Source organism: Vigna umbellata, chromosome 5, assembly GCF_029865625.1.
Source record: "Vigna umbellata cultivar VRB3 chromosome 5, Vumbellata_1.0, whole genome shotgun sequence".
Classification (NCBI taxonomy): domain Eukaryota; kingdom Viridiplantae; phylum Streptophyta; class Magnoliopsida; order Fabales; family Fabaceae; genus Vigna; species Vigna umbellata.
This window is the reverse complement of record NC_142169.1, coordinates 26,904,418-26,975,000: the sequence shown is the minus strand read 5'-3', so window position 1 is coordinate 26,975,000 and position 70,583 is coordinate 26,904,418. Positions and strand designations below refer to the sequence as shown.

At 33.0% G+C, this 70,583-nt stretch overlaps 7 protein-coding genes and 1 non-coding gene across 9 annotated transcripts; 7 read left to right on the top strand and 1 right to left on the bottom strand.

Moving 5' to 3' along the window:
• Positions 1-10,376: 10,376 nt before the first annotated feature.
• LOC124825599 (organelle RRM domain-containing protein 2, mitochondrial) lies at positions 10,377-12,944 on the top strand. Its single transcript, XM_047298251.2, has 3 exons — positions 10,377-10,609; positions 12,334-12,402; positions 12,480-12,944. Exons 1-3 carry the CDS (start codon positions 10,495-10,497, stop codon positions 12,713-12,715), a joined length of 420 nt encoding a protein of 139 aa, XP_047154207.2. The 5' UTR covers positions 10,377-10,494; the 3' UTR covers positions 12,716-12,944.
• A 5,110-nt stretch (positions 12,945-18,054) lies between these two features.
• On the top strand, positions 18,055-24,743 carry EIF3A (eukaryotic translation initiation factor 3A). Its single transcript, XM_047298249.2, has 14 exons — positions 18,055-18,182; positions 18,743-18,816; positions 18,924-19,405; positions 19,844-20,059; positions 20,166-20,534; positions 20,636-20,665; positions 21,531-21,758; positions 21,867-22,028; positions 22,268-22,489; positions 22,696-22,902; positions 22,982-23,188; positions 23,417-23,497; positions 23,705-23,906; positions 24,107-24,743. The coding sequence occupies exons 2-14, from the start codon at positions 18,771-18,773 to the stop codon at positions 24,535-24,537; spliced, it is 2,883 nt and encodes a 960-aa protein (XP_047154205.1). The 5' UTR covers positions 18,055-18,182; positions 18,743-18,770; the 3' UTR covers positions 24,538-24,743.
• A 1,680-nt stretch (positions 24,744-26,423) lies between these two features.
• Positions 26,424-31,331, top strand: LOC124825596 (Major facilitator superfamily protein). Its single transcript, XM_047298246.2, has 10 exons — positions 26,424-26,800; positions 26,927-27,090; positions 28,134-28,197; positions 28,284-28,397; positions 28,500-28,547; positions 29,215-29,471; positions 29,589-29,679; positions 30,025-30,137; positions 30,238-30,361; positions 30,866-31,331. Exons 1-10 carry the CDS (start codon positions 26,552-26,554, stop codon positions 31,058-31,060), a joined length of 1,419 nt encoding a protein of 472 aa, XP_047154202.1. The 5' UTR covers positions 26,424-26,551; the 3' UTR covers positions 31,061-31,331.
• Positions 31,332-31,475: 144 nt separating this feature from the next.
• Positions 31,476-32,567, top strand: LOC124825597 (uncharacterized). The gene has a single exon (XM_047298248.2). The coding sequence runs from the start codon at positions 31,903-31,905 to the stop codon at positions 32,251-32,253; it is 351 nt and encodes a 116-aa protein (XP_047154204.1). The 5' UTR covers positions 31,476-31,902; the 3' UTR covers positions 32,254-32,567.
• Positions 32,568-33,253: 686 nt separating this feature from the next.
• Positions 33,254-37,417, bottom strand: LOC124825595 (short-chain dehydrogenase TIC 32 B, chloroplastic). Its single transcript, XM_047298245.2, has 8 exons — positions 37,112-37,417; positions 34,826-35,057; positions 34,620-34,699; positions 34,374-34,527; positions 34,201-34,279; positions 33,892-33,976; positions 33,743-33,789; positions 33,254-33,616 (listed from the first exon to the last, which is right to left on the bottom strand). Exons 1-8 carry the CDS (start codon positions 37,230-37,232, stop codon positions 33,443-33,445), a joined length of 972 nt encoding a protein of 323 aa, XP_047154201.1. The 5' UTR covers positions 37,233-37,417; the 3' UTR covers positions 33,254-33,442.
• A 9,844-nt stretch (positions 37,418-47,261) lies between these two features.
• TRNAC-GCA (transfer RNA cysteine (anticodon GCA)) lies at positions 47,262-47,333 on the top strand. The gene has a single exon. It is a non-coding gene; the product is annotated as a tRNA-Cys (tRNA).
• A 9,904-nt stretch (positions 47,334-57,237) lies between these two features.
• On the top strand, positions 57,238-57,792 carry LOC148198036 (uncharacterized). Its single transcript, XM_088115701.1, has one exon. It carries the CDS (start codon positions 57,238-57,240, stop codon positions 57,790-57,792), a length of 555 nt encoding a protein of 184 aa, XP_087971827.1.
• A 6,060-nt stretch (positions 57,793-63,852) lies between these two features.
• On the top strand, positions 63,853-68,748 carry AGD6 (ARF-GAP domain 6). Of its 2 annotated transcripts, none has more exons than XM_047298244.2 (4): positions 63,853-64,857; positions 64,968-65,057; positions 67,203-67,803; positions 68,324-68,748. In XM_047298244.2, the coding sequence occupies exons 1-3, from the start codon at positions 64,090-64,092 to the stop codon at positions 67,800-67,802; spliced, it is 1,458 nt and encodes a 485-aa protein (XP_047154200.1). In that variant the 5' UTR covers positions 63,853-64,089; the 3' UTR covers position 67,803; positions 68,324-68,748. The 2 variants fall into 2 exon arrangements, with proteins under 2 accessions (XP_047154200.1, XP_047154199.1); XM_047298243.2 differs by having other exon boundaries at positions 63,855-64,857; positions 67,203-67,837.
• Positions 68,749-70,583: the final 1,835 nt, after the last annotated feature.

Here is a 70,583-nt window from a genome sequence, read left to right as displayed (position 1 = left end):
GTGAAAAGAAGGTTCTTTTTTTTTCTTCGGGCTGTTTGTCAGTGATGATGAAGGCATTGGAGGGGGATTTTGTCCTTTGGTGAAATGAAAAAGCATATCAAACACTTATTTACTTGATTGATCCAGACAGCATCTGGGTTGTTCGATGAACACACACACGGACGGTAAGGCTCCCTGTTTTCGGATTTTGTCTTTCGCTGATGTATTGAACTGGAAGAGCTTCCCCATCTGCTGCCCTTTCTCCTCATCGCGTTCTCTCCCAGTGCGGGGATGGACACCCCGTGCATAATCTGTTTGATGGAAAGCTCGTGAAGGGAAGGTCCGTCGTGGTGGCGGAGGCAATTAGTGAAAGAACTGATACACGCGGGCATCGGTTCTTTAGAACCGACTTAAATCGTAAATACTGCTTCGGTTAAAGACAACCGAGGCACAAATACGACTGACCTTCTACCTCGTCTGTATATGTCTCGGTTTCCAAATCGATGTCTATGACTGAAAATAATTCCTTTTTAAGTGTACTAGTGATCCATTTTTGTAGAATCGCAGTTGGAAAGGCAATATATATATATATATCCAGCAAGACACACCGTAGAGCAATTTAATATTTCTCACAATCTTTGTCGGATTTGCATCACGATTCTTCGTCTCTAGCAGCAAAAGCCTGTTGCATAAAACCCGTAAATAAAATGAAAATAAAAATAAAAGAATACCCAAGAAAAATATATATTGATCTCTGCAGTTGTTTGAAAATAAGGTGTGCATTCAAACAAGTGCCACGGAAGAAGAAGGTAAGGGAAATAGCATATGCAACCAGAAACAGAAACATAAAGAATGCCAATTGATGAACTGAAGCTTTTGCCATTTCTTTTTTTGGAGGATTTTTGCTGCGATGTATGTACATATTTTTATCTTGGATTGGGAGTTATGACATGCAACATATTTATATATTAAAAAATATTGACTGTGAATTGATTCAAGAATAAATATGCTTTTAGCCTTTAAATTTTAAAGTAAAATTAAAATTTATTGATATTTAAAATTTGATATATTTTGGTTATTAAATTTTAAAATATTAATTTATATAGTTATTTTAATCTAATTATGGTTAAACGTTTTAGGCTTTAATATATGTTGGAAGATGCGTTTGATAAAATCAACAAAATTTAACGTAATTAGGTTAAATTATATTAATTTATTTTTAAAATTTAGTTAGAGATAAAAAAGTATCAAAGTTTCCAATTTCGTCACAAAATTTAAAAACTAAAAACATACTTAATCAGACGAAAAAATTAGTTAGAACCGTGAGTCAACTCAAATCTATCACAGGTTCGGATCATATAATAGATTAAAAAAAATTAAAATTTTGATAGGGATTAATTTTAAATCCGATTACTAAAAACTTGACTCACCCGTGTTGAGTCTATGATGAGTCAGATTGGTTCACCAACTCATATATTTTTTTAATCACTAGTGGAAAAATCGCTTTTTATGATAAGTAGAAATGACCTATTATGATAGGGTAACCTAGCATCATAGTTTTGGGCATCATAATAGGTCTGCGCATTTTATAATATACAGAAAAATTCATCATAATAGATCCAGCGTACTATGACCTACTTTCTGTCACCTATCATAATAGGTCCAGTGTATTATGACAGATTTTCACTTATCAATCATAATATAGCGAATTTATTATGATGCAGTTGGATTTACCTATCATAATATGTAGCGTTTTATGATGTAGACTTTTTGACCTATTATAATGTGTAGAATATATTATATGACAAGTAATTGTTCACCTATCATAATATATACTTTTTCATAAATAAGCTTTTATTACATACACTGTTCACCTATGATAAAAACTTATTTTGTAAAAAAAAATTCAATATTACATTTGACATATCCATTCAGTTTACAGTTAATTTCCTGTATTATAATCTCATCAATCAATTTATAATCAATATAACATGAAATGAACATATTCAATTAAACTAACATATAATGAAATTCATTTCAAACATTAAATTGTGTAATATATTTAATACATAATTTGTACATTAAACCATATATTAAATCCAAATATTACATTAACCTACATACACTACTACTAAATTGTAGTCAAGTTTCTATAATTTACTAACATTTAAAATAAAAGAAACCACTTGATTCTAATGTCTTGGGAGCTTCTCAAGTCTAAGCCTTCCACCTTCCATAGACACCCTGCCATGTCAATCAAAAGTTAAAATTGGTCACTGCAAACAAAACAAACCAAATAAAAAAACAAAACAAAACAATGCAATCACAAAACAAGACAATCACAATACAAACTGGATGTTTGTGTTTCGTCAAAATGAGCAACCAAAACAGCATATGATCATGGAGTTTGAGTTTCGTCAGCACCTCTGGTGATAACTTCTGCAGGTTTTATTGTTGAAATGTTTTCATAATTTGAGACAATATTTTCACAATTTTCAATGATATGAGAAGCGTGATGTTAGACACTATTCATCTAATCCAACAACAGATTAAGATAGGAAATGCAGGTTCAGAATTATCAAAAGGAAAAACAAGCGTAATTTCAAGAAATGGAAATGGCACTGTGTTAGTAAATGGGTCACTATAGTAAGTAGCAAACTAACATTCTATACAGAAAGTTTGTACTAGAGTGCACTTCCTTAAGTAGACACAGAGGGACAAAAACAAAGGCATATTAGTGCTATAGTTTTAATGGATATCCAAATATTGTTGAAAGGATACCTTCAAGAGACCCCAGACCAACTCCATCAGCTACAACTAGCCAATTTTGCTGAGAAATGAAATAAGCATCCTCCTGATCTCTCAGTGCCTGAAACTTGTTATTTAGTTGGCTTATCATCTGTCATTCAAGATTCAAACCGAACATCACTCAAGATGTCATGCATGCACAGATTCATCATTATATCCTACCGACCAAAAAGAAGTTTGTCATTATCACCCATAAATAGAATATTTAAATTTAAATTTTATCTTTTGTACAGTTGAAATTATTATTTCTATATATAAGATTGCTAAATTGAATTTTATCTTTAATAACAAAATCCCTATGATTAATTAACATAATTAATATATAATTTAACTGGATGAATATATATATATATATATATATATATATATATATATATATATATATAACATGGGTTATGGCATAGAAACTCTCCTAGATCCAACGTAAATGCATTTTAGACTCTCTAAACACATCATGCTACAACCAATCAACGAATAATACACAATTGAATGAAACAAAAAAACTTCCTTCTTTTTGGAACAAAAAAAGTGCCTATTATTGTCAGAACAAGGCAAAAGCTTAAGAAATTTCACAATCGTGTCAGATAAAGTGTTACAAGAGGATTTTAAAACACTAAGAAATACTACGTTTTTATCAGAAGGGGTTAAAACGATAGCAGAGGAAGGAAGATTTATACTCACATATGATAAGGATATTTAAGTGAAAGAAGTTATAGTCAGTCACATGGAACCCACCAACAATTGGTTCGGCAACATCCTTTATATATAGGCTCCCCATCTACAAACTGGAAATATATATTTGAACAAATTATTATTAAGAGTTGTCACAGTTCATACACATGATGAGGTTATCTATATCTAAATCAGCAACTATGCAATAAAGCAGAATGGTCATTGAATTTATTTAAATATTTTGATGAATACTTTTCCAATTTATTCAACGGTATTCTTATACATGATTTTTTCCCCATAGAGGGACATGTCCCTTACCCCATGGGCTACCTTTTGAGATTAAGTACTTGAATCAGACTCAAACTCAAATTCCTATACCTACAATTATAGAAAGCATGTTTTTATTTTATTTTTGTAAAATGTAGTGATAGTTTTTTATGAAAAAGTTAGTCAAGGTTATTTCTCATATTAATAAAAAAATGTTTCGTTCCGGTTATGATGTTTTAAAAATAACGTTATTTTTCATAAAAATAAACTATAACAAAAAGCTCTACATCACTGTACCTTTTTAATGAAAAATTGTGTTCTTCATAAGCATTTTAGTTAGAAAAATATCATCTGGCAATGATATGAAGGACTTGGAAGTTATTACATACATTAATGCGGTGTCTTTTTCAAGGGTTATACCGTGTAGCTTGCTTTAATTTCACGTTTGGTCCATTCGGAGATGAAGTTTGCAGAGTGCTTGGTGGTGGTCTCGTACCAGGTAAATTCCAATTTCTTAACTATATTGATATACATGCAACTTTTTTCATTGAGATTTTCTTTTTGCTTTTTCCTACCTTTTTGTTCTACATGTTTTAAGAATTTTTCAACTGAATTTTTTTTATGCATTTGTAGCAAGGGTGTTTAACACCATGGTCTCTTGATTTGGATTTTTACTTTTTTCACTGGTTTTTAATTATATATTTTTTGCTGCAAACTATATTAACATATCACTTTATTTATTTCCATAAAATGTGGCTTTTCTATTCTGAATGTAGAGATCAATTACAACTCTAATTAATTCATGCTTAGTTTGCAAAAAAAAAAAAATTGTAGTATCCTTGTACACTGGTTCACCCCATTTTTCTCAAACGTTTTGTCTTGATCATGTTTGAAAGAAATTGTTCAGTTGATGGGTGTAGACTTGTTTAAAAAGATGCAACTTCTGGTGATTTTTCTAGGTGAATGGATGGTGGTTATTGTTGTGTTATTTATGGATTCTTGTTTTGGTGTTTTGCTCTTGGTGTTTTCATGATCCTAATATTTGAATTCTCATTTTAATGCTTCTAGTTATATATATTAAGCTATCATGTTTCTCTTGATCCAACTACACTTGAAGCCTCCCTACTAATTGCTTTGAGTGGCTAGCACATGTGGTTTTTGCAGGCTCCTTGACTTTAATTGGTGGTGATCTAGTGTTGCAAAGAGTACTCTTTTGCTGCAAGTACGAATTATACTAGCCAATGGTATGTTTAATTTTAACATTTGGGTTGTAAGATAGCTTCAATCATTACGTAAGGTACCATGATGGTAAAGCATCTCTAATTGAATATGTCAGGATTAATGATATGGTTAGGGTCAAGATAAATATTAGGTTATTATTATGGTCAAAGTCTAGGTCAGGATCAGAGTTAAAGTAAGAATCATGGTTAGGGACATGATAAGGGTTAAAGTTAGGGTCAAGGTTATGGTCAAAGTTATAATCGGGGTTAGTGTCGAGGTTAAGGTTAGGGTGAAGGTTAGGGTGAAGATCGGGGTGAAGGGAATGGTCGGGGTTAAGGTTACTGTTAGGGTTGAGATTAGGGTTAGAGTTATGCTTATGGTCATGGGTAAGATAATAGTTAGGGTTACATATAAGATCGGGGTAAGGGTAAAGATCAGGGTGAGGGTGAAAGGTAGGGTTATGGTTATGGTTAGAGTCAGGGTCAGGGTCATGGTTAGGGTCAGGGTCAGGATCGGGGTGATGAGTGAATATTTATGTTCACATTTAAGGTTTTAATTCAATTTTTTTATGACATTTTTGTGCTTAAATGGTTAACTTAAAGTGAATTTGTAACAATTCGATTTATAGGGTTTGAAAATTAAAAATGCTTCAAATGTGATTTTTAGTTACATAAATTATGTTGGATAATCTAATGTTTATTTGTATTCCTGAAGTTAGAAATTTATTCATTTAAAATGAGAATTAAAAGATGTTGAATTAAGGCCAAAAGACATAATTTTATAAAGGAATATACAAGACGCTAAATGCACCCTTGTTTTCATATATAACTTTTATTATATTTAATATAGTATCATGACCAAATTAAAACAAACATCAATTAAAGATAATTTTAATTTAAAATCTATTTATGATAATTTTAATCTAAAATATATAAATAGGTTAAAATTTCTTCAGTTTTAAAGTCTATTTAATAAAAAAAATAACCTTCTTTTCATAAATATCTAAAGCAATTAGTACTAATAAAAAAATTCTGAAATTTTTTTATTAAAGACCTAACACAAGGGCTTTACCTTTTTGGTCTTGAGCGGCATGCTAGAGGGGTGTACTTCCAACACTTCATCCTCCACCTCCAACATTTTCAAAAAATTCCTTTTTAACCTTAATAAATATTATTTAACTTTTTCTCTTTCTTATTCAAATAACCTTGCATCCTTTAATTTTACAACCTTTTAATAAAAAAATTTAAAACTTTTGTATGTAACATCCCATAATCTCACACTTGATAATTTATAATTTATATATTGTAACATTACATTTACGGTAACATCCGTAATCTCACACTTGAAAATTTATAGTTGATATATATCTATACATATGTTTTAAACTCAGATTTCAACTACAAACTCATAAATATAACTCGAATTCTTATAATTTATTCTTCTATCTCTTTCTTCATTGGTACTGGATCAGACGACATTCCTTCATCTGCTTCCGTATATCGAATTATACGATCATCGCACATACACAAACACAAACAAGTAGGGTGAGCTAACATGCAACAAATCATTTATAAAACATGCATAATTACTTTGATATAAAAATATCATATAATAATTATGTCTGACACCCTCATACCATCATACCACAATTCCTATTAGACACTCGTCCCACAATACCCAATAAACACCACAATACCCAATAGACATTGATCTGGATGATACGTTGATGAGCGGTCACGGGAGGTTATGCACTTGTGATGACTTCTACTTCTTCTTACAAATACACTTCCAAAATACTCCATACCATTCACAAGGTTAGTCCTCAACACTATGTCCAAAACCGGTACATAGACCAGGACCTCTTGCCCCTCTCACCACATAATTCATTCTTCTCTACTTGAGACTGAATGATTATTAGAGTATCAGGATAACCTCCAACAACAGGACCCTCAACATCAACATATACAAAAATACCATATCATTACAGAATCTCTCCACGAGACTCATACCATGCTCATATTCCTCGACTCACATTATACCATTACAAAATCTCCCCATAATACTCATATCATGTTCAGATGCATAAATTCAAATAAAATGCAATCCTCACAGAAATCATACAAAATGAATGTATAAATAAATTAACAATACTAAAATATCACTATAAATGGTCACCGGAGAAGAATCAAATGTTTGACGAATCAAACTCACCATAAACGCTAGTACATATGACTAGTCACAACTTACTGGATTAGACCAGGGCTGCTCTATGATCAGGGATGTACCAACTCCGGTTTTTAAGATTCCTCTATCCTACCATCACAATTATAATTCAAAATTTCGTATCTATCACAATAACATGAATTCATTCTTCCGAGATATATCGCATAATAATAGTTTAACAATACATAATCTGTTCAGCAAGATTTAAGTTAAAACTTGTCGAGTAGACTTCCAAGAAAGAGAGGTGCGTCACAATGGACAACTTAAGTACCAAGTCTTTCCTTAGCCAAAGTGTTCCTCAACTAGTTTTAACAAATTTCTTATTTACAGATTCAAAATAACAGCATATAATATTAACACAGAAATTCAGTATAAATAAATATACAGTAAGCATTAACAGTATTCACACAGAATTTCAAGACATGAATAGTAATAAAACAATACTAAATCATAATATAAAATCTTAGAAGGGTTAGTTCCCCTACCTCTATTCCAGACTTCTCTTGTTCCGAATTTGTTTCCCCGAAAACTCTTCAGAACCTCTACTCTTCTTGCAACTAAAAATTTCTCCCTAACTCTTTCTTCTCTATTTCTCAAGCTCTCACTTGATTCTTCTTCTCTTGGTGTAAAATACACTTCCCTCCCATGGCTATTTATAGGTAAAAAAATTTACTATTCATTAATTTTTTTAATATTATTTATTATTTTAATATTATTTTTAAATAATATTTTAATCATTCACTTGATCAAATATGATCCTAACTCCTTCAATGTTACATAGGAATTCTTATCCTTTCAATTTCTTTTTTTACTATTCACTATTTACTATTCACTTTTTACTATTTAATTTTCTTAAAAAAAATCCTAAATAAGTTATCAAAAATTTGAACCTCTCCATCTAGAATTACTATAATTTTATATCCAAAATTTACATTTTTCTATCCATTAAAATTATTATTACTAATAAAATGCTAAAATTTACTATTATAAATATTTTTCATGAGTCTTACATCACTTTAAATTTTTCTTTCTTATTCAAATAACCTTGCATCCCTTTAATTTTACACTCTTTTAATAAAAAAATTTAAAACTTTTGTCTCTTATTTATAATTTAATAAATATGTAATTTAATTTTAAAATCTAATATTATTTAATATATTTTCATATTTTAATAATTATTAAAATATAATTTGTATTATTATAATAGTTATATTAAAAAAGTTAAAATTAAAATAATTAAAATAAAAGTAATAATAATAAAAATAAAGAAACAAAAATAAAAAAAAATAATAATATAAAATCTAATTTAATATATATAAATATATTAAATTATATTAAAATATTAAATTAATGAATTAAGATTTCTAAAATTTTAGACTTTTTAATTACTATTACTTTAATTTTAGTTTTTTTAATATTATTATTACAATAATATAAATTATTTTTTAATAGTATTTAAATATAAAATATATTAAATAATATTAAATTTTTAAATTAAATTAAATAGTTAATAAATTATAAATGAAAAACAAATTTTTAAAAAATTTATTTTCGGAATTAGAAATCGGATAACTATGTTATCAGATACCAAATGATGATTATTTTTTTCAAAATTTATTTTCTATTTAAAATTTAATAATAATTTAATTTAATTTATTATTTTAATATAATTTAATATTTTTATATATATTGAATCAGATTTTATATTATTATTTTTTCTTTTCTATTTTTATTTTTATTACTTTTATTTTAATTATTTTAATTTTAATTTTTTTAATATAATTATTATAATAATACAAATTATATTTTAATAATTATTAAAATATGAAAAATACTAAATTATATTATTTTTAAATTAAATTAAATAGTTATTGAATTATAAATAAAAAGTAAAGTTTTAAAAATTTGTTAGAGGTATGCAATGTTAAAGAGGTGTATGATCACTTTAATAAAAAAAAGTTAAAATAATATTTATTAAGGTTAAAAAAAATTGATAAAATATAAAAAGTGTAGGATGAGGTTGGAGGTACAAATAAAACATTCAAAATGAAATTTAAAAAAAAATAGAGATACATATAAAATATCATAAAGTTAAAATTGTAATTTTTGGAGATGATTAGAGGTGTAAGGTGACACCCATGACTAATAATGTGCGGCTAGGGTTTGTCTATGATGTTGCATTCCCAAGTTTTCTTCTTTTATGCCAATTCCTTTAACATTAAGTTCCCTTTTCATGACGCTCACATCTCTACGCTGTCTTGGATTCCTTTTCCTCTTTCTAAGCAGATGAAGATGGAGGGAATTAGCCTGAATTTGTTATTCTGAAATCTTTACTTAGCCCTTGTTCATTTGAATGGATTTAAGGGACAGTAATTGAATGGATTTAAGAGAATTTAAAGGTAAATTTTTTGTTGTTAATTTGAGCTAATTTTGGAGATAAATGAAAGTGGATTTGGAAGTAAATTTTTTTAATCTGTCGCATCAATCAAATTCTACACTAATCCTCACAACTTTACTTAAAAATCTACTCTCACTTACCTCCAAAATCCACTCAAATAAACAACAAAAAATTTACCTTTCAATCATTTTCTCCTAAATCCATTCAAGTGAACAAAGCTTGAATGTTAAGGGTAAGGGCTTTCTTTGCCTAATTCAGATAAATGATTCTTGTATTAGTTCAAGAAAGGTCAACGGAATTACTTACTCCACTCTCATGAGGAGTTGTCAACTAAGCCTGACGTGGTAATGTACAGCCCAACGAGAGTTATGGTTTCTATTATGAAATGATTTCTAAGGGAATTTTTCATAATCTTTTGATTTACAATTAATAGTCTAGTTTATGGCTTTTTCATTGCTGATAATTTACTAGAAGCTATTGGTTTTGTAAATGAAATTATATTGAACCGTCTCGGACCGACAAGGTGCCGGCATGGGGACTTACTGTCGGATCTCGTGTGAATACCATGCTGGTAGCCGGAATGTGATCTAGCCGGAATATAATTATATTATATATTCATAAGGGTAAAAGTGGAATTACATAATTGAGAAGTTGCAGGAAAAAAAAGGTGCAGTAAAAAGTGATCTTCTAGTAAACAAAAGTGGACTGAGATAGGCCCAACACAATCCAGTAAAGGCCCATGCTTACAACTCAGAGTAAAATTCTTTCCAACCAATAAAAGGTCTAACACAGGAACATTGATGAGATCTAAGGATATATAACATTATTATTGTTTTGGGGTTTAGGGGTTCTGTTGGGAGTGTCAGAAAACAAGGGTTTAAGGATTCTCCAACACAACTTCACTCTTTGCTTGATTTTGTTTTCAGATGGCTTTTATGTCTGGACTTCAGCATCTACTTCGCCAATCCCCACTTCTTCATTCGCACCATGCTTCCATTCGTTTAGCCTCAACTCTCACCTCCCCCAAACTTTTCGTCAGCGGTGAGCTACTATCTCTTCTTTACTCCTTTTCGTTTTCCAAATACCCCTCTTCTATTTGCCTCTTCAATTGATTAAATCAATTGGTTAGTTATGGATGCTAATCGGTCTTCTCTTATTCCATTGTTACTATATATATATATATATATATATATATATATATATATATATATATATATATATATATATATATATATATATATATATATATATATATAGTTGCAATGTGTTATGTTGTTCAATAAACTGTTGTGTGGGTAATAATTTGTTTCTCCTACTAGGTTTGTTTTCAAACTAGCGTTGCAAATTCATCGCACCCATTTTAACATGCTTTTACATGATATTAAAATCCAACTTATGATTTTCACTTGCCCTAGTTTTGTGTTTTGTCGAATTGCAATCCATTCATGGGGGATTTCTCAGAATGACTCTGTTTGTTTAAACATAAGTTATGCCTAAGTAAAAGAGAAGAACACCCTCCTTAGAAAAACGTCTAGTCCCTCTAAAACTTGGGAAGTGCACTTTGGGGATTGTAGCTAGCTTGACTATTTTATACACTTTGATTGATCTTTAGCTGCACTTTTGAGGGGTTGGATCCCTTTGTTAAGACATATTCTGCATAATTCATTTAACTGTTGTTTTCTCTTGGTTCTGTGGTATGGGAACCTAGATGTTGAATGGGGTTTGTTGTACAAGTACCTCTTTTCAAACTTTAGAATCACCTCTAAGGTGTGCACATGGATACAAATATCCCGAGGCAGGAACACCCAGAACATATTTTTAACTTTGCCAAAAATTAGTCACATTTGGAGTAGTTATTCACTGTCACAAGTGGGTCATTGGTGTGTCCACAAACCTAGAAGCTTTCTTTTGATTAAGGAGGGCAACAAGTTAAGATTATTTGTACAGTCTGTTATTTTAAGTGAAATTTCTGGGGTAGTTTCTTTGTTACAATATCCATTTCGTTTTTCCATATATGTATCTTTTTGTAGGTTTCTTCTTGGTGGAAATCTTGCCCTATAAATCACGCCTGTGTTGTTTGTTTTTATTTGCCTTCTTGTCTGACTAAAGGAATTGTATATCCTCCTCTGTCTTCATTCTTTCCTTCGAACATGCTCCTCTTTTTATTAAAAAAAGCAGTGGTCTAGTGATGAATGTGGATTAGAACATTATAAAACTGAAAATAATTAGTCAAAATTGTTTTCTTCTGCAGTAAAAGAAAAGAGAATCTATGGAACTCGATAGTTCAAATCCAATCTGCAGATCTAATTTGGTTTAATTATATATCTTTGTTGCATCATAAATTTCTGTTCCAAGCAACGCAAGTTTAAACAAGAGATAAACTATAGCTCTTATTTAGGATAATTTCCTTAGAAAACCTTGTTGGATTCCAGCAGTCAAGATTTTCCTTGTAAAGGTTACACTTTTATTTCTGTCTCATGGACACTTCCGTGAACCTTGAATGGACCAGTTTTCTGGTCTATTTGACATGAACTTCAATTAAGTTATATTATACCTTTTGGCCCCATTTGATGTATGAAATCTCTAGGTGTATTATATTATGTATAATGTATGAAGACGTGTATTACAATAACCGGTGCATGCATGTAAATTATTTTTCGAATCCTTTTGCTGGTTAAAAAATTTCAATATATTCATCTAACGTGCGATAGTTATATGATTCTGCATTTAACATTTATGAATGTGAATACTATGCATACGGACAGGTCTCTCTAGATTGACAACAGATGAAAAACTTAAGGAAGCATTTTCTTCATTCGGGCAGCTGGTGGAAGGTAATCATAAGTTTTTTCCCTCTTACCATAACATGTTTTGCTTGATCTTGAGTTCATTTTGAATTTTCATTATCCAGCTAAGGTGATAACTGATAGAGCCTCTGGAAGATCAAAGGGATTTGCCTTTGTAACTTATACAACCATAGAAGAAGCTGAAAAGGCTAGAGAAGGAATGAATGCTAAATTTTTGGATGGATGGGTTATATTTGTTGATCCTGCTAAACCAAGAGAGTCTAGACCTCCTCAGCAATCACGGCCCCAACCCTCTGAATCAGGTTTCACTGTTAACAAAACAGTTGGGTGGTGTGGTTGAGCACTAAATAAACTTTAATTATGGTCACCATATTTGGATGATTTTTTAGAGACTGATTCAAATCAGCCAATTATACTACAATTTGTTGAGAAATATTTGCATCAAACAGTTGAAATTGACAATTAAACTCTGGGCGCATCACCCAACTTGTTTTCCATGGTATTGTATCAGCCATATATCTCCACTGAATTCTTGGAAGTTAATTACATTCCCTGATTTTAAAAGTTAATACTTATCTTCTATCTAAACCTTAAAGAAAGCCTTTATGGAGAGCTTTTGGACATTTACATTGGAATAGTAATTTCAAGAATTCTTTGTAGTATATTTTCAAATATAAACGAGAATAAATCTTCTGATCTACTTTACCAGTGCCGCACAACACTCAAAATTGAAACTATTTTTTATGATGTTCTGTATAAATTTTATTTAATGCATAGCAAATGAGTTAATTGATTTGAGTTAGATTAGGCTTTAAAAAAAGTCTCATTTTGCAGGTTTATAAACTAAAGAACCAACTTTGACCACTTTAGGAAATTTTTGATTATCATTCTTTTCGTACAGACTTTTAGAATCATTTTTAAAAAATATAATATATTTTGAAATTGCAATTATTTTTATGTATAGGAAAAATAATATATCGTTGAAGTATCTTGTAGTAATTTCTGTAATTTTTGTCTTTTGAATAGGTTCACAGAATCTTCAACACAATTTTGAAATCTATTATTTTATACAAAAGTAATCATAAATACTTTGCGGATCACATCCCAAATTTGTATCATAGAGCATATTAACAGTTAAATTATAATTAAATCTTTGAAAGAAAACATGAATGCATTCTGTAATAAAAAAAATTACGAGAGAATCAATTCATGGTTTTAATTAGCGTAAACCTTAAACTTATCCTCTAAAATGCGAACAAAGTAACAACTATTAAAATTGTGATAAAGATAAAATAAAAGCATGTTAAAATGGGTATACTGAATTTGCAACATTAGTTTGAAGACAACCCTCATGAAGCAAAAGTTTAAGGAGATAAATGGAAGCAGCGGCTGATGATTTTAGACTTATTTCTTGTTTGATTTTAATCCTCTTACTTTTATACTTGATCCATTTTTTTTATAAGGATGGAAATAGGGTTTTGTTCTTTCAAAACATATATTTTCTCTGACTAGGCTAATCCTTGTTGACTACAAAATGTGATATTCTTTTAATATTTTGAAATATATTATTTATTAATGTATCTGTGCCTTATTTTTTTATCAAGTGAAAATGATATTTAGCTATGTCACCCTAATTGTTACTTTGAACATTTCTCGTATTTATATTTACCATTTGGTTGATAAATAATAATTAAAAAATATTTTTGTATAATATGATCAATTGGTCAGTTTAAGACTGGATGATTTTTTGGAACACTCAGATAATTGAACGGCGGACCTTAAGCGATGTTAATGATAATTAAGTTAGAACTAAATATGATCATTATTAATTGAGTCGTAATTGGGTCAGCATTAATTTGAAGTTCACTCTAGAGTCTATCAATATAGGTTTAAGGTATTATGGTAGGTTGGTTATATTTAATACACATTTATTGCTAGTATAGTTGAATCCTTACTAAATTCTTCTGGAGGTAACTTCTAGTTCGACCAAAGTAAAAGAGAAACTTTGACCTGAACTTGAAGTTGAAAAGAGTTGACCTCGACCTCACAGGCCGAAACAATTCTCAAAAATTTGAATTTTTAAAAACTTAAACTAATAAAATAATCACATATTTGACAAACATATCAAACCTATCTAAAATAAAAACTAAGATAACAAACTCGTAAGAAAATTACTCAACTACTTTTATTTAATTGTGTGACATGTATTCATTTTTATTGGCTTTTTAGTCATTTACTACTCATAAAATACCATAAATGACTTTATATCTAAGTTAAACACCTCTATATTTAAGTGTTATTTGGACTTTTCTTATTCCATGTATTCACCTGTATGTATTTTTGCGGTTCTTCTTTGAAATTGAAATCTATTCAAATACCAAATGTTGTGTCTAGGAGTTATGTAATTTTAACTTTTAGAATATTTTCTTCGTGTACCATATGCCTGTATAGGCATGTCGATTTTAGGCCTCATCATCACTTGACCTCAATTTAACATCTCACAATGTTCCCAACCACGTGGTCTTTCTTGGCCTCAACCTCTTGGCTTTGTTTAGACTCAGTTGTCAAGACTTTCAACTTCAAGCTTAGTCTCGGTCAAGCCTTAATATATCGGGCTTGTTTGGCCTCAAGATCACCTGTCTCGTTTAGACTTTATTTAACTGTGTAGCTATGTCCAACCTCAAGCATTGGCTCTTGATTCAACCTCAATTGAATGACCACCTACAACTACATTATGAATGACCATTCAACTTCTCCTTCAAAGGCTCGACCAATTAGTATCATAACTTGATTTGACTTCTACCTAGCCTTACTTGACTTCATCATTAACCTGGTTGTTGGCTTACTAGTCTTAGGGTCTTAGCCAATGTCCAACAACCTTTCAACTTTAGAATAATAGATGTTCATTGTTGAACAACTTTTTGGTCGCACAAAAAGTCAATAAACCTAGTCCCCACTAATGTAGTATATAGGGCTGACCAGGAATCAATCCAAGGACTTGACAAAATTGAGTTTAGAATTATAGAATTAAACCTAGTTACTTATTCACAAAAAACTAAAACTAGGTGGGGAAAGAAGGTGTAAAACTGTAATTTGAAATATGAAACTAAGTAATAATGCATGTATCTACTAAAACTAATCAATGAATGCAAGAGTGTGATATATGTGATGAAAACAGAAACTGTAAAAAAAATATAGATGCACTGATGTTGCATAAATGAGTAAATGAAAATAATGCATGACTTCTATCCTAAAATCATATACTAATGCAAATAATGGAACCTAAACTAATGATCATTCATGAATAAATATTAGGACCTAAAAACAATATTCTTATCACACTATGTAATTAACAATGAAGAGCAAAATATAAAATGAAATGTAAAACGCGAAATTGAAATAACTGAAGTGAATGGTGGAGGAAGTAACATATGACAATTGAAAACAGAAATGAGACATCTAAACCTAAGTACCTATAATGGGAACAACTCAAAAAATAGAGTAAAGTTCAAACACAGTTTTGGCATTAGGTTTAATTTTAAACTTTAAAATATATTATGTTTCAATAAGACATCTTAAAAAGTTATTAGGCCCTCTTTAGGGTCCTAAGGCACCTGACTCAAATACCTATGATATTCATAGTTTCTTTTAAATCTCAAGTTAAACCCAATCGCCTACAACTGCACTCTCCCTTATGATACCTAAATTGCTAAAAAATATAACCGTGTGATAAATCAAAACCTAGTTAAGTAATATGGGAGTCATATGAACCAGAATATGCAAACTAGTTAAATGTGTAAGGGTGTAGGTTATCAGACTAGACAATTCAGTATCTCAATCTAGTGGCATCAAAATATATTCTTCAGTTCGGTAGCATCAAGCCGAATTCCTTAATCCAATAGCATGAAACCATATCTTTTAATCCGATAGCATTAAACACATTATTCAGTATGACGAGATTAAACTAAGTTCCTCAATCTAGTAACATCAAACAAGATTCTACAATTTGATAACATCAAGCCACATTACTCACTCATATGTCATTAAATTGTATTTCTCAATCTGACAATATCAAACTGGATTCATAAGTTCGATATATCCCTTTATTAAGCGAAACATTAATTTCAATTGTTTCTCATCGAATTGATATCCTTAACCATATTTCATACTTTGATATGTCCATCAACATAAAAAAATCATCCACCATCCGAACAACCACTAACAACGTTTACTAATCAAACAGTAACCCACTCATAATAAAACTGTATTTGCTAAAAAGGATTGAGATGAAAAATATAAATGAAAATAAGAAGTGAAAGAAGTGTAGAGAACGAGGTGCTGCGGAAAAAAAGGAAAAAATATATCATAAAAGATTTTTATCCAAATCAAAATCAAAATTTTGTCATCTGCGTCTCCAAATTTTTCAAAAACTATTTATTTAACCTTAATAAATATTTTATTTTCCTTTTTATTAAAGTAACTACGAATCCCGTTAACCTGCACCCTTTTAACTAAAATTTTTAAAATTTTGTTTTTTTATTTTTAATTTAATAACTATTTAATTTAATTTAAAAATTTAATATATTTTCATTTTTTAATAATTATTAAGATATAATTTATACTATTATAATAATTATATTAAAAAATAAAAATTAAAAAAATTAAAATAAAAGTAATAATAATTTATATTAGTTTTTAATTATTTTATTAGTTTATAATTTCTTTTAATTTTTGTATGAATTTTTATTACTTTTATAAATGTTTAATTAAATAATTTATAATGTTAAAAAATAATTTGTATAATTTTATTAAATTTAATAAACAAATTGATGAAAAAATAAAAATAGAGGTATGAAAAAATATATATCCAATATAGAACATTTTTGAGATGCTATGCATGCTTTAAAATTTGCATTTCACACTTACAAATCCCCTCGTAAAGTATTTTTTTTAATATATTATTTATTGTTTGTTACCTTGTATTATTTAATGTTTCATTCTATTTCATTACATGTTTTTAAAAATCATATATTAAATTTCTGTTTCGTTAGTTTAAAATGTTTAAAATATTTTATTATATTATTTTCAAATTTATGTTTCGTACATGTACAAGTTTTTTTTTAAAATATTTTATTATATTATTTTAAAATTTAAAAGTTTGTTTATTTTAAATGTAAAAGTTTATTAGACTAATTTAAAATATTTAATTATATTATTTATAAATGTTTAAATAGATAATTTTTATGAATATTTAAAATTTATTAAAAATATAAATTTATTTAAAATTCATATAAAGAATTATAAAAATTATTATGTAGTTTTAAGTATTATTATTTTTTGGTGTTTTTATTTTTAACTTTATTAAATTATTTTTTTATTTTATAATTTAATTATAAATGTTTAATTTATTCTATTAACTTTTAATTTTGTTATAAAATAAATTATATAACTTTATTTTTTTAATTTATTTAAAGAAACATGTGTGCAAAGATTTGCACTTGTACATTAAAAAAGTTATTTTCAAAAAAATATTAAATAGTTTTAAATAAGGGTGATTTAGGAATTGTCGAAACATTTGGAGGTGCAAGAGTATGAAGGGTTTGGAAGTGGAGGGTGATACTCTCTAAGAGTGTACTGGGATCAGCCCAACCAACTATTAAATATAGGCCCATGTGTTTACAAATTGGAATAGGCACTTAAACAAAACTCTACTACTCCTTTGTGCTCCCATCGTCTTCTAGGGTAACCACGGCGCCACTTGAACAAGTGCGGCCATATCCAACCATTTTCTTCTCTTCTATTCTCAGGTTTTCTTCTCTCTCCTTTCTTTCCTTTCCGTATTTATCGCTATTTTTGCTTTCTACCTTTCCTACCCTTATTTCAAACCCTATCGTTCTAGACGATTCTGAACCTTCGCCACTGCGAGTGACGGTGGAGCACGATAAAACCATCTTTCGCATTTTCGATTCACCAGATCCCGATAATTTTGAATCCTTCTCTGTTCTGTTCGCTCCTACAACCCTAATACACTTTGCAGTTTTATTGGTTCTCAATTCGTCATTTTATCTGCTGTTTAATTGGTTTTAGCGTGTCGTAGACGCTGTTAATTTCAATTGTCATAGTCGTGAATCTGTTTCTCATTTTTCACCTTCCACACAATATCCATCTGATTTTAGGGAAAGTAGGCAAATTTACTTGATTCCTCAGTTTACGAATGTAATCTCTTTATTTGGATTTCTACACCCTGAACTGTGAACCTTTGTGATGAAAATTTCATTTTAGATATCTCTTGTTTTTTGTTTGTTATCCTTGTTCTGTTTTTTGTTTGTTACCCTTATTTGTGCGTTTTTTATTTGTATCTGGACAGGGGTGTCATATTCCTGTGAGTGTTCAGTATGACATCGTTCTTAAAGCCCGAGAATGCTCTGAAAAGGGCGGAAGGTTAGTTAAAGAAATACTTATATAACTTTTGTGATCTACGTATAATGTTTATGTATAATGGTAATGATGCAGTTGAATGATTCTGAATTTTTTTTATAAATTTGCAGAGTTAATCAATGTTGGGCAGAAGCAGGATGCTCTACAGACTCTGCATGACCTTATTACCTCAAAGAGATACAGAGCATGGCAGAAGACACTTGAAAGGATTATGTTTAAGTATGTTGAACTTTGTGTTGACATGCGCAAAGGCCGGTTTGCAAAAGATGGGCTTATTCAGTATAGGATAATATGTCAACAAGTCAATGTTAGTTCACTGGAGGAGGTGATCAAACACTTTATGCACCTGTCAACTGAGAAAGCTGAACAAGCTCGGAGTCAAGCACAAGCATTAGAAGAAGCCCTTGATGTTGATGATTTAGAGGCTGATAAAAGGCCAGAGGATTTGATGTTGAGCTATGTCAGTGGTGAGAAAGGAAAGGACAGATCTGACCGGGAGCTTGTCACCCCATGGTTTAAATTTCTTTGGGAAACTTACAGGACAGTGCTTGAGATACTGCGGAACAACTCAAAACTGGAAGCATTATACGCTGTAATTCTTCATCTTTTTTACAACTTGATGTTATGTATGCATCATGTGTAGTATCTTAACCTAAAAAAGTATAGATCTTAAGCTAAATAGTTTTGATATTTATTTATTTTTACTACTAATGATTCTTGACTTGTTAATTATTCCTTCTCTCTTCGAATGGGGTTGTTGGCTTGTTTTGATAGACTGGAAAATGTCCTCTCTTTTACTATGGTGGTCCTGAATTCTACCCTGTACTAAATGTAAACATTAAAATGTGGCATGTATTTCTCACTGTTGGTATTTGACTGATTGTTTTTAGGATATATTGTTGTTCTATTCTTATACATCTTTATTTTTTCAGCTGTTATATGCTTCTCTAGATGATAATGATAATTGAAGAAGGATTTCTTTTTTCTTTTGAAAACCTGAACTCCCATTGCACCCTAATGCTATTTGCAGATGACAGCTCATCGAGCTTTCCAGTTCTGTAAGCAATATAAACGAACAACAGAGTTCCGCAGACTGTGTGAAATCATAAGAAACCATTTGGCTAATCTCAACAAATACCGTGACCAACGAGACAGGCCTGACCTTTCAGCTCCTGAAAGCTTACAACTGTATCTTGATACTAGAGTTGAGCAGCTGAAAATTGCCACTGAACTTGAACTCTGGCAGGTTGGCATTTCTCATTTTTATTTATGCATCTGTTACATGTTTGTTTTGTTAATGTTAAAGGCATTGAGAGTTTTGGGCAATAACCTAACTTTTTTTCTGTGTGCAGGAAGCCTTCAGATCAGTAGAGGATATACATGGGCTGATGTGCCTGGTCAAGAAAACTCCCAAGCCATCCTTGATGGTTGTTTACTATGTGAAGCTGACAGAAATATTTTGGATATCGTCAAGTCATCTTTATCATGCATATGCATGGTTCAGGCTCTTTTTATTGCAGAAAAGCTTCAATAAGAACCTGAGTCAGAAGGATTTGCAACTAATAGCTTCATCTGTCGTTCTTGCTGCACTTTCAGTGCCTCCTCATGACCGTACACACGGTGCCTCTCATTTGGAACTGGAGCATGAAAAAGAGAGAAATTTGAGAATGGCCAATCTCATTGGCTTTAATCTTGAGAGTAAACCTGAAAGCAGAGAAATGGTATATTTTCCTCTCAATTGTAGTTGTCCTAAAGTCGCATATGAAGGTCTGTTTTGTTAATCTTACTATTTGCTTATGTTTTCTTTTTGGTTTGCCCCCAGCTCTCAAGATCATCACTTCTTGCTGAACTGGTAAGATATTCTTTTTAAGTTCATCTTTTTTCTTTTTTAAAGTTTGAATGTGTTTTATTTGGCACTTCAATATTTAATTTATTTCTGAATTCCTTTATTTATATTGTGTTTACACTTGTAGTTGCCATTATAATTACCATACATTGATGCATATGCTCTGTGGAACAGGGTTTCAATTCAATTGAGGATATCTACTTTTAAAACAACTTTTCATTTGTGTGATAGGTTTCCTTTTTATATTATATTTGATGTTCTAGTGACTTTTATTTGGTGTTCTTCATCAACTTATTGTGTGCATTTGCCAAGTTACAAATACATCTCTTTCTCTTTGCTGCAGCTTGTTTGATTTTTTTTTTAAAATCTTGGTCACTTGTATCTTTCACCTGCTGCCTGTAAATATTTGCTGCATTGTAATTATTTTTACTGCAATCTTTATTCACCATTATGACTTTAAGATTATGAGGATAAAATGAAAGCAAGATACATAATATGATTTAGTTGATGGTAATTGTGGCAGAAGATGCCTACTAAACATTACTAACTTAGTAAGACTTGTAACCATGGAATCTGAATATTGTAACTATTTTCAATTTCTTAAGTGACGATGGTGATTAATTTGAATTCTCCTTAACTGTCATAGTTATCTTGATTCAATTGTTTTTACTCAATGACATAAATGCTTTTCCAGTTCATACTGGCTTCAATTGCAAGCCTGCTGTATTGCATATGGTATATTGATTATGTATTTTGGAAGTTGAATGGACTCTGGGTAACCAGCGTTTAAATGTATTTTGGAAGTTAAATGCACTCATTACGAAATAATGCTGCCAAACTCAGACAGTTTGTGTCTGTTGGTCCATTACAGGCATCCAAGGGAGTGATGTCTTGTGTGACTCAGGAAGTGAAAGATGTTTACCATCTTTTGGAGCATGAATTTCATCCCTCAGATCTTGCATTAAAAGCACTGCCCTTGATAACTAAAATCTCAAAGTTAGGGGGGAAGCTTTCTACAGCTTCTTCTGTTCCAGAAGTACAGTTGTCTCAATATGTACCATCACTGGAAAGACTAGCTACTATGAGGTTGCTGCAGCAGGTGCACTTTCCTTTTTGTACTCCTTTGTTATGTTGGGGATGAATAATAAACATGTTTTCCATTCTGTTTTGTGATTTAGCAAGTTAACGTGTTTCCTCTGTGTTCTAGGTGTCCAATGTTTATCAGACAATGAAGATTGAGACTTTATCTGGGATGATTCCGTTCTTTGACTTCTCTGTAGTTGAAAAGATTGCCGTAGATGCTGTAAAGCAGAAGTTTGTATCGATGAAAGTTGATCACATGAAAAATGTTGTGATCTTTTGCAAAACGGTATGTTCATTGTGTTGTGATTGGCCCCCTCTAAAATTGGTAACTTTACAAAAGCATGGGTTTGTTTATCATTTTTATTTCTGTGTAATGGTTTCTTGTTAAATTAGTTGTTTTTGTAACAATGTTATGAAATGTCTAGTATCAGCTGTTGTGAATCATCATTTTTATCTAGTTTGCTGTATGTCAGCACAGTTCTACTTATCAGTTGTTTTATGGCAATTGCTTCATTTATAATGCAGAGTCTTGAGTCAGATGGCTTAAGGGATCACTTGGCCAATTTTGCTGAACAATTAAATAAGGCCCGACAAATGATTTATCCTCCTGATAGGAAACCATCTAAACTTGGAGCTTTACTTCCAACTTTGACAGAGGTTGTTGCCAAAGAACACAAGAGGCTTCTTGCCCGAAAATCAATCATTGAGAAGCGTAAAGAAGAACAAGAACGACAGCTTCTTGAAATGGTATGCGTTTCTGAATTATAACTTTTTTTTTCTTCTGTCTGCTTTTATTGTGGGTAACAACTGTTCACTAAAGCTTCTTTGGTAAGCTCTAAAAGTTATTATTTCTGTAACAAATTGACCCAAGATATCACTTTTTATTAATGGATATTGAGTTGTGTATATTTTTGAAATTATTTGACTTTTTTCTCTAATATTTATGTTTAAAGGAACGAGAGGAGGAGTCAAAAAGACTAAGACTTCAGAAAATAACTGAAGAAGCAGAACAAAGACGGCTTGCCACCGAGTATGAACAGAGGAAAAATCAGAGGATCCTCAGGGAGATAGAAGAGAGGGAAATTGAAGAAGCCCAAGCTCTACTTCAGGAAGCTGAAAAGCGTATTAAAAAGAAGGGGAAAAAGCCAATAATAGAGGGAGTAAGTTGGAGTCTGTTTTGTTAAATAAAATTCTTGATTTGTTTGGTCTGCAAATGTTGACTATAAACCCTATCTGTAGGACAAAATGACCAAACAGACCTTGATGGAGTTAACTTTGACTGAACAACTCCGGGAAAGACAGGAAATGGAAAAGAAGTTGCAGAAGTTAGCAAAAACAATGGATTATTTGGAAAGAGCAAAAAGAGAGGAGGCTGCTCCCCTTATTGAAGCTGCGTATCAACAACGTTTAGTGGAAGAGAGGCTTCTTCATGAGCGTGAACAACAGGTATGTGTGGATTACTCTTGTTTGCATCTGTGCTTGTGTAACTTTGACATTGGCTTTTGTACATTCCTTGTCATCACCTCCTACAACACTCTATTTGAGCCAATTTATATCTTCTAACTGAATCAAACTTTGACATTGGCTTTTGTACATTCCTTGTCATCACCTCCTACAACACTCTATTTGAGCCAATTTATATCTTCTAACTGAATCAAACTATTAATGATGCAGCAAGAAGTTGAACTGAGCAAACAGAGGCATGAGGGAGATCTCAAGGAGAAGGAGAGGCTTGTTCGAATGATGGGCAATAAGGTTAGTGTGGACAATCTGTTTAGCTTCTGAAATGTTTTTTTCTATCATCTTGGGCAAATTGTATTTTCTATCCTTTTCTTTTTTTTTTTACTACCTATTGTTGCCATTGGCCATAAAATTACCGCAACTATCAACTATTATCTAATTTAGCCTATAAAGCAGGGTCTTGCCTTTGGCTGATTTCTTCTTTTGTGATTTATTATGCAGGAGATATATCAGGTCCGAGTTGTTAGTCATCGCCAAGCAGAGTTTAATAGATTAAGAAGAGAACGGGAAGAGAGAATCTCTAGGATTTTGCAGTCAAGGAAACAGGAAAGGGAAAAGATGAGGAAGTTGAAGTATTATCTCAAATTAGAAGAAGAGAGACAACAAAAGATGCGTGAGGAGGAGGAAGCACGGAAACGTGAAGGTATTTTTTGGCCCTTTGTAGGAAAAGTTCAATATATACATTTTCTTTGGATCTTTTTTAGAAGTTTGAATATTTTTTTTTAAAAATCACCGAGATTGTCATATGTTGTTTTTCAATTCACCTTTTATATTTCGCTTAACTCAATGTAGTAATAACCTATCGTATGTATTTATCAATGTTTTGGTTCTGTTGAAATTCAGAGGCGGAAAGGAGAAAGAAGGAAGAGGCTGAACGTTTAGCGAAACTGGCCGAGATAGCTGAAAAACAGAGGCAGAGAGAGCGGGAACTCGAAGAAAAAGAGAGACAAAGGAAAGAAGCATTGTTAGGCAGAGCTGTTGAACCAGCTCCTCCTGCGCGCCAATCGGAACCCGTAACAGCTCCTGCTGCGGCAGCTGCAGCTGCTGCAGCTCCAAACCCAGGGAAATACGTGCCTAAGTTCATGCGAGATAGAGCTGAAAGAACAGGCACTGCTCCTCCTCCGGAAACAGATCGCTGGAGTAACAGTAGCAGCAGGCCAGATGGTGACAGGAGGCCGGATGGTGACAGGTGGCGTGGTGATGATCGGCGAAGTAGTTATGTTAGTGGTGGAGGTTCAAGGTCATCATCTTCTTGGTCCAGGAATCCGCGTTGAACATTTTGTCCCCTGAATTATTGCTGGTTACTTTTTGGAGTTCTCTGTACTCTCCCATTTTACGTTCTAGAATTCTTTTTGATGCTGAGTTAAATTTATTATCTTAATACTCACAGGTCCTCTATTGTATTGAGGAACATGCCAGCAAAATTTTCTATTTATGATTGAGTGGATTGAAAATGGTAATTGAAGTTTCAACTTGTTTAGACTGGTACTTTCATCCTATTTTCTTATGTAGAAAATAACTAGTAGCTTTGGTGGTTTTGTACTATTTTATCTCTTTCTTTTCAGAACCTTCTGCTGCACTGATTTAAATTACATTCCAAAATATATCTCGGCATTCTTCCTGTGCCTTCGTAAAATGAACTCTTAAATAATCGATTGATTAATGTCGAGATGAGAAGTGGAAACAAACTGAATGGAAATATAGTAGAAATTTCGGAACTCGAATATATAAAGGAAAAATTTAAGTACTTTAGCTGATTAAAAATGCATAGAGGCGAATAGGATAATGTTTATGTTAGTTTTTTTCTTTTTAAGTTATTTTTTGGTGGAAGAACAGTATATTATTTAAGGAAAGTAAATACGACGTAAGTGAAATTGAGGAGATCATGTTAAGGAGTAAATATAGTTGAGGTGGATTGTACCGTATACCGTATATTCACGATCTCTATTCGAAGCTTAGGAATTTGTGGGTGCAACAGTGGAGTACAGCAGTATGTGGGGCTCACCTAGTTCGTAGATGACCGACTTAGATTAAGTGGGCATCTAATCTAAGTTGATGGCTTTTTTGGGCATAATAATTTTCTTATTCCTATTTACACTTTAGTTTTTAGAAGAATGGCCGTTAGAATTTTCTTCTCATATTAAAAAACAAATTTTACTGTTGAAGTACTTGAGTTGAGACCTCCCCATATGCCCAATCTAGTCATATATTGTATCAGTGTGGATTTGGGTGGGGCACCCGAATTTGTTTTGTTGTTTTTCAAATTCAATCTTGAAATATTAAATTATATAGATTTAGTTAGTAAATAAATACATTTTATTTAAAGTTGTAAACACTAAATGGTTGGGTCATGAGTGAATAAATAAATAAATAAACATACATTGTGTCACAAACAGAAGAGGTTCTTGACATCAAATCCAGCAGAATTCATGTCTGAAAAAGATGACAGGAAATTCAGTCAACCAATCCGATACGGTATTGTAAAGAATAACCATATTTTAATAATATTATTTTCACAATATTTTAATATCATCTATGTTATGATTGGTTTATGTTAGTGTTTAGGATTATTATTATTAATTTTAAAATAATTTTAAATTAATTACAAAATGATACATAGAAAATATTAAAATGTTGTCAAAAAAATGTTGTCAAAATAAAATTATTCTATTCTAAAATACCAAAATATATAAAATGAAAGATGTTTTTCTCGTCAAGGAAGCTCATTGTACACCTAACTAAGATCAAAACTGTAATATTGTTTTGCATCTATCAGGAACATTGATACATTTATTATATTTATTTAATATTTGCAACTTTAATTACAATGGTTTATTAATTTTTTATTATTGAAGTGATAATTAATTATTTAACGCTGTTTACTGAATTTAATACGTCATTATGTGGAATCCATTTTGTTTTTGCCACAACCTTAAAACAAGGAGAAGTAACCGAAAGCAAGAATCCAAGAGAGGAATGAATAAAAAAATGACTACGCCAGCAACAGTGTTACACCTAGAAAATGTTTTGATGTGAAGTCGGAGAAACCAACAATAGTGATGTCAGCGTCAGGATGACGCTCGTATTCAAAGCGAATAATAAGACTTTTAATTTTTTTCTTTTAATTTTCTTGGGCTAATCAATTGAAAAAGGAATCTCAGGATAGTATCTATATCCGCGAGTCATAACAATAGCAAATAATGGAAGTGTGTTAAAGTTTCAGATGCGTCTTGTAGCGTGCAAAGTTGGGCCGGCAAATAGCTTTCATGTTTGGATCTTAATGGAATCATGACGTCTGACAAAAGCAAATTTGGGAATATTTATATCCAACCATCCTCCAATCGTGAGCTTCAATTTCAACCAATGGCTTCTGCGATACCCGGCGATGAAGAGACGCCGCTCGTCGCCGACAATTCGCCGCCGCAAGCGGTGAAAACCACGGCTCACACCTGGGATATTCACATCCTGAGTTTGGCCTTTCTCTTGGTTTTTCTTGCCTTCGGTGCCGCGCAGAATCTACAGAGCACTCTCAACACTGTCAGTATTTTTCGTTTCCTTTTGCGTTTGATTTGGTTTGCGAGGTAGGAAATCGAGGTCCTGGAGTAACGGTCTCGGTTCGGTGGAGTGTTTAGTATTTCAATTGTGTTTGACTTTTCGCTTCAGGAGGAAGACTTAGGCACCACATCTCTCGGGATCCTGTATTTGTCTTTCACATTCTTCTCTGTGGTTGCTTCTTTGGTGGTGCGAGTTCTTGGCTCTAAGAACGCTCTGCTTCTTGGGACTACTGGCTATGTCTTCTATGTGGCTGCCAACTTGAAACCAAATTGGTAATTACTATCTACCTATCTCATTTTTGCTGCTTCTAAAAAAGTTATATATATACATATATATGATGGATTTCACATGGATAAAATGTGTTGTTGGTTCTAAGATAGTCAAACTTAGTCTTACTATCTCTATATTTTCAATTATTTGAATTTTAGTTCTTATATATTCCATTCTTAAACTGTTGATGTTCTTTATTTCCCATGATGGATTGGTACCTTTATTTAAACTTGTTTCAGTAGGGATGTAGGGACCAAGATACGAACCTAACAACCTTACTTTCTTCCTTCTCTGTGTTGCTTTCACTATGTCGTCTTTCTCTCTTCTCCAAAGCTCTGAGTACGGTGGGCTGGGTACCTGCAAAGGCACTCCGACGCTCAAGTCAATAATGGTCTTAGTTAGAGCAACTGAATCTTTCTTACTTTTCTCTTAGGGGAAAAACGTACCTTTTTTCTGGTATGCTGTGTGTATTTAAAGGAGTAAAATAAACCGTTTACCTGAAATCTCGGGTGGTTACTGGAGTTGGCTATCTATAAGTTATAACTGCTAGATATTGAGTCAAGTACTTCCATGATTCGCGGCGCTTGTTAGCCAATATGCGTAACTGTTTATTTGTAACCGCTAGATCACGATGTCGCATATTGTATGTCGATCATCATGCGTGTCGATCTGGGCGGACGACGTGTCGATTGTCGAGCCTCAACTGGACGACGACGCCACATGGTCGTATGTTATTATAGTCGGTTGTCTAGTGGTCGACCACACTAAGTGGTCGGATGTCATTACGGGCATGAGAATGTCCTGCAATGGTTTAATTGTCGTCGGGTTATTGGTCGACAGTTGGAGGATTAGGTATCCTATAGTACAAAACTAATTAGGTTCCTAAAATCCAAATGAGTGACAATTATGTGAACCAGAATCTACGTTTCTTTATCATCGTTTATGGTTGCTGCTCATACATGGGAGTACGATTTCTTTTTGCTTTATAACTATGTAATACAAATTTGTATGCATATCCTTGACAATTGAGCAATGGTTCCTGCAGGTATACATTGGTCCCTGCTTCTGTGTATCTTGGATTTTGTGCTTCCATAATTTGGGTTGGAGAGGTACATGTAACCTGTCAAGATTTTATAGCTCCTTCAATTTGGCATTGGTCACCTGCATCTTTACTTATCGTAGTTTGACCTGTCAGGGAACATATCTCACTTCTGCTGCACGCAGCCATTCTACAGATAACAACTTGCATGAAGGTGCAGTAATTGGTGACTTCAATGGGGAATTCTGGGCTGTGTATGCACTTCACCAGGTGATCATATTATTTTGAACTCAGCAACTCTGTTATTTTTGTTTCATTAAAAAAAAAAGCTCTTAGAATTTTAAATTGATTGAGGAAATACCTGTTTTGCAGTTTATTGGAAATCTCATTACATTTGCTCTACTGAGTGATGATCAGCAGGTACGTGGTGGTTAGCCTTTCACATTTTTAAAATTTTCTTTTAGTCTGTTTGTTTTAACTATCAGTTCATGATAGTAGTGTGGCATACCCCTACTTGTTAGATATCTTCAGGAATTGCTACTGGTGAAATATCTTCAGGAAAAGGAAAAAACCTCAACTAACTTGATGATAATGGGACCCCTGGTCCAAATTAGTTGAATCGAAATAATATTTAGCTTTTCTATCAAAGAAGTTCGTAACTTGAGATACACCACTATTTATTTGTGTGAAATATATGTATCACCCGGTGAAATAGTATTCAGCTTTTCTATCAAAGAAGTGCTATCACACTTTTACATAAAAATCATGCCAATTTCTATTTGGTCTCTCATTCCCAAACTATTGAAACTTGGAGGAATTTTAACCAATAAAAGAAACACTTCTTTTTCAAACACTGCAATTTAGCATTTCTGTGTTTTGTTTTTAATTTCCCAATTTATTTATTATTAAGACATGAAAAGATGTTAATCTGTATGATATGCAATTTTGAGGAAATGTAAATATGAGCTCAGGTTTACCTTGTACCCTTGAACAATAACTGCTCATCTGACAAGCTAACAAGTTTGAGTTTTTGATTTAAAATATACTACACATTCCCAGTATTTGATTTTGTTTCTCATTATTGCAGGGGGGAAGCACCAAAGGAACAACTTTATTGTTTATTGTATTCCTTTTCATTATGACTTTTGGTGCAATATTAATGTGCTTCTTGCGCAAACGGGGTGTTAATAGTAAGGGGGAACAAGAGCTTTCAGGCGCAGATGCTGGTGCATGTGCGTCCTTGAAGTCTCTATCTAAATCACTTGCCAATGCATTGTCTGATACAAAGATGTTGTTGATCATACCCCTTATTGCATATTCAGGTCTACAACAAGCATTTGTGTGGTAATTTCTTATGAATTATATAGCATTCCTTCTTTTGAATTTCCAATAATGTTTCTATGATTTAGTGTCCTTTTATTCTTATTATATCTTGTTTGTTAAAGAAATACTTTTTTGCAGGGCTGAGTTTACCAAGTATGTTGTAACTCCTGCAATTGGTATTTCTGGTGTGGGTAGTTCAATGGCAGCCTACGGGGCTTTTGATGGAATAGTAAGTACATGAATGCAGACTATATTTCCTTGCCATTGCTGGTTGTTTAAAATAATTAACTTTGATTATATCATGTGAACAAGTTTCTGACTCTTATTTCCTCATCCTTTTTTTATTTACTTATTTTATATTCTGAGATGTCTTCGAGCAACTGATACCAATTTCTATCTAGACAAGAAAATTGCCATGTTCTACATTTTTTCACTATGGTTCTAACATGTGGACAAGGAAACTGCTGTGTTCTATGTTTTTTCATTGTGGTTCTAACATGTTGATCCCCTTGCCACACCAAAATATGTTCTAACGGGATCTCCTCTTTTTTCTTAATTTCTATGAATATGCCAGTGTTCTCTGCTTGCTGGTCGTCTGACCTCTGGTCTCTCGTCTGTTACAAAAATAGTTGCTGTTGGAGTTTTTGCTCAGGCAGTCGTATTAATCTTACTTCTGCTAGACTTCAGGTCAGCAGTAATTAATTTTCTTTGAATGAAGTTGATCTTATTCAATTTATTTTCCCAATGTTCATCGTGTCTATATCTCTCTTTCCCACTCCTGATGCAGCATAAGTAGCGGATTGCTTGGTACTCTTTACATACTCTTTTTGGCTGGTTTATTGGGCATTGGTGATGGAGTTTTAATGACGCAACTAAATGCTTTGATTGGAATACTATTTAAGCACGACACGGTATACAAATGATGCCCTGTTAACATGTTTACCTTGCTTCTGCATTGCCGTTTTGTTGAGTTATTTTATTTTGCTTGTTCATGTCTCTAAGCTACTGATTTCATATTTGATTCACAACTTGGACATCCTCGGTTATTCTTCGCACATTGCACATGCTTTCTGCTTGATTCTTTTTCTCTATCATCTATTTTCCACCCAAGTCTGATACTTCGTTTTCCATCTTTGGCTTAATAACTCTGTTCTTGGATAAATTTCTCCATAGTTACTTGTAGGAAAAGGAAATAAAATTGAAAAATGAAATGATTTTATATACTTAACTTTTGTAGAAACTTACTAATTTAATTTCTCCACAAGATGAAATGCAAGTTGATTTTAACACACGAGAAAATATCATTTCATTTTATCTTGATGTTTTTTCCGTCCGAAAGTATTTATGGAAAAGTTTATTCTAGTATGACCTTAGTTTAGTTGCCTCTTATGTCAAGTCTCTTGCTTTCGGTGCAGGAAGGGGCTTTTGCTCAGCTAAAGATATGGCAATGCGCTACAATTGCTATCGTGTTCTTTTTCGCCCCGCTCATCTCGTTCAAATCTGTGGTTGTAATTATGCTCGCTTTCCTTTGTGTCTCATTCTGCATTTTTCTATGGCTTGCTCTGAAGGTGGGGAACACATCATCACCCTCCACCAGTCGCCGAATTTAAAGCTGCTTCAAACTACATACACTAGATTTTTGTATACATTGTTTCATTCTGTCTTCTCGCGAGTGACACGTCCAATCTGGACTGCCTTTATTTCATGGTGAAATTTCCTTAAGTTGAATGAGCTGTATAATATGTGACAACTCTCAGTGTGTTTGGTAACACATTTGTTACCGCTGGTTGGACGTGATTCCGCGGAAGCAATTTATAGTTGCTTTTGCACTGTTGTTTATGTAAATTTTCTAGTAAACATGGATCCCAACCTTATGTGTAATGTGTCTATATATATTTATTCACTAAATAATATGCGTAGAAACAAGTAAAGAAGGGAAAAACACAGGTCCTTTCATAAATTCTCACGGAAATTTATGATCTTTTTGGCCTTAAGGGAGTATCTTCTCCGAATTTCTTTTCTCGCTACCAGACACATTATACACGTAACCTTCAGAACAGGAACAGTATCTTGGTCTAAAATGTGAAAAACTGGAAGCAGAGTTCCGATTTGATCTTTGTGAACTAAAGTGCAGAAACAACGAATCCGCCAACTACCCTGTTTTGTTTCCACGTGTAGAACGCTCTTAATTTTAATGTTGCGAAAGTCACTCTAAAGCATGGTCTGTATAGACAATCCCACACCTCTAAACTTGGTCAGCAAGCCCATCATATGACTCTTTAAAGTCATCCTCCACTTCAATGCTCATTGGTCCATCGCTTACCATTTTTCCATACCAAAATCACTCAAAAAGTAGTTATGATTAGGTAGTTTCGCACCAATTTAACTGCATTCCTGTCTTGTTTATAAAGACTACATCAACTATCTTATCAACCACCAAGGGCTTCCCACCATGTCTTTTTTCTGGTTCTCTAGCTTGGTCCGTTTGCACTTCACATGGCCTATGGTAACCTATGCCGCCACTTGGATAACACTTCTAACGTTGACGGCGGCAGTGGCTTCTATCTCACCGCAGGTGGCGTTTGTGTCCGCCATATCCCCCTCCTCTTCGTTCTCTCAGAAGTGCAGCAGTGATGGGTCCATTAGAATGCCCTTGGATGTTCCAGGAAACATCCTGTGTTTTCCTCCTCACATGTTCGTGAAGTCCAGGATTGACCTAATCGTTCCACCCGTCTTTGCCGCAGCCATTGTAGCGGCTTCTGCTTGCGTGGTGCGAGCTGCGGGCTTGTGGGAGCATGATTAAACTCGTTGAGATGCAAGCTAACTGGGTGTTCCTCTTAGAATCAGATCATAATTCGAGATGGATCACATCTATCTGACACAAAAGAATTAACAAAATTCGATTGTGTCACCTGAAATTTTACCCAGATCACAGGTTTTGATAATTTGTTGCTGAGAAGAGCTTCTGATGAACACGGCCTGACGTGGCGATTGGCTATGAAATTGAGCTAAACTGGTTGCTTCTGTATATATGAGATTATTTATTTTTTAAAACCCACACAAGATTATCAATTTTTAGCAATGATGTGTTCGTAATAGATTTCTGAATTATTTGTCTTTCGGGTATGCTAATCATCTGGGGAGTGAGATTGAGGACAGTGATCAATCTTACTTTTCAGTTAAAGTACTTCATTCAATACTGACGGTGAATGATTTTCTGTAGATGTTATTTTCATTTCAATGAATAAAAATGGCAAAGATTGCTGTAACAAAATGAAATGCTATTTTAAATTTCAGAATCAGACTACCAGTGTACGATAATGTATTTCTGTAATTTGATTGGTTCTTAGGAAGTTCAATATCCACGAGATCCTCAAAACCTATAATATCTTATTATATAAAATAGGTCCCGGACATGACTAGCAGTCATAACAATAAAAATTTCTCTCTTTTTTAATCAACTCTCATACAGTTCAAGCTTATTCATCCCCCTTTTTTTACCAAATTTTGTTGAGGTTCTCTTTCCTTAAACCGAGAGTGATCACATTCAAACATCAAAATATATTAGTGTGTTTAGCATATTTGTGTACAAGTTGCCATTGGTTTAACGAGACAACAATACTCTAATTTGGTTAAATGGACATTCTTTTATTGCTCAATTATTGTTACATGAACATTCTTTTGCGGCTCTTTTTTATATGATTGGAAAATTTTCACCGTAACGATGTTCAAAATGAAGTACTCAGTTAGTCAGGTGCACAAGATTTTTCATTTTTATGTAGTTTGTTCATGACTCATTAGTATTAAAAAAAAATTCAATAAATTTCTTCTAGAAAAATCTCAAGAAATCAAAAGTTCAGAAACATCCTCCGAGAACAAACTGGAATTATATATAACTGTAACGTTCTTCTTATTGCATGAGCTGCAACAGTTTTCATAGACTTCAAGTGGCTTTTGTCCCTAAGGAGGAAAACACCAAGCTGGGAGAGTATTCAAACTTTTAAAGTCGATTTGATCAACTCGTTGCTGAAATCCCAGAGTTTCTTTGCTAGATGTTTGTTTTTGGCATGCGCACTTGGCTTGCATAGATTGCAATCCACAAAGTACTTCCCAGTTACACCTTTCACGTTTGGGTGGAGAGCAACATAGCATGTCGTGGCTGCTCCCTATGATTTTTGTTTTTTCAGAAATTAGCCTATGATTAGTGACAACATATTTGGACTTCTGAACCATTTCAAACGGAACATTCTGCTCCACCTATATTGGAATTTTAAAATGCTGGAAAAACATACCTGAGGGACGTTCTTCCATATGTAAAAGGAGAAGATCTTCAAGAAGTCTGGGAGAAATCATGGTATGGTGTTACAAAGGAGTAACTTTAAAAAGTGCATATAATTTACTTGTGTAGTTTTGTTTCTGTGTTTGAGGAGAATTAACATACGCATAAGGTAAGAAGAATGTCTCATAAGAGGTGTCATTATTACTCCTGGATGGACTGAGTTTGCTGTGATGTTCACACCCTCTTCCTGCACTCAAATATCAAGAAGAACAAACAGATAAAATATTACATGCTCAATTTTGGTATCATCAAAGAAGGAAAAAACCTTTTGCTAGTTTCTCTTATCAATATCATCATTGGAAGAAATCAGTGGCAAAAACAAAACACTGAAACAAAATGCGATCAGAAAGTGCAACACATTAATTCTGTCACATTTTTTTTAATGGAGAAGCACAGGATAAGATGGATGACCTGCAGGCGATGAGAAAGCTCATTTGTATGCAGTATGTTTGCTAACTTGGACTGTCCATAAGCCTTCTTGTTACCATAACTGAAAGCAATAGTTACAAAAAAATGTGATGTTCCACTGATCAAAATCACTGTCATGATGCAGAAAGTTCAGGCCAGAAGAAAAGTGAAAATACCCTTTTCGCTCATTGATCTTATTGAATCTAATCCCCTTCATGTAAGTGTAGTTATGGGCAATTGATGACAGATTTATGATCCTGCCCTCTATTCCAGTGGCTTGTGCTGTTTGTTTCATTTTTTCAAGAAGCAGGTTTGTCAACAGGAAATGACCTGAGATGTCAAAAAAGATGAGAAAAGGCAACACTTTTACTACCACTAAGGAGTAAACCAAAGAATGTCATGCAAGAATGTTGAGACTTTACCAAGATGGTTTGTTGCAAACTGCATCTCGATCCCATCCTCTGAGAGTTCGAAGGGGCAGAACATTACTCCAGCATTGTTTCTGACATGAAAAGCCAATGTTATGATCCATATATACTTGAAATGACCAACTCAGGCATTAATGAACTCAGAAAATGAGTTTGGATGAGAAAGAAGGCGTGATGTAAAAACTAAAAGGAAAACCAACATTAAGATATTGAGAGGAAGATCAAGAGCTATGAAGTTGTCGACAAAGGATGTCACAGAATTGAGAGAGCACAGATCGAGCTTCATTATGTCGACTCGTGCAGACTCATTCTCTTCTAGTATACGTTGTTTAGCTTCTTTTGCAGACGCCATGTTTCTTACTGCAATGATCACATGAACCTTCCGAAGTGCCAACACTCGTGTTGTCTCCAACCCAATTCCACTTGCTCCTCCTGTGTGAGAGTTACTTTGAGTTCTTAATTATTACAACACATCACAACAAATATGTCTGAGTCTCATGTTACTTAGAACAGTTCGTTTCTTTCAAACATTTGAAGCAATTATAAACAATGAAGCAATTTTATGTCATGTTATTCATCAATATCATACTTTCAAAGAACTTTATCACACTAATAAAAGGTAACTAGTTAAATTTAGTGGCATATATATATATATATATTTGCTAATTTTGTGATTATGTTGATATTATTTATTCTATTTATATGATTTTGATTTCTGAAAATAATGTGATACATTTATTTGATTTAACGTTTTAAACTTTAATTTAAAACATATTTCAAATCACGAGTTTTTGTATTGGCGATAAGTGATTAAAAGCTATTTTGTAAATAAATAAAGCAAAACATTGTTTTAAATTATTTTTAAATTCTATTAATATAATTTACTTAAAAATTAATAATTAAAACGGTTATTTAATCTTATAAATGTTTGCTACATGATATATTTTAAAATCGAGATATCAAATTTAAATTTAAAAGTAAATTTTTGGTTCAAAATTTTTCTTTGGTACAACAAAATCCCAGTGATAAAAAGGTTAAAACATTGAAATTAAGTCATAGAGTTGTTGTATAAATATAATTTTTCATATTTTATGATAATGAAAAATTATAAATGAAATATAAAAATATATGAAATTAGGAAAATGAGCACTCATTTAAAAAATTAATTATAAAATAGAAAAAAGGAACACTTATTTCTTACAATAAAATGAACTAAACATATACTTTTTAGTCTCTAATTGAAAATTTTACCAATCTTAATCTTAAATTTTTTTTATTAATATTTTTGCTTTTGTCGTGAACTATTTTAAATTTTTTTCATAGAGAATGTAATAAATCATTGGAAAATCAACATTACTATCATCTGATGACAAAGAAAAAAGATATTAACGCACATAAAATTAATGTAATAAGACATGTCAAATTTTGATTAGACATTCAAAATAAAATTTGAAAAACATTAAGGAAAAATACAAAATATGATTTTTTTTCATATAGAAATGATTTTTGAAGAAGACTCTTGCGTGTTTTATTCATCAACTTTTGTCCTACGGATAAGAATTGGTGGGATATGATATTTAGTAGAAGGAAGAGAGAGGCAGCACTTTTTTAGATGAAAAATGAAATAGAAAAAAGATAATACAAAAGAGAATAAATAAAATGTTAGACTATCTTATAATCTTTTTTATAAATAATATATATATATATATATATATATATATATATATATATATATATATATATATATATATATATATATATATATATATATATATATTTAAGGTTTCACTGACGAAATGTGATAATACTTGTCAAATAAGTCCGCGCTCTTAAGTATGTGTGGGAGCTTGAAGTTGATAATTCGTAGGTAGGTGTGTGGAAAAAAATACTATATAGGTAGACTTTTTACGAGTTGCTTATTAGCACAAGAATTTAGAAAAGTATTATTTATTTATTAGATGGTTTTCCTTATCATAATCACCTCTTTTTAAAGAAAACTTTTTCATGGTACAAGGGAGATTCTACAGTTTACTCTAATTAACTATTTTCGTCTATCACTCTTAATGATGTTTTAAAATCATAATACAAAATTAATATAAAAAATATACGAAAGAAAAAATAGGAAATAACTAATAGAATAAGTGATTCCCATATATATATATATATATATATATACTAATTTCAACTTCACACATCAGTTCAAATGCAGGTTGTCCGTGTCAGAAACTTTTACATGAGAAAATATGAAAAGCTTCACTGAACATGGAGTAATGCAGAATATTACGTGATTTAGTTAACTTCTGTTACGTTAGTTAATGCTTCTCTCTGTATATAAATATAAACCCATGGGATTTACGTAGAGTTTAACTCTGCATAATAAAGTTTACAGCTTCTTTTCTCTCTTTTCACGTAAGTAATCAGATTGTTTGAAGTAAGGAAGGGATAACATGAAGATGTAGGAGAAGATTCTGATATATAAAACTGACCTGTGATAATCGCAGTGAGGTTGGCAGCATCAATTCCTTCGGTAACTTGTTCTGCAGTGGAAGCTGATCCAAAGCCACTTGGACCAATCATTCCAGTTACCAACGAAATAACACCCACCATCGTCTCAATAAAATGTGAAACCTCAAAGCCTCCCTTCTGAGTTGTTACACAAACTCAGCACTGTCTTAGAATATATATATATATATACACAGATGTAGATACGGACAATAGATTATGAAAAATGAAAGGCAATGAGAGTCGGGCAGTTGACAGATTGTAAATCCTTCTCTTATTCAGAACTGCATTTAATTATCACCGTTGAAAAACTCTGTTCACGCATTCAATCACTTACCTACCACTCAACTCTTCTTCATTTATGGTCAAGGTGCCTCAAAACTATTCAACTTATTTGCTTTTAACAACTTCTTCAACACGTCATTTTCTTTTTATTAGTCTTTTTTTTATATATGTTTATATATTTTACTTATTTGATCTATTTATAATATCTATTTTATTATTTTATCGTTTCACTTTAAAATATTGATAATATATTTATATTAGTATGATGATACTGTAGACAATATAATTATATTTAAAAGTATGCAATGCTGTAATCTACATAATAAACGTTTAGTATCTGTTCTTTTTTATTTAAATTTAGTTTGAATATTGTAAAATAAGAGATTAATAATAAAACACACAACAAGAGAAAAAGCTAAATAATTAAAATTACTAATCGGATACGGCGTTTAAAAAGGACATGTCGTATTTTTTTTTATTCTGGTAAAAGAATGTGCAATAACATGAGTTTACTGAAATTTAAATGTCATTTACAGTATAAAATGGACACTCAGATAAGTTTACTAAAAACTTTGTTCAATTCATTATTAATTAAAACCTATTAAGTTAATTTTACTATATTAGTCTAAATCAAATTTTATTTTAAATTCGATTTAATTAATTGTTAATAAATTAATTGTTTTGTAATGAATTGAAGAAACTTTTCAGTAAACTTATTTTAAACTACCAAAATGTCATTTAAGAACAAAATTATTATGGAAGCATTAAGTTTCAAAAGAATAATATAGTTATTCATTTTATCGAAACTATATATCTTAGCAAATTTAAGATTAAAATATTGGCACCTTGTGGAAATAAAAGAAAGAAGAATTTCAATTTTGTGATGTATTTCTTAAATCACATATTGTAGAGTTATCAAGGTCAATCTTAATTCATAAACAAATGTCTTTCTTAACCCACTAAAATGTTTTTTTAAAGATAAATGTATGTCAAATGTGTTAAGCTACAAAGTGTAGTGATGCTATCTTAGTTAGGACTAAAAAAAATGTTCTGAGTAACTTATAATCAATAAGTAACTTGTTCCAATATAATAAAAGTTTCATGGTCACTTACATACATTTTTTGTTTTAACTTCCCAAAAATATTTGTTAACTACAAAACTATTTAGAAATATCAAACTCCCAAAACAGTAATATCTCAAATATGATAATTAACTGTAATAATATTATTTTAAAAAAACATTTGGTTTAATATCAGAATTTCAAGCTCAAATGTTGAGTTTGGCTCATATATTATTATATGGATGAAATATTAAAATATTCAATTTATATCCTACCCGTAAATTCAACAATTTTCAACTTAAGCACTTTTTTATTTATTTTATAAAAAATATAAAATTCAGTAATTTTTGGGAAGCAATCATTTTTCCGAAATATTCATTATATTAAAATATAAAGGGAAAAATAAATATAGTATCATAAACACAATTATTTTCATTCAATAATTAAAATCCATGCTTTATTCGAAAGTCTCTACCATAATTTCAATAACTAAAATTATAAATCATTACAGGGGCACAATAATTTTTGTTGAAAATAATATGAACAAAATAGTTATACTAATAAAGTAAAATTTGATCCTACCACCAAAGCCACTCAACATTTATTGTTTAATAATTTAGAATATTAGTTAAGAGACACTTAGGTCGGCTAAAAGAAATCACAATATTTAATGCTCTCTACCAATCTTCATAAAAGCTCTCGTCCCAAGGAGAAAGAAAAACAATTAATTCTCATAAATATCTATTTAGTTTTTCATTTCATTTTTTATTTTTAATGAATTGAATTTTTGTGAATTGTGACCCATACCAAACTACAATATAATACAATGAACTGAAATGAAGGTAGTTGGTTTTGTTTTATTAGTTTTCCCTTGTGGGAAAGGTAAGGGACCACACAGAGAATGCCCTTTCCCAAAAACTTTATCATTCAAATTTTGACATTAATTCACTCCTGATTGTTATTGTCACTGTTCCCACTTCATTCAATATTATATATTATTATATTTCTATAAAAATATCTAGGTTAAATAATTCATTAACATTCTTATAATTTTATTCAAATTTTCTCCTTCAAATTATTTTGAGGGTAAAATTGTTTATGAATTTTCATTATAGATTTCATTCAGTGTCTTTTCTTTTTCTAATTCTAAATAACATGGAAAAGAGAGAGTGATGAAAGGGATATGGAAGAAAGAAATTAATTGTGTAGTGATGAGGCATTACTATAAAAATAAAAAAAAATTGCTTTAGTTAGTAAAGATGATAATGAAATTTGAACAAATGATACCTTTTTTTTTGGAAAGAAAGGATAATAATGGTATTTAATTACTCTTGATAAGGTGTTATTTATTATTCATCTGATTAACCATATTATTAATAAATGGAAGTACTCTAAACATTTTAAGAGTAGTATTTAATTACTTAGTAAAGTGTTATATATTGATTGTTCATCTGATGAACTTTCTTAAAATTATATTATTAATAAATGAAAGTACTTTGGGAATTTAAGGAGAGGATTTTGCTCACCTAGTTGTGAATATAATGAAAGGAGGAATAATGTGTTGTATATAATGTATGATAAATGAAAACAAAATAAATAAAATAAAGACTCGAGTAAAGTGCTTATTAAAACTGGGGTGAGAAAATAAATAAATTGTTTTTTTTTGTTTTATTAATATATCATTTCTAAATATTTGCCAAAATTTATTCATTAAACTAATGGCAAAGTAATTTGGCTTCTCAAAGAAAAAAAATTCAATAATGGCATAACTATACAAAGAAACAAATCAAGAGTGCCATAACTATTTTACAATTTAAGTTTAGAAAAAATTCAAGAGCCAAAGGTTTTTATTATTATTATTATTTATTATTATTATTATTATTATTATCATCATTATTATTATTTATATAATCCTTTAACACTATATTTGATATTTTATTAGTTCATTACGAGTAAAATATTTTTCCACTAATTAAACTAGTTTCTTGATAATTGCTATTAATTTGGTCTTGAAAATACCTATATAATATATAAAATATTTACATATATGAGAAACAGTTTAAATGAGATTTTAGTCATTAAAAGTGCGTCATTTTTTTAGCATGGATATAATGATACTTTTTAGAATCTTATCGAAGTTTATAACCACATTTGTATGTTTCAAACTAACTAAAATAAAGATAATTTTTTTAAAAAAATCTCAATATAGAATTGTATTCGATTAAGAATGTTGACATAAAATTATTGTATTGGTGTTAATGAGTTACTGAAACAAACCATCAACTTTAATTATTTAAAAGAACTACTGCTATAAAATCAAAATGAAAAACTTGAAACTATCTTTGATGTTGTAGTATAACAAGAAGTTATCATTAAGGTAAATATAAAGAAAAAAATTCATAAAGATATTATTTTAAAATTTAAAATTTAAAATTATATGAAACATTTTATTAATTTGAGTCATTAGTTGAATATCGAACATGATAAGACTGATCAAAACTGAATCATCAATTATGGAAAAGGAAATGCAAGTAAAGCATATGCACGTGCAAAAATAAAGGATTTGAGGTTAGGAATGGCTACATAGTAATGGCAACGGCAGGAAAGCTGTATTGCATTGTGGCACTGACAATGACTACACTTTAGCCATAATTGCCATTCAATTTGTTCGCAACTTGCAATAATGGAATTTAGGAGAATTATGAAATTGGTATAGTTTTTAATTTGCCAAAATTAGTAAAACTCAATAAATAATTTATATAAATAAATGGCATTCCAATACCTGATTTTAGTTATTTTGAATTAACCTAAAATCTTTCTAATACAACCTTAATTTCTTAGTTAAATCATGCTTGCATGTATAAGTGTTTTTTTTTTGGTATATTTGCAAGTACAACTGTAATTTAGAAAATGGTAAAATTACAGCTCTAAATACAATTTTATTAATGAACAAGAGTTAAGTCGTACTGAGCACCGACTTAAGTTAAAAAAAAGTGAAATTTTTCAGTAAAATAAATAGAAATTTTATTGAAAATACTATTTAACCCAATTAAAATAAGTTAATTATACATTGAAACATGACTTTTTTTAATTTGAAAACTATTCATTTTAAGTACAAATACGGGTTATTTTTTTAATATTTACCATTTCAATAAATTACAACAAAAATTACACTACATTTATGAATTTTCCTCAATTTAAAAATAAGAGGGAGTCTCGAAAAAATATCCAGCCATTTAATTCTTCACATGTCCATGTATTTCCTTCAAACAGCACCAACAACATAATAGGCTTTAGCATGGACACAATTAGGGGTACTCAAAATGGCACCCACTCCCAAAAATTAAAAAAGAAAACGATATCTAGAAACAAAACGACAAAACTTGTAAAAACGTATTATCGTCAAGTTTTTTTTAGTAGGATTTTCGTATTATTTTTTATATGCTTTTATGGTATATTAATTTTAATATATTAAAAAAATTTATCAAATATTTTAAAATATCAAAATTAGTGTATTCTGAAAATACAGTAAAATAAGAATAACAAATTAGTTTTAAATTATTTTTTATTTTAATTAAAAAATTATATTAATTATATATATATATATATATATATATATATATTTATTTATTTATTTATTTTGTAACATCTCATATAAACATTATAAAGGAACTACTACATAATTAATAAAATATAACAATTTTATCATAGTTATTTAAACATAACTATATATCAAACTTTATATACAAATTACTAATCCAAATACAAAGTTAATTCTTTAAAACAATCAAAATGAATTTTTCACTGTAATATCTACATATCTTTAGCTAGTGTTTGCTCCATCACTATAATATCTATATATTTATACTATCTCCACCTAGTGTTTGTTCCACAGAAACATTATCACTTTCTATTCACATCCATCAGATCATCATCGTCAAAGAAATTAACACATATGATCAACAAAGAAACATTTAATGATAAAAAGAACCAAACATGGTATATTAAGATTTCATCATATATCATATTTCACAGAGTTAAATCAAACATCTTAATCATATCATAAACCTAACCAAGATATAGTATGAATGTTGAGCTATGATGGGTTCTACACTTGTATGGTGGAACACTTGACTCACTTAAAACTATCACACAAGGTTAGTCCGTTAAAGCGTCTTTGCCAAATGGAGAAAGGCCCCATGCTAGAACCTCTTGTTACTCTCACCACATGACACACCTCTCTCTATTTGAGAATGAATGATCATTAAAGTGTCAGGATAACCTCCAGAACTGAGCTTCCTACATTCATACCAACAAAACTTTATACTAACACTTAGAATTTCTCCTTAGAAACTCTTAATTCATCACACTTTGAAACATACATCAACCTCATTCAAACCATTGATAACATTCCATAAAATATACCAAAACATTTCATAAGATACCCATAAATGCTTAGAAGAAACCACAAAAGTCAAAGAAATAAAAACCAAATATTGAAAACAATGTACACCAGCGTTGAGCGGCACCTTCCCAGTGTTGAGCGGCACCTTCCCAATGTTGAGCGACATTCCACATTTTTGGCGCTTAAGCGCCACCACCTTGCAACTAAGCGCTAAACCTCTCACAATTATGATGCTTAGGCCCCACTGGCTATTGCTGAGCGCCACACTAGAACCTAAATTACCTATAATTTGACCTTGGTTACTCCTCACACATATCTAACTGACTCCTATGACCTTCTAGGCACTGTAAATGATATAAAAATATGTTTCTAACTCAAAGTAGATACCTCAAACCAACTTGAGTACTCTAGCTTACCTAATCTCACTTCTATTCCTTATAATCTGTAAATTAAATATCTAAGGGTTTAAACCAGTTAAAAAGGAGCCAACAACTGACCTTGAACCATCCACTTCAGCACATACCTATTTCATTGAAACTTCACTAGTCAAAACCACTTAAGTGAACCAAAACTATACAAAGACACTCCTTATTTGCAACCATTATATTCTGCTTTAGATTTCTCGCATCTCAAAGTTCAAACAAGTCATAAATGATCCTTGGACTGACCCAAAAACTAGTGATGTCAAAATGGGTTTCAACTCGTGAGTCAACCCGACCCATCACTGGTTTGGGTTAGGTTGGCTGGAAAAAATATGAAATTTTGATATGGGTCAGTTTTGAGTCTGACCCATTAAGAATCCGACTTATCCAGATTGAACCCGTGGTGACCACTTAATTTTGTCTTTTGTGCTTGTTTTTATATTATATTTGGAGTTTAAGATGATTTTGGATTATATTTGACTTATATTATATATTTTTTTAATTGTTTTTGGATTTTAACATCATTTTGGATTTAAATTTATTTATATTTGAATTAGAAAAAAATTGTTATTTTTTTGGAATTGAAAACTAATCTTTTAATTAAGTGAGATAGTGAACCAACCCGTTTAACCCACCAACTTGTGGTGAGTTTGGCCGGATTCAAATTTTTTTGACTCGCTAATAAGTTAGCCAAGTTGGGTTTGCTCACTAAGTGATCAACCCATAGTGAGCCACGACGGGTTGGGCTGGGTGGCCCGTTTTGACAGCACTACCAAAAACCCAATTTAACCCATTTAACATTTACCTCAAAATCTCACTTATCAAAACCTCTATATTTTAACCAAAATGACTAATAAATCAACTTAAACCACTTCTTCTCAACATTTTAACCAATTTACACCAACAAGCTTCACAACCACAACATTCAAGACAATAATCAAATTCAAACATAATTATTCAACTAAGTTCAATAATTCAAACACTTACTACTAAAAACACTCATTCCAAGTGTAAAAATCAACATAAAATTAACTCTCATACTATTAAATATCAGTTCATACTTCATAACTCAATTTAAAATAAAACACTAGCTTCCCTTACCTTATCAGAAATGCCACTAAGCTCAATACATACACTACCCTTCTTCAAGTTTGAGGAACTCTAAAAACACCTACAAACCACAAAATTATAATCAAAGTAAGTTCTTAAGACTTCTGATCAACAAGGGACTAAAAAGATAAGCGGACGACACATGGGAGAAAAGTCTATCACATGCGTCTTAAACTACAAATTAAAGAAAAAGAAGTAGAAACTTGTTTGCTCTAGAATGAAAATTGATCAGTATGGATTGAAGAGTTTACCGCCGTAATCTCCTAAACACTTCCTGATCGTCAAAGAAATGATTTAGGAGTGAGATATCTTATAAAGAAGGAAAATAAAACTTAGAAAAAAAGTTATAGAGATGGTGAGTGTTTTAGATAATAAGATAAGTTTATGAAATTCTATTTATATTATTGAATTATTTTAACATTAAAAATACTCTATATCATTATTTTAAAACATAATAAGCTTTAATACTCTATTTTTTAAGTTTTTACATATATTATATTTCTTTTTCAATACTCATCATATATTTGTAGTTGTCTTTATTTTAAATTATTAAATATTTTAATTTGTTAGATAATATAAAAAATATTTTTTTAAGTGTTAGTTTCGAAGCTTATTTTTAAGGTATTTATTTGATATTTTTATTTATTTTTAATAAATATTTGATTTTTATTATATTGTTATTTGATAATTTCATTTGATGTTATACAGTTATAAATTATATCTTAATATTTGATATTGAAGAAAAACAAATGTATATCCTTTTAACATTAAATACGTAATAATATGATTTTATTTGTTTTATTTTATTTTTATAAAAGAAGGTAGGTATGAATATATTTGTTTCTTGACTAAAATGAAGATAAATTTTCATACACATTATATTTGATGGGACAATTTTTTTTAAAAGAAATAAATAAAAATGAGATAATTAAACTCACATCATATCATATGTATTCCATTGAATGCAAATTCAATGTAAAATATACATCATGTATCTTTCCCTCTCTCTCCATTGAACAAATAATAAATAAAAAATTTCTTCGTTCGAACTGTGATTCTTAAGTTAATTAATAAACTTATATTAATTAATGTAAGATTGATGTCTTTTGCCATTTTTTTTTTCTTTTTCTGTTTTTTTAAATTTCTCTCTTTTTCACTTTTTATTTTTTTTTTCATATCTCATCTCTTTTAAAATTTTGTTACACCTCATAATAAATGAGAAGTTAAGGAACATTTCTGTCTAATGGAAATTTTAAGTCAAGTAAGTTTTTTTTACTCCATGGACCTCTTTTCTTCTTACTTTTTGTATTATTTTATCATCAATTTTAGTGAGGTTAGTTAAAAAAAACGATAATCTCAACTTATTTTATCATATATTGAATTTTATTTTATTTTAAAAATTATATTGAATAAATTGACTCGCTCTATTTTAGAACTCAAACATAGTGTAATATATAAAAGATTTTAAAAGCTCTTGGTGTTCATTAGTTAGAAGGGCTGAATTTTTGTTGGCCAGCCAAAAATTCACTTGCTATCAAAAGTCTTTGGTGAAGAAGAAAACTAAATTTTGTGGAACGAATTTCAACATATACTTAATTCCCGTAGTGAATCAAATGCTGGCTGAAAGAGAGTATTTTCGTTGTGTTATAAAACTATTCAACCAATTATATATTTAAAAACTATTTTTTATGTTTTCATTTTATTATTTTACTATAAGATACTAAACTATTTTCTGTACAGTACTGTAAACAGTGGTAAAAGTCGTTACAAAAAGACTATGACAAAATAGACTAAATTAAGGCATACCAAACTTTAATAATAAGTAACCAAATACTATTCAAAGACAAATTTTTAATGTGATATGTTTCATTGAAAGTCTCCTATGAAGTAAACAACCTCTGGCTGAAAGTGAAGGAACTAGATTATGCATGCGTCCCATTAGATTGAAGACATTCTGTTTTTTTTTGTCTTTTTAATTATTGGCCAGTGGTTCTAGTGACAGTTTAGACTCAGTACAGTGAAAAAAACAGTGATAACCCTAAAAGAATAGAAATAGGATGCAACAAATATATATATATATATATATATATATATATATATATATATATATATATATTTCTATTTTGGAAAATAGGTCTTGAACTTGACTGGCCAAGGTTCTCTTTAGTTAAAAGGTACAAACTCTACTAACATCGCATAGAAGATGCTATATTAATTATTTTGTAAATAAGTTTTTGTCTATTTATACATCTAAATAAATAATTACTTTATTACGATAGATAAAGTTCAATAACATAGCTTATTATATTTCATACATATTTATTTAACTGTATCCCTAGATTAATTTTAAATCAATCTCAATCTTATATTTTGTTTTGTTCACTATCCAATTTATTAAGAATCATTAATAAATAAGTTATGGAGATTTGCGTTTAAACAACAGTTGTTTATTGTAATTATTTTCAACTTTCAAATTCATTAATTACGCTTTAAAAATAAATACAAAAACGAAACAAATTACAATATGTCACAATAGATCTTGTTTGAAAATACATAGTCATCTTGCTCTTGTTCATCAAACTAAAATTTATTACACTGAGAACATTACTGTTTTTAAAGGGGACATGTTAATTTGAACTTTATAAGAATTAATTATATTTTTATCATTTTAAATACTCTTTATCTTTTTTATTGTTTGACATGAATTTCAATATATTTATTTCATACACCGAGTTATACTTATCAGTTAAGTATAGTTGAGTATTTTAAATTATTTTGATACATATTAATATTAAAAAAAGATATTGTATAAAAGAAAAGATAATTCTGTTTTCTTTTTTGAATCATTAAAGGGTCCATAGCTCAGTGGTAGAGCATTTGACTGCAGATCAAGAGGTCACCGGTTCGAACCCGGTTGGGCCCTTCCAAAGTTGTTATTTTGTTTTTTATTTGAGTGTTTTTGCACCTTCAAGTATTTTAGCACTTCCAAATTTTTTCAAAATCCCTATTACATCTCTAATTAAAATGTTATTAATTTTTAAATAATTAAAAAGAATCTTTGACCATTTGTCCAAATTCTTAACAGTTTTCTCTTTCTTCCATCCTCATTTCTCATCCCTCTCATTTTTTTCTCTCTTTCATATCCCACTTTCTCATTTAAATTTTATTTATTTATTAATAAAATTATAGTATTTCATAAATTAATATTTATTTTAATTAATTAATTATATTTTGATTAAATTTTTTATTTTAAATTATTTAATGTTTTATTTGTTTTATATTTTTTTAATTTTTTACAATTTAAAGATATTTAGTTATTTTTCTAATGAAATATTAAGATTTTATAATTACATAAATATTTGAATTAAATATTTTTTTAATTATTTAATATTTATTTGTATTAATGAAATAAATAATTTTATTAAATTTTTTGTGTTGAATTATTTAATATTTTATTTCTTTTATAGTTTTTTAAATTTTTATAATTTTAAGATATTTTATTATTATTTTAATAAAAATAGGATTTTATAATTATATAAATATTTTAATTAATTAACTTTATTTTGAATTAAAATTATTTAATATTTATTTTAATAATATTTATAAATACTATAATAATACTTTGCAAAAAGAAGATAAAACTAAAATAATGAATTAAAAGTAAAGCAAGGAAAGATAACATGATCGCTGAGAAATGTACATGATATCAACTATATATATACATATCGGATATGGAAATTCGATATGCCATTTTTGCAATTTTATTATTCGGAGTTTAAAATTTGATTTCCTTTTTAATCGGATATTGAAATTTGATAAAGTTTAAATTAGATTCTGATATCTGATAAAGGATAAATCAAATTTTAATATTGATATTCAATTAAGTTTTTGTTGAATTTCAAAATTGATTAAAATATGGAAGTTTTATAATGGATTCATGTATGGGAGAAGCTTAAAAAAATTCACTCTCTGACTTTAATGGTAAACACCAACACAACATCATCTTTACCACATCTTTTAATGAATAAACTTTTTCAAGGACCACTAAAAAAAGAGAAAATGAAAAGGATGGAAAGAGATAGTAGAGAAATAAAAGGAATAACAGAAGAAAATATATAAACTTCTTACCAACCTCATTAATCATGAGAATAATTTTGGAAATTAGAAGTGCAAGGTCAAATCTTTAGAGATGTAAGGTGAAACATCCTTTTTATTTTCTCAATAACAAGTTCTACTTATGATAATAATCAAATTAGTCCAAAACTTGCTCTGAAACATCGAAGGATCCATAGCTCAGTGATAGATAAGGCGGGACATAATTAACTTAGTTACAGTAAATTATAGATAATCTATACTATTTTGTACTATAAAAACTGAACTGTTTTTATAAAAACTGAACTGTTTTTATAAAAACTGAATTATACTGCTTTTTAGCGCAGTTTAGAAAAACTAATCTTTTTCTATTAAGAGTATAGTTAACTATTTTAAACTCTGAACTGTATTTTAGATTTTGATTTGAAACTTTTACTTGCTTCACTTTTTTTTTTCAGCAACATGAAAAAATAAAAATAAAGAAATATGTTCGAATTATCTTTTAGATTATATATATATATATAGATAAATAATATGGACAAATAAATAAATAACTGTTTTTAGATATCTTTATAAAGTTAACTATAATAATTATTATAATAAAATAATATTATTAAATTTATACTAAAATTCATTAAATATTTTAAAAGAACTAAATTTTATTAAATTATAATTATGAATCGATAATAATTTTGTAAATTAATAAAACTAAATATATATATATATATATATATATATATATATGATATGGATAAATAAATAAATAACTGTTTTTAAAGTTCTTTAAAATGTTAATATAATAATTATTAAAATAAAATAATATTATTAAATTCATACTAAAATTTATTATATATTTTAAAAGAACTAAATTTTATTAAATTGTAATTATGAATTGGTAATTATTTTATAAATTAATAAAATTAAATATATTTGTAAAATGAAAAGATAAAAATGTGTTAGGAGAAAATAATTATAAAATATAATACAATTATATATATATTCTTTTATTTTGTGTGTCAGGTGACTAGTATTTTCTCTATATTATAAATATTTAATATTGTTAATATATAAGCAAGATAGGCATATGTACGTAAAAATTTGTTAGATTTCAAAATAATACAACCCATGAAATAATTGCAATGAATACACAGTTTTGTGTTTCAACACGTTCTCAGTTAATATAAATAACAATGTATTGATTTAGTACAGTTATTAGTTAACTATATAAGTTCAGTTTTTAAAAATTGAACTATAAAATAGTTCAGTTTAATTATTATCTTAAATAGTTCAGTTTCTTTTAGTTTAGTATAATATAGTTAGTTATAGTTTACTACAGTTTAGTTTGATTTGCCCAGCCCTAGTGGTAGAGCATTCGACTGCAGATCAAGAGGTCACCGGTTCGAATCCGGTTGGGCCCTTCTAGAGTTGTTTTTTGTTTTTTTTTTTCTCAATAGGCCATAAGTACATGAGTAAAATATTTTTCTTTCATTTTAACATTATATTTCTTCCTCTCTTTCTTTCGTGTCGTTGTGAGATACTACAAGTTGCAAAGGTTGGTGGTGGTGGAAAGAATTATCAAGCAGTCTCCCTCTCATGGTGCATACTTTTCTTTCATTTTAACATTATATTTCTTCCTCTCTTTCTTTCGTGTCGTTGTGAGATACTACAAGTTACAAAGGTTGGTGGTGGTGGTGGAAAGAATTATCAAGCAGTCTCCCTCTCGTGGTGCAGTGCGTGGAGTGGTGCTTCCTCGTATTCGTATAAACCTTGAAATAAAACCTTAAAATAAAAAACGTAACCTTTAAACGGAGGTGACATCTAGGGATGGCAACGGGTCGGGTACGGATAGTGTCTACCCGCAACCCGACCCGCTGGATAAAACTGTACCCGCAACCCGACCCGCTACCCACTGGATATCCGCATAAAAAAAATCCGCGGATATTTTTCTACCCGCGGATATCCGTTGGATACCCGTTTTCAACCCGCGAATATTTAAAAAAAATTAAATAAAATCCAAATTAAATTGCAAAAAAAAAACAATAATATTTAAAATATATATCCAAATAAAGTCAATGGATAAGTAAATAAAAATTAAAACATAAATTCAAATCAATACAAATTAATTAACCAAACATAGTTGTTAGATGAATAAAATTGATTTAAATTTGAATAAAATAAGAAGCGGCTCAGATAATGCTACTGATATAATGCTACTGATATAATCATGTTTCTACATGAACGCAACTTCACGGGTTAAACCAAACTTGGCAATAAACTAGTCAAAAAAGGTATTCCACGCACATATGAAGATGAGCAATTATGATTTGGAACATATTAATAGGAAGCAAAACAAACAAGCTCAGTCAACTGTAACTCAAGAAAAATAAATTAAAAAAAACTCACTATAACTTTAGTGGAAATAACGTGCTGCTCCATTTACTGCAGAGATCATTTTGTGATGTTTCATTACATCATCTTGATAACAAGACTTGAAGACCATATCATCCGAGTTAAATTATAAGATTTTTGCAGAACAATCGAAAAATAAGGTTTAAGATTTTTGCCCCCCGAACCCTAAAAAACATGTTACCAAAAGAGGTAATTAGAAGAAACAGTACCGTTCTTGGTGCATATCCGACATTAGAGTGTGCGTCCTCTGGTTTGTAAATCCAACACTGTTGGTGGCACAGAGTTTCTTCTAGTTGTAAATCCAACACTCTCCGATGGTGGCACAAAGGGGAAGGGCATAGCACGGGTACCACAAAACTGTTGGACAAACGCATAAAGAAGTAAAGACGCAAAATACAAAACAATAAGACCTGACCTCATTTAACCCTAAGGGTAAAACTGTTATTTCCATTTTTTTTAGCGGGTAACGGGTACCCGCAGGTATGGATAGTGTAATACCCGAACCCGACCCGATTATAAGCGGGTATTAAAATACCCGCAACCCACTATCCGCGGATACCAACTATCCCTAGTGACATCCTTCAACGGATGTCAATATCCGTTTAAGGAAAAACATCCGTTGAAGATGTCACCTCCGTTTAAAGGTTACTTTTTTTAGAGTTTGTTTTTGATGTATACTTCCTCACGCTGGTTGATGCTCTGGGCGCTCCTCGATGTTCCTCCACACCACGGCGGCGACGCTCCTTCACACCACGGCGGCAATGGAAGCTTTCAAACCAAAAAAAAACTGGGAAGAAAAAGGAATGGAAGTGCGGGAGGTGGGGAGGTGAAACGAAAATGGGGAAAGGGGAAGAGAGTTTCGTGGGTGGGTATTGGGAAAGTAAAATTAGGATTTCAAATTATTTAAAATAGGGTAAAAGTAAAAATCTTTTTAACTTAGGAATATAATTGTATTTAAAATAATGTGGGGAGGTGGAAGAAGCATAGGGTGGTGATGGAGGGATCAACACTCCTAGTAGTAGAGCATTTGACTCCCTGTTGATGTCATGTTTTTGTTATTTTTTCATTTTCTCACATAGGCCATCAGAACGAGCCCAACTCAAGATGGTAATGCAAACCAGCCCAAAACTGGCCCGAAATTTCGTCATCACGGCTTCTATCAAAATCCCGTTCTCAAGACTGTGATTCCTGCACCTCCATAATTGTATCCTGCACACCGTGTGCTTGAGAAAATTTCAGAGTTACTTTCTACTTTACGACTTATACTTAGTTTTAGAATACATAATTTGGAGACGTTATGGATTGAAAATTTTGTATTTCAAATTATATATTCTAGAATATAAATTACATAATCTAAAATATACTTTTTTTAATAGAAAACGAAGATAAAGAGTGAAAGAGAGAAGTGCGCAGGTGGAAAAAAGAAGAAAGATACACTGATAAAAAAGATAAAAAAAAAAATAGATATTTTACAACTCCATTAGATTACATATCGAGATGTGAAACCTCTCAATTATCCTATGCTGATCGAGCGGTGGTATATGTTCCAAAAAAATATTATATTTTAATTTTGTTTATTTGTAATATTTATAAATATTCTTCTCTATCAAGTTGTTTATCTCATTGGCTTTGAACAACACCTTGAGAATATTTTTTAGAATAAATAATATAAAAAAATAAAAAATAGCTCACGTGTCAGTTAATAATTTTTAAAAAATATGGTATGCTTTAATTAAATTTTCATAAAAAAAATTTAGGAGAGAAAAAAATAAGAAACAAATAAATTAATATTTATATAAGTCAAAATTAAATAAGGCCGATATATGAGAACTCTCTCGTATAATTCGTCTAAATTCTTACATTTAACCCGTTTACAAATTAGTTAATTTAATTTATATGAAAATTTTAATTTTAATTGTTTTCATATTTTTTTCTTATTTTAGTATTTTTTGGTAATGTTGTTTGATTAAAAAAATAATTTATTAACTCTTGAAAAATTCTGAGGAAGAAATTCGCACAAGATGAAAATTCTAAATTGGACAAATTGATTTACTCATTTTCCATCAACAAATTCATAATAGTAATAATGAGAGTTTATGAACTATATATGATAAAGAAATTTCTACACGTTCTCAAAAGTGCGAACATTAACGACTTTTGAGATTTGAAGTTAGTAAAACACTATGAGATGTAAGGTGGAACTTATCTCTCTCGTATCATATGGGATGGGATTGTATATAATTTTAAGGTAATTGCTTGATTTATACGTCAAGTTTGAACCAAGTTATTTTCACTTTTGATGTTATGCTCCTTTCTTTAGGTTGTTGTGGTTTGGTATCAAGAGTTCAATCAATGGATACGTTAAGACTCATTACATCAAAGCTTTCAAAACATATTAATACTGATTATCAATACAAAACTTTCGTTTTGATTGAAGAGGACTGTTAACATATTTAAAGAACAACAAAAACTTATTATTTTAATAGAAAAAAAAAACTCGTGTGTTTACTTTTAATTATCATTTTTTCAATTTAGTATGACTTGTAAAAGTTATTAATAAATGTCACTAAATTCGTTTTGTTTCACAGTGTAAAATTTGATCATATAAAAATAGCAAATGAAATTTTAGATATATTTTTTGTTTGATTTTCAAATTTGTTAAAATAATATTATTAGAATCAGTTGTTGCATGTAATATTAATTATTCTATAACAAAAGCTAAGAAGGTCGAATCACAATGAAATTATAATATTTAAACTATTCCACTAAGTAGGAAGAGGTGAACATTAATCTTTATGCAATGAACATTTTATCTTAGTTTGTGTTTGTGAAAGTATCATGTGTAAATGATTAATGTAAGGTGGACGATCGATACTAGGCGTTGAGGGCGATCCACCGGAGGTGATCAACGCAACAGTAAATACTGATCGGAAGACAGTTAATGGCATTAATGTGTATTAAAGGTGAGTAACTCCTATATCGTGCGAAAGACATTTATAGCTAATTAATGAGTAATATCAGGCACATTATGTCGAATATAAAGACGTTAGCGAATAATTAATATTACTCGTCGGATGACATGGTATGGTGTCAGGTCTTTTCCCTGTCATTGAGGGGAGAGGCTTTAGATTGGTTCCACTCCTTGGAACCCCGAACGATTGACGGGTTTGAAGATGAATCAGAGCCAGCGATTGGTAGGTGTTCAGCCAGCAGTTTGCGTCCAGCAGTTTGCGTCCAACAGAGCTGAGGATTCGACGTATTTAGAATTGGTGAAGATGAATCAGAGGAAAGAAGAAACGCTGAAGGATTTCATGGATCGCTTCAATAAAATGGTGCGTCAAGTTAGAGACGTGGGACCGAAATATATCTTGAGAAGTTTGACCACCGCACTTAAGCCAAGGCCGTTTGCTGACAGCCTTTATGCTGAACCACCACAGACAATGGGGGAACTGCAGAATAGGGATACTCAGTTCATCCGGGTGGAAGAGATGAGGGCTTTCCAGAAGAGTCAAAAGGAGGTGGTAATGCAGCCCGCAGGTCATAAATTCGATCGGAAGGAGAAACGAAAGATGCTAGGATTAGAGGGGAGACAAGGAGGTCGGTACGAACAACAAAAAGGGCAAAAGTATAGCAATTATATGTCGCTAGGGGTACCCCGTACCAAGATATTCGAAGAGGCGATGCAAACCGAACAACGTCCTCCCAAGCCACAGAAAAACAATCCGAACGGTGATAAAGGCCTGTATTGCAGGTATCACAAGGTTGTTGGTCATAGCACAGAAGAGTGCCACGCTCTGAAGGATAAAATTGAGGAGTTAATAAGGTCGGGACAGTTGAAAAAATATGTACGAAGTGACACCCGAAGAAGGTCGCCCGGAAGAGATCGTCATACAAATAAGAAGGATGCACGTCGGAGCAGGAGTATGAGTGTGGAAAGGCCTCTTAAGGGTCATATCAATACTATTTTAGGAGGCTTCGCGGGAGGAGGTTCAACCTCTTCGGCAAGGAAGAGACATTTGAGGGGGTTGAGGAGTGTGAATAGCATATAGATGACAAGGCGGTCAATGCCGAGCATCACTTTTTCTGATAAGGATTTTCATGCTCCTGACCCTGAACAGGACGATCCAATGGTAATAACTATAATCGTTGCTCGATATAGTATAAGCAAAGTGCTCATTGACCAGGGTAGTTCGGTAAATATACTTTATTGGAAAACTTTTGAAAAGATGGATCTGTTGGAGGATTTGATAGTTCCCTACAACAAGCAGATCGTGGGATTCACTGGAGAACGGGTGGACACTAGAGGATATGTGGACTTACGAACGAGTTTAGGAACGAACAGGGGGGCTAAGGAAGTAAGAGTAAGATATCTGCTGGTAGAAGCAAATACGCCATATAACGTGTTGATCGAAAGACCATGTTTGAATGCTTTTTGAGTCATTGTTTCAAGTCCTCATTTAACAATGAAATACCCTTCTACTGATGGTACCATTTGCACGGTAAGAACCGATCAAAAGATGGCTAGGGAGTGCTACATGGCAAGTTTGAGGGTGCAACCGCTCGTCCATAAACGTGGAGGCAAGGGGAAGGATGTCGCGTTAGCAGACCTGGACCCTAGGATGGACATTGAAGAGAGGATGAAGCCACAAGGGGGGATAAGACCTTTTAGTCTTGGAAAGTTGGAGGGCTAGAATACTTCGGTGGGAACTGGGCTAACAGCTGAACAAGTTAATATTGTTGGTCTTCTATTGAAAAAGAACCATGAACTTTTTGCATGGGCGGCATCCGACATGCCTGGAATACACCCCAATGTAATGTCCCACAAAATGACAATCTTCAAAGAGGCGCGCCCGATAACACAGAAGAAGAGAAGGATGTGGGAAGAAAAGCGTAAGGTGATGGAAGTGGAGGTCAAAAAGTTGTTGGATGCTCGGTTTATTAGGGAAGTTAAGTATACCACTTGGTTGGCCAATGTGGTGATGGTGAAGAAGGCCAATGGAAAGTGGCGTATGTGCACTGACTACACAAACTTGAATAAAGCCTGTCCAAAAGATTCCTACCCACTACCTAATATCGATGGTTTGGTAAATGGAGCCTCGGGGTATGCCATACTTAGCTTCCTCGACGCTTATTCAGGATACAACTAGATTCTGATGTATCATCCTGATTGTGAAAAGACGGCTTTTATTACCGAGAAATCTAATTATTGTTATGATGTAATGCCTTTCGGGCTGAAGAATGCAGGAGCGACATATCAGAGATTGATGGATAAGATCTTTCACTAAAAAATAGGGAGATGCATGGAAGTTTATGTCGATGATATGGTGGTACGGAGTCAATCGGTAGATGAGCACATCAGCGACTTAGCCGAGGTATTTGGGCAAGTCAGGAAGTACGACATAAGGCTAAGTCCAGCAAAATGCACTTTTGGTGTGCATGCGGGAAAATTCCTAGGCTTCATACTAACTGCTAGGGGCATCGAAGCCAATCCCGATAAATGTAAGGCAGTTCTGGAAATGCGGAGTCCACAAAATTTGAAAGAAGTGCAACGTTTGGTGGGACGTCTAACTACTTTGTCAAGGTTCATCCCAAGGTTGGCTGAGCGAGTCAAATCGATCGTTGCCATAATGAGAAAGAACTCATCGTCCAAGTTGGATGCGAGCTGTGAAGAAGCTTTCATGGAGGCAAAAAGAATTTTGGTTAGCCCACCAGTGATGGGAAGGCCAGACGATGGGAATGATTTACAACTTTACCTTGCAGTGACTGAAAGTATAGTAAGTGCGACCATAACGCAGGAAGCACCAGACTTCAAACTCATTTACTTCGTGAGCAGGGTGCTTAAGGACACAGATGTGTGGTACAAACAGATGGAAAAGGTTGCTCTGGCGTTGCTGACGACGTCGCGTCGTCTACGGCCTTATTTCCAGAGCCACCAAGTCGTAGTACGAACCGATCATCCCATTGCAAAAATACTGAGAAAACTCGCCTTAGCTGGCCGGATTGTCAGGTGGGCGGTAGAATTGTCTGAATTCGGGTTGCGATTTGAACCACGCGGGTCGATATGGGACCAACACTTGGCAGAATTCGCGTCAGAATTGCAGTCAGATGAAGATAATGCCTTGCAGCCATGAAAGCTTTTTGTTGATGGATCGACCAATGGAAAGGGAGGAGGCACAATAGTAGTGTTGGAGGGACCGAACGGGCTAGTGGTAGAAGAATCGCTCATTTTTCAGTTCAAGGTTAGTAATAATCAGGTAGAATATGAAGCCCTAATTGTCAGACTGGAGTTGGCCCAAGACTTGGGAGCAGAGTGTGTGCAATGTCAAATGGACTCGCAATTAGTGTTTGGTCAGATGAAGGGAGATTTCCAAATCAAGGACGATAAACTCCTTCAATATTTCCACAGAGCAACAAACTTAATACAACAATTCAAAACTGTAGAAGTAACACACATCCCTAGGGAAGAGAACACAAGGGCAAACATTCTATCAAAACTTTCCAGGGGCAAAGACAGTGGGCAATTGACCTCAATAATGAGGTGGGTCATGACCAAGCCCACCATAGACTGCATGTCAACGTCTGTAGAACCTGACCAGGAAGACTGGAGGCAGGAAGTCATGACGCAAATAAAGGACTTGGAGGAGGGACATGGTATTTCGGCAAAGGATGCTAAGTGTATAGCGCGTTACGTGTTGATAGGGGGAGAGGTATACAAGAGGGGACTTGTAATGCCCTTACTTAAGTGTATTTCCCAAGAAGAGGTGGAATATATGCTAAGGGAACTACACGAAGGAGCGTGTGACATGCATATAGGAAAGAGGGTGTTGAGAGCCCGTGTGCTGAGAGCAGAGTATTTTTGGCCCACATTGGAGAGAGACTGAGATGACTTCGTCCGCAAATATCTCAGTTGTCAAAAGCATGGCAACATACAGAACCTACCGACCACTGAGCTTCATATCCTTACATCCCCATGGCCGTTTGTCCAGTGGGGAATGGATATCGTTGGACCTTCCCGGTCGGTAGGGCTCATAAGAAGTTCCTATTGGTGGCTGTCGATTATTTCACCAAATGGGTCGAGGATGAACCGCTCGCTACCATCTCCGCAGCGCAGGTGCAAAAATTCGTGTGGAAAATTGTGTGTCATTTTGGTTTGCCGAAGGTCATCTTCACGAATAATGGAAGACAGTTCATAGACAAGAAGTTAGCAGTGTTTTACCGAAACTTAGGCGTGAAATATGTAACAAGTTCCGTAGAACACCCATAAACAAACGGTCAAGCAGAGGCAGTGAACAAAACGATAGTTAACGAGTTGAAAAGGCGCCTGGGAGAGAGTAAAGGTGCATGGGTGGATGACCTTTTGGAGGTGCTATGGGGATATAGGTGCACACCGCACGGGACAATAGGGGAAACACCTTTCAACTTAACTTACGACACTGATGCGATGTTACCGGTTGAAGTAGGAGAGCCAACCATAAGGAGAAAGATGACGAACTTAAGAGTCAACGAGGAACAGTTAAGAATGAATTTGGAAACTCTGCAGGAAAGGTGAGACATAGCAGCTGTCTACGTGGAGGCCCGAAGGTACAACACGAAGGTTAAATTTCGGCGGTACAACACGAAGGTTAAATTTCGCCAATTCAAGGAAGAAGATTTGGTTTGGCGAAAAATAGGACAGGCCAGGAAAAATCATGCTCACGGGAAACTGACAACAAATTGGGAAGGTCCCTTTAGAGTAACGGACAATCTCAACAATGGAGCATACCAATTAGAGAACCTGAATGGCGAATATATTCCCAATACTTGAAATTCGTCACACCTCCAGTTTTATTTCAGTTAAATGTCCATGTATCTCCATTTGTTATCAATAATATCAGATTCTGCCGTCCACAATTTTCTTTTGCCAATTCTACTCCATCACCAGGTGACCAGCTCACTGGCGTCTTCTAAGTGATCCAATCACTAGAAACCCCAGGCACCATGCGAAGACATTCAACCGTGGTCTTGTAGTGACCGACTCACTAGTAAGCCCAGGCAGCCAAGTGACCAGCTCACTGGTGTCTTCTAAGTGATCCACTCACCAGAAACCCCGGGTGGCCATGCGCAGACACTCAACCGTGGTCTTGTAGTGACCAGCTCACTAGTAACCCCGAGCGGCCAAGTGACCAGCTAACTGGCGTCTTCTAAGTGATCCACTCACCAGAAACCCAGGCGGTCATGCGAAGACACTCAACCGTGGTCTTGTAGTGACCGACTCACTAGTAACCCCGGGGAACCAAGTGACCAGCTCACTGGCATCTTCTAAGAGATCCACTCACCAGAAACCCCGGACGGCCACGCGAAGACACTCAACCGTGATCTTGTAGTGACCGGCTCACTAGTAACCCCGGGCAACCAAGTGACCAACTCACTCGCGTCTTCTAAGTGATCCACTCACTAAAAACCCCGAGCGGCCATGCGAAGACACTCAACCGTGGTCTTGTAGTGACCAGCTCACTAGTAACCCCGAGCGGCCAAGTGACCAGCTCACTTGCGTCTTCTAAGTGATCCACTCAATAGAAACCCCAGGCGACCATGCGAAGACACTTAACCGTGGCCTTGTAGTGACCGACTCACTAGTGTCCCCGGGCGGCCAAGTGACCAGCTCACTGGTGTCTTCTAAGTGATCCACTCAATAGAAATCCCAGGCGGCCATGTGAAGACACTCAACCGTCGTCTTGTAGTGACCAGCTCACTAGTAACCCCGGGCGGCCAAGTGACCAGCTCACTGGCGTCTTCTAAGTGGTCCACTCACTAGAAACCGCGAGCGGCCATGCGAAGACACTAAATCGTGGTCTTGTAGTGACCAACTCACTAGTAACCCCGGGCGGCCAAGTGAACAGCTCACTGGCGTCTTCTAAGTGATCCACTCACTGGAAACCTTTGGCGTCATGCGAAGACACTCAACCGTGGTCTTGTAGTGACCAGCTCACTAGTAACCTCAGGTGACCAAGTGACCAGCTCACTTGCGTCTTCTAAGTGATCCACTCAATAGAAACCCCAGGCGACCATGCGAAGACACTCAACAGTGGTCTTGTAGTGACCGACTCACTAGTAACCCCGGGCGGCAAAGTGACCAGCTCACTGGCGTCTTCTAAGTGATCCACTCACTAGAAACCCTGGGAGGCGATGCGAAGACACTCAACCGTGGTATTGTAGTGACCAGCTCACAAGTAACCCCGGGAGGTCAAGTGGTCAGCTCACTGGTGTCTTCTAAGTGATCCACTCACTAAAAACCTAGGGCAGCCATGCAAAGACATTCAACCGTGGTCTTGTAGTGACCAGCTCACTAGTAACCCCAGGCGGCCAAGTGACCAGCTCACTGGCGTCTTCTAAGTGATCCACTCTCTAGAAACCCCGGGCGGTCAAGTGACCAGCTCACTGGCGTCTTCTAAGTGATCCACTCACTAGAAACTCAGAGCGGTCATGCGAAGAATGTATGAGGAATAACTCATTTGCTATTCACATATTCGGGCAAATAAAACACAGTAAAATTATGGTGGTATTTAGTGAATACTTAAACATTCGGGAGTACGAGCAAAATGAATAAAGCTGCAAGAAATTCACTTCATAAACAAAAGTTCTTACATGGAGCATCAGTCTAACGAAAGCCAAGAGAAGAAATTGCAAAATCTAAACCTTAACAGGAACAAATTCCCCAACCTTTTTGGGAGTGTCAGGGGGGGAGGGTGCTCTCGTTTGGAGGAGGAAGGGCATTCTCGTTCGGGGGTGTTCCCTCGGCATTCTGGACGGAAAGAGTAACTAATTTCCCGTTCACAACGTCTTTCATAATGTCGAAGTCAGGAAAGTCAAGAGGAACTTGGAAGAAGTAGTTGCACTGAGCTATTCCTTGCTCGAACCCTCTGAACCGTTCGTTGCAAACTTCATCAACCAAGGCTTTGTTTTCAGCCGTCAACTTTGTCTGGGCAGCAGCAAAGGCATCTCTCTCTTTAGTGAGGTTGGTAATCTGGGTAACACCCTTTTCGACATCTGATTTCAACTCTTAATTAACCTTTTGAAGCTGCCGAGCAGTACTCCGAGCTTGGGTCAAAGTTGTGGAAGCCTTTTTTCTCTCCTCCTCGGCCATCTTCTGAAGCTGTTCAACGCGACGAGTCAAGTCTTCATTGGATTTTTGGGCCTTCGCCAAGTCCAGTCAAGCGCTTTCAAGCTCTTCAGCAAGTATAGACTTAGCAGAGCCAGCTGCATAAGCTAAACATAGGTTGGCTTGAACATTTAACTCGTAAGCTAGGTCTACTGCTTCACCAGTTGTCATTCCGTGGAAAAGCTTCTTCTCCTTAGGATTAAGGCAATACTCTAAGCGATCAGCCAAGTGCACGGTTGAATCAAAGGGCCCAGCTAGTAAAGGACCATCTAAAACTTTCCTCTTCTTCTTCTTGCTCGAGGACACAGACTTATCCTTAACAACCTTTCTTTTTTCCCCACCTTGAGAAGCTTCGTCATTGACTTGAACGGATGAAGGAGTGGAAGACGGGATGAATAGGGAGTTATTTTGAAAGCAGGATTGACAGTTAGCGGAGGTTTGGATGTGTCCGTTCGATCGGGAATAGTAAGCGATCGTCCGGGGCGGGACGATGTTCCTGCGCCCGCTTTCTTCAGCTCTGCTATTTTCCGAGACATCATTAGTAAGAAGGTCTTGTTTTTCTCCATCTCTCCAAAGATATCTGAAACATCAGGAAGAACTCATCAGTTACAAACGACAATTACAACGGAAAATTATGAAACCTTACCGAACACTCTAGAACACAGAGTGGGTGAACCTAAGAGCCCGATGAGAGTTCGCGACTAGGTCTTTCGGGGTAGCTGATCTAGTATGCCAACTATCTCCAACTCTTCAGGGGTCATGGAGGACTTCGTTTGAGAAATAACCTTTCTGGGACGCTCGATCCAATAGAAGCGAAATTTTGGTTGTCCATTGTCTAGATAAAAACTGGACCAACCTTCTTCTTTTATTGATACCTTGAAATATCTGTTCTTGAACTCTTTATATGAAGAATTGAATAGTGTAAACAATTGTTTACCCTTTACAGGAGTCAAAGAAATCCAGGATTTATTTACCTGCGGAATAGCACGGAAGAAATGCAAGAATGTAGTGGACCTAGGTGTTAAAGCAAGTGCAGTACAAACAACGACGAAGGCCTGCATGTAACCTCACCCGTTCGGGTGTAGCTGGGTCGGGGCTACGTTCAAAGCATGTAGTACACCTGATTGAAAATCAGTGAAGGGTAAGCGAATACCCAGATTACGAAACAGGGTACTATAAACATAAAAAAAAGTCGGTACTATACCCCTCTCGCCTGTGGGAAGCAAGTTCATTCGGTCGGCACACCGTTAGCAAGATACTATCGGCGCCTTTTGCAGTGGATACGATGCTAACCCTACTAGCTAAACTCTAATGATGCACTGGTAGCATAGTAGGGCGCGTACAAGCCTACCTCATGGGGGTCCCAACCATATCCGTTTGCGGGGGGAGGAGGATCGAAATCTGTCCACTCTCTGCTAGCGTCGATCTCTAATACGATATTTGACTCTTCAACTTCCTGGTCATTGGACCCAACATAACCTAAGATGGAGGACCCTATGGAGGCGAAGGGCTCTTGGCCACTAGCAGTGTACCCCTGATCTTCGACGGCGACTTCATCGGGCGAGAAGGGAGAAGAGGACATAATTACCTGAGATGAGTTATCTAGGAAGTTAAGGGGCAAGGAAGACAGAGAGACGAAGGGTTATCTGGGAAGTTAGGTGGTAGGGAAAACGGAGAAACAAACCATCAGGTTGGTTTTGATCAGCTTATATAGTGTGACAAGACGTTTCAGAGAGTTCATCCTGACCATCCGTAATGGCGAAATCAAACAGTCAGGGGCGCAAAGTGTTTCGTATTTCAAATGGCACGAATCCCACTATCACACGCGCCCTGCAATCAATGGCCACGACAACCACTTCTGATCCTTTGCGCGCCCTTTCCAAGATAATGTTTCAAACCTTTCACGCTTCCAGAACTCGCGCCCTTCCCCAGATAACGTTTCAAACCCTTCACGCTTCCAGAACCGTTCGGGCTTGGAGGGCTTGTGTACTATATAAGGTGGACGATCGGTACTGGGCGTTGAGGGCGATCCACCAGAGGTGACCAATGCAGCAGTGAATAACCGATCGGAAGACAGTTAATGACATTAATGTGTATTAAAGGTGAGTAACCCCTATATCGTGCGAAAGACATTTATAGCTAATTAATGGGTAATATCAGACACATTATGCCGGATATAAAGACATTAGCGAATGATTAGGCACAAGATTTATTGCATTAAAGGGCATTAAATGACGTCCAATGAGCCAAATGATTACAAAGCCTATAAATACGACACTAATAACCAGGTACATTTGATTTTTCTGATTTAATGGAAGACCTTGGAAGACACTCCATTAACTTGAGCGACAGAGTGTTTTTTTACAGGTCACTCCGCTGAAGCGATCGAAAAAGAGATCTGAATCATTTTACCCAGGAAGAAAGGAAGCCAGTGGAAGAAAGACCTCTGACCCGCTTTAAATATAAACAATTAATATAGTATAATAATTGAAATCGTTTATCTCATCGCTTTCGTAGTCACAAAATTCATGTTTTCAGTTCACACCACAGACGACAACACATAAGCATATACAGGACAAGTGGGCAGAGTGCCTCGCTTTTTCTTCAGTGCAAGTGCAAAACAGGTATTTAATTAAATAATTAATTACTAGTTAGAAACAGAAAAGGTTTATTTATTTAAAAGGAAAATAGTTTTGGTCCTTTTAAATTAAGTATTAGGCGCTTAATTATTTTCCTTGAGTAAGTTTATTTGGTGAAAGGTGTGAGGAAATATAATAGGAATTAGAATATTGTAAGAAATGTAAAATTAGCAAAGAGGAGTTTGCAAAAGAATTATAGCGCACCGAGTCAGCATCCAATAATCCCGTCCCAATTTGATGGTGTCGGTGATTCACCAAAATCCCTTTTCCGTTCTTTCTCTCTCTCTCAATTCCCAACCCATTATACTCATTCATTCATTCCTTCCCAATCTCTTTCTTTTCTTTCTCAAATTCCGTTTCTTTTCTCTGCACGCTCCGGTTAAAAGGCAAAACAAATTCCGATGGCTTCGCGGCGCCTCCGGGACCTCCAATCCCAAGCGGCGAACAAGATCTGCGTAGACTGTTCGCAGAAGAATCCGCAATGGGCTTCGGTGTCTTACGGAGTATTTATGTGCTTAGAGTGCTCCGGCAAGCACCGCGGCCTCGGGGTTCACATCTCCTTCGTGCGATCCGTTACCATGGATTCATGGTCCGAAATCCAGATCAAGAAGATGGAAGCTGGAGGCAACGACAAACTCAATGCCTTCCTCGCGCAATACGGCATCGCCAAGGAAACCGACATCGTCGCCAAGTACAATTCCAACGCCGCCTCCGTCTACCGCGACCGCATCCAGGCCATCGCCGATGGTCGCCCCTGGCGGGATCCCCCCGTCGTCAAGGAGAGCATCCGCTCCTCCGTCTCCAAGGGGAAGCCGCCCCTTGCCACCGGCAACAACGGCGGCTGGGATAATTGGGACACGGACGAGTTCGGATCGGCTCGGGGCGGCTCTGATCTGCGGCGGAACCAGTCCACTGGCGATGTCAGGGGGTTCGGCGGCGGCGGGAGCGTGGCGAGGTCGAAGTCGACGGAGGATATGTACACGCGCGCACAGCTGGAAGCCTCTGCTGCCAATAAGGAAGATTTCTTCGCGAGGAAGAGGGCGGAGAATGAGTCGCGACCGGAGGGGCTTCCGCCATCGCAGGGTGGCAAGTACGTCGGGTTCGGATCTAGTCCCGCCCCGAGCCAAAGGGCTAATCAGCAAAGCGATTATTTATCTGTCGTTTCTCAGGTTACCATTGTAACTGTTTATTTTATTTTTGAATGGGAAATTGTCTGTTAATATTAATATATATGGTTGAGACATGTTCTATTAAATTGATGTATTTTCTGTGTGTTTAGGGATTCGGTAAATTATCGTTGGTTGCTGCTTCTGCGGCTCAGTCTGCTGCCAATGTTGTTCAGGCCGGGACAAAAGAGATCTCTGCTAAGGTAGTTTTTGGTTTTTCTGCTTAAATTATCGTGTACAAAACGTAGATATGATTTCATGTATAAGATATAGGCAGTTTTGCTATCTTAGTTAGCCAGTTGAAAAACGATATAATGAAGAAATACGTGAGATTAAACGGTATTGAGAACAATATGCAACGAGGGGTTACTGATTTACGACATGCTGAGTTTAAACCATAGCGTAAGACAATTTTCGAATTCTTTCTAGCTAGTTTCATGCAAGTATATTTACAACTTAATAATTGGCTATTATTTAAATCCTACATCTTGTTTTTTATTGTAGGATAGGGGATGGGATCCTGTCATCTTGTTCAGGTTATAGAATCTTTGGAGTTTATAACAAAAATACTCAATCAGATAACAATACTCTTTAACTTTTCCGTGTATTTATTTTTGTGTCATTTTCTCAATGTAAGTAATACGGTATTAATTTCTATTAATTGTATATAAAGTATGGAAAAAATAATTCAAAAATTTGAAAAATTATTAGTTTGAAGCAGAAAGAAAAAATTAAAATGGCTATTATTTTGAAAGAGCGGAACAATATTTTGTCCATACTCATTTACAAGGTATTTTCAAATATGAAAATTAACATGTGCTGGTACCTCCATACCATGTGAAAGGACCTGCAACATGCTTCTGAAATTCGAAGACCTTTTTCTTTCTCTCCATATTTATTCTTAAGCTTGTTTCAGAAATATTACATTTTCTGAATTCAGTTGTTTTTGGGATAAAATATTTGCAATTTCATAAATAACCAAACTTTATTTTTTTTGAAAAAAAAAGTTGTTTTCATAAATTTAAAACATTATAGCTTATGATTAATTTTCAACGGTTACTTTTTCAATCTCAGCTTAATAATTCTCTTTTTCTTGTATGAAAGCTGATTTTTTCTTCTTTTTCTAAACGAGATTAATGATCTTAAAACTACTATTCAAAAGAATTTCTTAGATAAAGTTTAATTCTCACTATAATCAATTATAGCTATAATTAATTTTAATTACTAAAATGATTTAATTTTTGCGTTTATCCCAAACACACTCTTATTATATACGTGAATGGTTTCTAGGATAAAGGATACTGGATCCCGCCAATTGTAACTCAGAGTGTTATTATTATTGTGACCCTTCATACTTTATATTTTATGGGATACATTTAAGTAGCACCCAGCCGTGGCCCGGCTTCATACTGTTGAAAAATGAATACATTTTAGATTTAATTTCACCTCACTTTCTCTTCAAATCCCCTCATTTCCACTCCTTCAATACGAACACAGTTTATACTTATTGATAAAATCAATTACTCTATACATGCCTAATACGGCAATACTAATGGATGATTAAAATTTAAAAATGTGATGTAGCTTAAACCTAATTATTACCCTAAAAAACCTTTCCATTTCCATCTGTCAATCTTTTTTATTTCAAATTATAATTAAAATTGACAAAAGACATGTCATTACAAATTCATTACATTCTCTGCTCCCCCTCCCTCCCCACTTTTTGCATTGGAGCCACCAGCAAAAAATTATGAATGTAATTGATTGGTAACTGTTTTCATTCTTCTGGAAAAATTTTCTGTTGCCTGCTTTTGCAAATGGTTTTTGTAAGAATAATATTATAAATGAGCTTTGCTTGAGGTGACCTGGTGATCGTGTTTGTGAGTGAATGTTCGTAGTGATAACAAAAGGTGCCGAGGGAGTTAGAATCTTGAATGTACTGTGAGTAGAACATGTGCATTTTGGTTAAGTGCATGTAGAATATTGCGTTTCTGATTGGGTATCAGAATTGCCATATGCTAACTAGATTGGCATTGTCGAAGATGGTAGGTAAACAACTCTTTAGATTTCCAATGAGGTTTGAAGTTTGCTTAAATCTTATTTTCTGGGTTTTCATACTGCTATCATTTGTTTTGCATGGGGATTGAGTCACGAGGTTTGGACTTTTTGGCATGTGTCATTGGGCCAAGGAGTTGTGTATATTGTACATCTCATTCTATGGTTTGTTCTGTTCAAAGTAAGGTAGAAAAGGGCAGGAATATGATTACTTATCAAACTTCTCTCGGCAATTTTGTTATTTGCATTCCGTGGTTATTCAGTTCCCGAATTAACTGTATTTCTTGTTTCAGGTAAAAGAGGGTGGTTATGATTACAAGGTCAATGAAACTGTAAATGTTGTCTCTCAGAAGACATCAGAGATTGGACACAGGACATGGGGTATAATGAGAGGGGTCATGGCAATGGCTACGCAAAAGGTTGAGGAATACACTAGAGATAGCCCCAATTCGACATCTGAAAAACAAAATGAAACTGATAAAAACGGTTTCTATCAGGAGTATAATCGAGAGAACAAAGGCTGGAATTCTTCTTCCAGAGAAGGGCAACAGTCTACGGGTGGACAAAATAATTCTTATCATTCAAGCTCTTGGGATGATTGGGGCCACAAAGATTCTAGGAAGGAACATCCTGCTAAAGGATCGCCTCATCAGTCATCAGGTGGGCTATCTGATGCTTATAACTCTAGCTCTTGGGATGATTGGGACCATGAAGACGCAAGGAAGAAAGAAGCAGCTAAAGGATCAGCTTCCCATAGCAGTGATGGTTGGGCTGGTTGGGATAATGCCAAAGATGATGGATTTGATGATTTCTATGGGAATGCATCTAATAATAAAGCTGCTGGTCATAATGATAAGGCGGGTGTTGCCTGGACAGGAGGAGGTTTTCACTAAGGTTTGTATCAGACGGTTCAACTGAAGGGGGACAGGTAAGTAGATAAAAGAAAGAATCCACTGAAAATTTTCAATTTTGTTTGAATGATTGCGTTTGGAAACATTTTTATTAGCGCAGTACGGTTGTTTACTACAAAAGTAATCTTCACACAACCCAGAATCATCTTTCTGTGCCATTAGAACCATTATATCTCATGGCCCATGCATCAATGATTACCCTTTTTTTGACTTCCCAATTTGTGTTACTTGTTACTTGTTTGGGTGTTGGAAAATGAGGTTTTGTATGTAATGTGGTCAGCATCTTTATATTTGTTTTTTTTTTTCATTTCTTGTGTGTTATTACTTTTAATGTTTAAAATCTTTGTTGTAACTGATTTCAAGTGTACACGTACTACAATTCGACTTGTTATAGATTTATACTATATATATAATAACTATATATATTATATATATATATCTATATATATATATATATATATATATATATCTTGAACCAGGTTTGACCTTATCTCTATCATCAGGATCAAAGTTTTGTTGTAAATGACAACAATACAGTACCTATTGGATGATGGCATGCGAGCTGAGCAGGGATGCTGTTTAACCTATTGTTGTGACCCGATTTTTAACTATAAGTTCGTTGGTCACTATTGAATTCATGCCCCATTTGTGCTGGAAGAATGATATTTTTTGAGGTTAGCCTAGTGTCTTGCAAGTCTTTCCTTTTCATTTTTCTCCCACCCTCACTTGTGTAATTTTTATGCATTCTTTTGGGGACTTCTGTACGGTTGGAAACGTAGTTATATATGTACAAGTGTCTAAAGAAAGAAGGGCAAATTGCCCAAATTTATATTTACTTCTACCTGGAAGTGTGATGAAACATTATTGTGTCACGAGAATTTCATAATTCTTGAGTTTATAACAACTGAATTTGCCTTTTTTGTGGTTTTACTTGCGCTACATTGAAGACGTGGTTCTTGTTTGTTATTTCCACATAATTTGTCACGATCCCACGTGTTTATTGCATGGTTGATTCTGCACACATATTCAAAATATGTATTATGAAGATTTATTCATAAAAATAGTGAGATGTTACAATATATGTTAGGAAAACTTTCTTTTAACAATTTTTTTTTAAAACTTTTTGACAACTCATGTGGCAGTTTACGATTTTGTGATTGATCCGTTTTAAATATGTTGATCAATAAAACATGACATTGTTAAAAGAAATTGTTAAAATATCTAAAAGAAATTGTTAAAATATCGGAATCCTATTAGTTATCATGTTACAGTCTCTATTAGTTATCATGTTACAGTCTCTCGTCTCTGTAGGTTTCTTTTATTAATTTTAAACAGTAGAAAATAATTTTAGGTACTTCTTTTCTCCTAATTAAGTTTTTGGCGCGATGAAATCAGTTTTGTTTTATTAAGAATTTGTTACGGTAATAATGAAAATCCATATTTCGTCCAATAATCTATCATTTCACGTATCAGTTATATATTTATTATAATTTATTATTTATTGTTATTTATTACGAATTATTTTATTACTATTTATTATATTTTTTTACATAATTTTTTATTTATATTTAGTATGATTTACTACTATTTTATATTTATTATCATTTATGTTTATTAATGTAACACCTCAATTAAGTAGGTCATCTATTAGTTAACGTATTACAAATTTAGTATTTAGTATAATCAAACTTAGAAGTATATAATATTTATTTAAAGTCTTTTATAAGAAATCATAATTTAAAACTTTTTTATATATAAATTTTCATAAATAAGGAAGATCTATATAATAAAATTTATGTATCCAAGTTACAAATTCAACCTTGAGTGTTATTATTGGTTCTCACCTTTTTTACTTCTATTATTTTTTTCTCATGTATAATTTATGATCGTACTAAATCATATAATATTATCATCATCAACATAATTTAATAATTTACATCATATCAAATCATTGATACAAAAATATTTATAAATTCACCAATTCCTCTTTATCATATTTTATAAAGTTTGAATAAATTTTGTATTAACTAAGAAGAATAAATGAATTTTATTAATCAATGTTCACAAAAAATTATTCATATAAATCTAATCATTTGTTAAGATGTTGATATGAATTAGACTCAACTTTTGAAATACTTATGCATTGAGTTGAATACTTGTGTAAGTCTTGCACTTATCATGTAATCTTATAATGGATTATATGATAGTAATGTTTTAGCTAGATAAGCCAAATGTAGAAGCAATCAAGCCATGGTGTTCACGGTTTCAATGAAGTAATGATGTACGAAATTTGTGGTGGTGTTGAAGGTGGATTGTGTCATGATTTTGGTGGCTTGTATGGTGAAGGATGAAGTGTCTAAGGATTCTCTAAAAGAGGTTGGACCAACTCTTGGAGGAAGGTAACTAGAGGAGGTCACTTGGGTTGCTCTAGTGTAGGGTGACCTTAAAAGAGTAGTATGACACAAAAAAGACAGCATAACTTTACTCTAAATTAAAGGTGATTACATGATGGAGAACACATCTATTTATAGGCTAAGGTGTCTCAAAATGGGTATAAACTTTAACTTATAAGAGCCACCTTGGTTGGCTTGGAGAGCAATGAGAAATCCTCTTCAATAGGAGGGAGACAAGTGACAAAAATCCTCCCAAACGAGAGACTGACATGTAGTCACTATCTATGGAAAAACTCTTCATTCCTATATTGACACATGACCACTATCTAGGAGGAAAACTCTCCAATGGAAAGCTTCCACATGCCTTGGA

Excerpts from the sequence above, each read along its gene's own strand:
- LOC124825599 (XM_047298251.2), top strand. The coding sequence starts at position 10,495 with ATGGCTTTTATGTCTGGACTTCAGCATCTACTTCGCCAATCCCCACTT. Across the intron at positions 10,610-12,333 it reads CCCCAAACTTTTCGTCAGCG|GTCTCTCTAGATTGACAACA; the intron begins GTGAGCTACTAT and ends GCATACGGACAG. Across the intron at positions 12,403-12,479 it reads ATTCGGGCAGCTGGTGGAAG|CTAAGGTGATAACTGATAGA; the intron begins GTAATCATAAGT and ends TTCATTATCCAG.
- AGD6 (XM_047298244.2), top strand. The coding sequence starts at position 64,090 with ATGGCTTCGCGGCGCCTCCGGGACCTCCAATCCCAAGCGGCGAACAAG. Across the intron at positions 64,858-64,967 it reads ATTTATCTGTCGTTTCTCAG|GGATTCGGTAAATTATCGTT; the intron begins GTTACCATTGTA and ends CTGTGTGTTTAG. Across the intron at positions 65,058-67,202 it reads CAAAAGAGATCTCTGCTAAG|GTAAAAGAGGGTGGTTATGA; the intron begins GTAGTTTTTGGT and ends TTCTTGTTTCAG.
- EIF3A (XM_047298249.2), top strand. The coding sequence starts at position 18,771 with ATGACATCGTTCTTAAAGCCCGAGAATGCTCTGAAAAGGGCGGAAG. Across the intron at positions 21,759-21,866 it reads CTATGAGGTTGCTGCAGCAG|GTGTCCAATGTTTATCAGAC; the intron begins GTGCACTTTCCT and ends TCTGTGTTCTAG. Across the intron at positions 22,490-22,695 it reads AACGACAGCTTCTTGAAATG|GAACGAGAGGAGGAGTCAAA; the intron begins GTATGCGTTTCT and ends TTATGTTTAAAG.
- LOC124825597 (XM_047298248.2), top strand. The coding sequence starts at position 31,903 with ATGTCTTTTTTCTGGTTCTCTAGCTTGGTCCGTTTGCACTTCACATGG.
- LOC124825595 (XM_047298245.2), bottom strand. The coding sequence starts at position 37,232 with ATGGTGGGTGTTATTTCGTTGGTAACTGGAATGATTGGTCCAAGTGGC. Across the intron at positions 34,700-34,825 it reads CTTCCTCTCAATATCTTAAT|AAACAATGCTGGAGTAATGT; the intron begins GTTGGTTTTCCT and ends TTTTCATGTCAG. Across the intron at positions 33,977-34,200 it reads AGCTTTCTCATCGCCTGCAG|GAAGAGGGTGTGAACATCAC; the intron begins GTCATCCATCTT and ends ATTTGAGTGCAG.
- LOC148198036 (XM_088115701.1), top strand. The coding sequence starts at position 57,238 with ATGGACTCGCAATTAGTGTTTGGTCAGATGAAGGGAGATTTCCAAATC.
- LOC124825596 (XM_047298246.2), top strand. The coding sequence starts at position 26,552 with ATGACGTCTGACAAAAGCAAATTTGGGAATATTTATATCCAACCATCC. Across the intron at positions 28,198-28,283 it reads CCATAATTTGGGTTGGAGAG|GGAACATATCTCACTTCTGC; the intron begins GTACATGTAACC and ends TTGACCTGTCAG. Across the intron at positions 30,362-30,865 it reads TACTATTTAAGCACGACACG|GAAGGGGCTTTTGCTCAGCT; the intron begins GTATACAAATGA and ends CTTTCGGTGCAG.